We start from the raw sequence: 72,089 nt of genomic DNA on the forward strand, positions 1-72,089 counted from the left end.
CAATGTTCTTAAAGGATGTGTAGATGGTGATTTTTGCCAAAGCATATACTTCCTTTGTGTTTGTTCCCTTGGACACCAGGTAACATTCACATACTAGGACTTAGGTGTTTTATTACAGGGAAAGAATAAACTAATTTGGCCAAAAAATTGATACAGTTCTTTTAACAGCTATACTTTCCAATGCAAATTATAAACACATGTATTGATTTATGTTTTGCACTTTCTGGTAATTTTAGTTATGTGGCTCAGTTTTACGTAAACGCCATCACTTCTGGGACACTGCCAGGAACAAGAGTCACCATATGCCAGGCTGATATGCCGTCATCATTGAAGAGGGTCTTCCCTATGAAGCCTTCTGTTGTCCTGCCAGTCAAACTTCCCCATTCAATACCGTCCCCCTTGTATCTAAAGCTCCTTTATGTATGATAAGAAATTCTTGAGAAAGGAGTCTTGGTCCAAATATATTAATCATATATCTTGAAAGTACTCCAATTCCTACAGGACCTAAACCAGTGCTAGAGGACAGAGAGGGCACTTCTAGCCATTCAGCAACTATTTATTTATGACTGATTTTGTACAATCATAATGAGAAACATCCACAGTCATTAGGCTGTTGGACTCCCACCCAAGTTCATTTGGAGACCAGATTAATCTCTGTATTCCCTGTCCCGTCCTCTTTCAGTACATCCACCCAAGACTTCCTTTATGATTCAGGCCATTCCTTTTCTCCTCTGGGCTGTCTTCTCTACTCTCAGTCTTCTGTGATCTTTCCTTTCTTTGAGGTTCAGTAACACTTTGGGCTTAGTGTCTGTAATGACAAGCTATCAACTTCTACGTACAAGTGATTTTATTTCCACTCCTTGAAAGCATGCGGAAGTCCTTTTGTGAACTAGAAGTGACCACCTGGTTATTTGTTATTCGACCTTGGGTACCTTAGTTAATTGTTTCTGGTACTAATCTTCTTCATTTGTAAAGTGGGTATACTAATATCTAAGTCACAAACAATCCAAAGGATTAAGGGAGATAATGTGCATCTTGTTCATAATGTCACACAGCAGGGAGGCTATGAGAATATTCATTCTCATCCCCATGCCACACTCAGTACCTCTTCCCCTTCTCTCCCTATAGCACTGGAGAGTAGAGTGTCAGACAAAATATCAGGGATGATTTAATTGACTGTGTGAATAAATGGGGAATAATTGATTGACAAATACTATGATGCTGGCAATATGGTACTGTGATTCAGTACTGTCTCTTGAACTGATAGACAGCTTTGGGTTTATCCTCTCTATCCCTGCAAAAATGACTCCATCTCCTGAGGAACTTATTAGCTTTTCAAACATTCCATCTTCTTATCTGTAAAATAGAGGAACCATGGAGTCCATCTTCAGGGTCAGTGTGAGAATGCAATGAGAGAACCATCTAGAAATCACTGAACAGCATGCTTGGCAAGTGTTAGGTATCTCAAAGAAATAAGTAGAGATGATTTCTAGTAATGTTACTCAGATAAGTATGTCCAAGGAAACAGGTCTTGTGATTAGATAAGACTTCACATGTGCCATTTAACGTCTTGGTATACCTAATTCCTATGTGAAACAAGAATTCTATATTTCCATATGGGATATAGATCATGACTGGAAATCTGAAACCATAATGTATCCAGCACTTTATAAATAATAATATCTACCCACCCCTTTCTATGGAACTGGCATTGTGCTAAATTCTTCTGCTTTATTACCTCACAACTCAATATAGAGGCACTTAACAATATTTCCATTTTAAAGGTAGGAAAAATGTGGATTAGGGTAATTAACTAACTTGTCTATGATATAAAGGTAACAGTGGACTAGGAACCAAACCAAAAGACTTCAGGGTCCGTGACGAAGTGCTGTCCTCTACAAATTCACTTCACAAACAGTTTCAGTCTTCATGATGGCCGCATATAGCTGAGGCAGGAATGAGGGTCTCCATTTCATTAAAAAAAAAAAAAAAAAGGAAGTAGCTAGAATCCATGAGAAATGACTTTTCTAGGGTCACACAGCTAATAAATAGTGACATTAGCTCTGAACTTCCAGTGTCTAATGTGACCATGAGGATTGTTTCCATAGCAGTTCCATGTTCCTGCTCAGTCAAGAGAAGAGGTGATCATGCATGAGAAAACACTTAAAAATTTATTTTCTTTTATCATTTCTTTATTATTGAAATCTAACTGCCTTGCAATGTTATATTAGTTTCAGGGGTACAACACACTGTTTCAATAATCCTTTATATTCCTCAATGTTGGCCATGATCAGTCTGTTTTGAAAAGAGCATGAGGTGTCACAGAGAGAAGGGTTTGCTGTTTTGTTTGTGTGTGTGATGATGATCTTTATAACTATTCAAGGGTCCCCATGATACCCTTGAAGGAAGGGCTGAGAACTGGTGGTTCATTTCTCTAAACAGAACGCATCCCTCTGATGCCATGCTGGTGGGTGGGATAGCAGATGCCACCAGACCTGGAAGAGGAGCCTATAAGATGGAAACCGAAAGATGGGAAAATGTGCAGCCTCAAATAAGAAAGCTCGGGTGAAGAAGGAGGAAAGGCATGTTATTGCAGAGGATGGCAACCTCTGAGATTTTCCAGTTCTCCTTACCACAGAGGGAGCAGGGCTCTGTTGAAGGTTGGGTAATTCTCCAGTGGGGCAGGGCAAGGCTTCCCTGACAGGAATTGGGTTGCATGGGGTCAAGGGGATGACTCCTGGCTGTGACCCTGATGTGTTGTGGCTGTGAGAGAACCACCCTAGCACACCTGTCAACAGATCTATCAGAGGAGTAACAACCCAGCTTCTGAACCTGGCTCTCCTCTCTGCTGGGCTGGGTTTGACTCAGAACTGGGGTGTCCTGTTTCACCTACTGGAGGACCTGCCTGCTCCAGTCTGACCCGACCCACTTCACCCCTGCCCTTGGGGCTGGCTAGGCAGCTCCCTTTCTGCATTTCTGGTGACACAGATTTTGTTTTACTTGCTCTGTTTTTAAAAATCAGTATGAAATTCTGGCCTGGCCAGGCACCCCCATACCAAACAAGAGCCTCCCTGACCAGAGGGTCTTGCCTTTGCTTCCTTATCTGTTCTTTATGGAGACAACACAAGGAAGTGATGAGAGTTGGAATCCAGATTCAGAGAACTTTTAAGACCCAGACTTGACCCTGATTGGCCCAAGGTAGTATGCAAGGCTTCTGGGCCTCTGAGGTCTTTGAAATAGCCTAATCCCTTTATCATTGAGATTTGGGCAGGGATAAGTGGCTCAGGCCATGCCTTTGGTAAATCCCCTAGAAGTCAGTAAGTGGGAAAGACTGTTAGCTATTTTTATTACTACCCTCATTGGGTTGAAATTCCCTAGCATCTTTTAAGTCACAAGATGAGAACCACATTTTCCTTGTTTAATGTCCTATTATCTCCAGCCTCTGACACATAGGAGGTGCAGGGTAAATTATTATTATTGTTTTTAAAGATTTTATTTATTTATTTGACAGACAGAGATCACAAGTAGGCAGAGAGGCAGGTAGAGAGTGAGGAGGAATCAGGCTTCCTGACAAGCAGAGAGCCCAATGTGCTGCTGGATCCCAGGACCCTGGGATCATGACCTGTGCTGAAGGCAGAGGCTTTAACCCACTGAGCCCCCTGGCTGCCCCAGAATAAATTATTTTTTAAGATTTTATTTATGTATTTATTTATTTAGAGAGAACACAAGCATGGGGAGAGGCAAAGGGAGAGGCAGAATCTCAACCAGACTGTACACTCAGTATAGAGCCCAAAGGGGGGCTCAATCTCAGAACCCCGAGATCATAACCTGAGCTGAAGCCAAGAGTTGGACACCTAACTGACTGAGCCACCCAGGTGCCCCACAGAGTACATTTATTTAAAAGAATGACTTGTAACTCTGAGGAGTTGTTTACAAATTTCTTTGTTGGGGGGTCACAAAGACACCCCTAGATGGAGAACTCTTAGCCCCCTGGTCCTGCACAAAGTAGGCTTAGGGTGAAACTGAAAAGTGGTTCCATGTCAAAATTTTCTCCCCTCTGGAAGCTGCCAATATTCAGATTCCTAAACACGTAATACAAAATCAAACTAAAAATACGATATTTACATGATTGATGAGAGTGATAGTGATGTGCCTTGAAGCTTTTACCAAAAATAAATTATAAACTTAAAGAGTATTTTTAAGAGACAGCACTAAAGGCAAGAAAATCCAACCTGATCAGGAAATGCAACATTGTGACTTCATTTTAATTGAATTCCATTCTGTTGAGGGCAAACAGCGTGGGCCGATCATGTGTCGAGGAGAATAAGGAAGGTGTATGGGAAGAGTGCAATAAATAAACCTCATTCAAATGAAAGATGGGCATCTGGTTAGAGAAGCAGAGGCAGATATATCTAGAAAAGCAAGTGAAGTCAGGTTATGAGGAACTGTGAAATATAGCTAGGGAAGCTGGAGTTTGGTGGAAGAAAATGAAAAGCAGCAGAGTCATGGTAAGTTCCAGTACAATGGTATTTAATGTTGAAAACACCCTTGAAAAGAGGACTAGGGAAGATGAGTCAGAGGAAAAACTAAATGAGAAAAATATTCAGCAAAGAATACAATATCCAGCTAGGCTTTCATTGAAAATAGAAGGAGAGATAAAAAGCTTCCAGGATAAACAAAAACTAAAAGAATTTGCAAACACCAAATGAGCCCTATAGGAAATATTGAAAGGGGTCCTCTAAGTGAAGAGAGAGCCTAAAAGTAACAAACCAGAAAGGAGCAGAGACAATATACAGTAACAATCACCTTATGGGCAATAAAATGGCACTAAATTAATATCTTCCAATAGTTATCTTGAATGTAAATGGGTTAAATGTCCCAATCAAAAGATATAGGGCATCAGAATGGATTAAAAAAAAGTCCCATCAATATTCTGTCTGCAAGAAACTCATTTTAGATCCAAAGACAGCTCCAGATTGAAAGTGAGGGGGTGGAAAACAATTTACCATGCTAATGGACATCCAAAGAAAGCTGGGGTGGCAATCCTTATATCAGTTAAATTAGATTTTAAGCCCCCCCAAAAAAAGGAAGATATAAAATAGACCTAAATGGAATCTCTAGAGATGAAGAATATAGGCTCCAAAATAGAAAATGCGTCAGATAGGATTCCAGCAGACTAGACACCGTGTAAGGAAAAATTTGTGAATATGAACACACACAATGGACATTATCTAAAAGGAAGCACACCAAAGGAAAACAGTGGCAAAAACATCCAGCTTCAATGACTTGGGGGTCAACAGCAAGTGGTCTAATGCATTAGAGATCCAGGGGATGTGAAGGCACAAAAGATGTTTGGAGGAAAAAAAAAGATATTTGAAGAAATATTTTAGTTAACTTATAAAATTATTAATAATTCTTAAATTATCAAGTTTGATGAAAACTTTACAGATTCAACAAGTTTTCAGATTTGATGAAAACTTTCTACAGATTCAACAAGTTGATTGAATTTCAAGTAGAATACACAACCAAAGCATCCCAAGGTTCAATCAAGTCAAATTGTGAAAAATCTCTTGGTGAAAAGAGAATCTTAGAGTAAAGAAAAAAATGTGCAGTAAATACAAAGATGGAATAGAAGAACTCGCATACTTACCAGAAACTACATGCCAGGAGTTAATGAACAACATTAAAAAACATTGCAAGAGCAGTGCCTGGGTGGCTCAGTTGGTCAAGCATCTGAGTCTTGGATTTGGCTCAAGTTATGGTCTCAGGGTCCTGGGATTGAGCCTTGCATCAGGCTCCTCGCTCAGCACAGAGTCTGCTCAAGATGATCTCTCTCTCCCTCTGCCTCTCCCCCTGTTTGCACATGCATGCACACGCTCTCTCTTGTTCTTTAAAATAAATTAATAAAATCTTAAAAAAAACCCCTGTGAGAATAACAAAATAGGAAGCATATCTGTCCAAGAGTCTCTTACTAGAAAAAAAAAAATTTAGAAATGAAGGCAAAATACCTTCATCGATCAGCCCAGGTGGAGATTCTGGGAGCCTCTCAAACTTTTCCAAAGGATGTATGCATTGCCACTTCTCTCTCTCTCTCTTTTTTTAAAATTTATTTTTTATTTATTTTCAGCATAACAGTATTCATTATTTTTGCACCACACCCAGTGCTCCATGCAATCTGTGCCATCTATAATACCCACCAACTGGTACCCCAACCTCCCACTCCCCACCGCTTCAAAACCCTCATATTGTTTTTCAGAGTCCATAGTCTCTCATGGTTCACCTCCCCTTCCAATTTCCCTCAACTCCCTTCTCCTCTCTAACTCCCCATGTCCTCCATGCTATTTGTTATGCTCCACAAATAAGTGAAACCATATGATAATTGACACTCTCTGCTTGACTTCTTTCACTCAGCATAATCTCTTCCAGTGCCGTCCATGTTGCTACAAAAGTTGGGTATTCGTCCTTTCTGATGGAGGCATAATACTCCATAGTGTATATGGACCACATCTTCCTTATCCATTTGTTTGTTGAAGGGCATCTTGGTTCTTTCCACAGTTTGGCGACCGTGGCCATTGTTGCTATAAACATTGGGGTACAGATGGCCCTTCTTTTCACCACATCTGTATCTTTGGGGTAAAAACCCAGGAGTGCAATGGCAGGGTCATAGGGAAGTTCTATTTTTAATTTCTTGGGGAATCTCCACACTGTTCTCCAAAGCATTTCCACTTCTCTTGCTCACCCCTGGGGGACAGGTCCCAGGGCCATGCACCTTCTCTGTTCATTGCTGACCATCAGGGAAATACAAATCAGAACCACGAAAAGCTATCTTCTTATAACTGCTGGGATGACTATAACAACAACACTACTATCAATAAAACAAAAGACAAAGAAATAAGTGTCGGTGTGGATGTAGAGAAATTGTACATTACACAGTGTCAGTGAGAATATAAAATTGTGCCGCCGCTATAAAAAATGGTATGGAAGTTCCTCCAAATATTAAAAACAGAACTCCTCCGTGATCCAGAATTCACACTTCTGGGTACATATAATCAAAAGAATTGAAATTAGGATCTTAAGGGGTGCCTGGGTGGCTCAGTGGGTTAATAAACCTCTGCCATCTGCTCAGGTCAGGATCCTGGGATCAAGCCCCACATCAGGCTTTCTGTACCTGCTTCCTCCTCTCTCTCTGCCTGCCTACTTGGTATCTCTCTAAATCTGTGTCAAATAAATAAATAAAACTTAAAAAAAAGAAATTAGGATCTTAAAAAGATACACATACTTCCAAGGTCATCCCAACATTATTTGCAGTGGCCAAAGTATGGAAACCACCTAAATGTCTATAGATGGATGAATGGATAAAGAAGATCTAGTTTAAACATACATATAAGGGGATATAATCCAACCTTAAGTGATGGCAAAACCAAGATATTTTTCAGACAAACACTGTCAATTGATCGCTAGCAGATCTGCAAAACAAAAAATGTTTAAGAAAGTTCATCAAAACAAGAGAAAGAAGGAAATAAAGGTAATAAGGAACAGGGTCTCTCAAGTGTTTAACCAAAGAGACAAAATAATAATAATAATAATAATAATAATAATAATAATAATAATGGTAATGGTTTTTTATTACTATCAACAATAATTCACTATTGCTGGTAAGAAATTAACCACAAGGGGTGACTGGGTGGCTCAGTGGGCTAAGCCTCTGCCTTCAGCTCAGGTCATGATTCCAGGGTCATGGGACCGAGTCCCACATTGGGCTCTCTCCTTAGCAGTGAGCCTGCCTCCCCCTCTCTCTCTGCCTGCCTCTCTGCCTACTTGTGATCTCTGTCTGTCAAATAAATAAACAAAGACCTTTAAAAATTAAAAAAAAAAAAAGAAATTAACCACAAATATGGAGGTATAAAAGAATATCCGTTTATTTTCTCACTCTTGCTGTGCATCCACAGTTTGGACATGATGCAGCTCCCTCCTCTGCTCAGGGACTTCCTGGGCTGCACATGAGGTGTGGCCAGCCTGCTTTCTCCACTGGAGGCTACACTGGGGAATAATGGGCTTCCACGCTCACCCAAGAGCTGGTTCTAATTCATCCAGCAGCTGTATGACTAATGATCCGTCAGTTTGCTGGGTTGTGGGCTGGAGGCCACCTGCAGATGCCAGATGTCACACGTGGCTCCTTTGCCATGCAAGCTTCCATATCTGTTCACTTCATCAAGCCGACAAGAGGAAGCTCTTATCCAGTCTACTTAGATGGAGTCTCATATAATAAAATGAAATCTGGAAGTGACGTCCCATCACCTTTGCCTTAAACATGATCTAACCAAGGGAGTGGCACTGTACCCTTTGCCAGTTCTGTTGGTCAGAAGCAAGTCTCAGGGCACTCCCATACTCGGGGGAGAGGATTACCCCAACACTTGGACACTAGAAGGTGAAAATCACTGGAGGGGTCACTTTAGGGGTTTGTGTGCCACGTTATTAGTTTGAGAATCCACTTACTTAGAGAAAGGAAAATGTATTTACTTTTCCAAACATTCGTCCATCAGTCTAATAGGGTCTTGGTAAATTTCCTTGGGTGCGTCCTGTCCGAGGTAAAAATCCACATGATTGTAGTGTGGGATCAACTTGTAGTAAATAAGCCTGGTAATCTTAGGGAGTAAATTCTTAACATCTTTGAGGTCAGCCACACAGCCATGTCCTCCACTCCACACAGCCCTTGGTACTCCATCTTTGTGACGTCATATAAGGAAGGTGTAAGCTAGTTAAAAGTAAAGAGATAGAGAAAAAATAAGTTTTTACAGAAAACCACCTAATGAAGTAGCATTAACTATTAATTAGTTTTTTAAAAGATTATATTTATTTAACAGAGGGAGAGAGATCACAGTAGGCAGAGCAGCAGGCAGAGAGAAGAGGAAACAGGCTCCCTGCTGAGCAGAGAGCCCGATGTGGGGCTAGATCCCAGGACCCTGAGATCATGACCTGGGCCAAAGGCAGAGACTTAACCCACTGAGCCACCCAGGCGCCCTAACTATTAATTGTTAAGCAAGTTCTTCAAATGCTCCAAGCGTGCAGTTAGAATACACTTAGTGATCTATAAACATTAAAATGTTCAAAGTACTTAAAAACACTTTTGTGGAGTAAGTTCAATTGTGAGCAAATGAACAACAATGATCAAAAAACCCACAACTGGGTGGATCAGTTGGTAAAGCTTCTGCCTTTGGCTCAGGTCCTGATCTCAGGGTCCTGGGATTGAGCCCTGTGTCAGTCTCTCTGCTCAGCAGGGAGCCTGCTTCCTCCTCTCTCTCTCTCTGCCTGCCTCTCTGCCTACTTATGATATGTCTGTCAAATAAATTAAAAAAAAAAAAACCCACAACCATTCTATTCCTGATTTGCACTTGGAGGAAAACAGGAAAGAATTCTAGGGGAAGGGGATACTTATTTCTATGGGGGCTATCTTTCTAGTAACACTTGCATGGGGACTATGTCCTTTTCCAACAAAATAGATGTGTTTATGTACTGGATACTTGTAAATACTTCTTCTCATACACAGAAATCTGGACAAGGAGTTACTGACACTTGAGCAGGCTCTTGGGGGAGCACTGAGACCAACAAAAGAAAACATCTGAAATACAAAGTTAAGAAGGAGACAGCCAGTTCCAGAGAAGAGTGGCTGTGGTATTACTCTCTTGCCCCTTTTCTCTGGACATACAGTGTTTCTCACGTGGATCTAACAAATTCCATCATCCAGTTTATCAGTGGTCCAAGATGACCAGGCCTGTCCTATCCATCCTTCATCCTTCTGGCCTCCATGACTGGATGAGAGACAGGTACTTGGCTCAAAACCAAGCCAGAGCTCTCTCTGGACCTTTCGGCTAGAGTAACTGAGAAAAATACTGACTTTTTCTTTGGGTTTGTGGTTGCAAGAATGCTATGAGCTAAGTACCATCAGGCACCATTTCACTACTATTTTTAAAAGTAGCTTAAGAAGGGAAAGGGCATACACAAGCAGAAGTGGGAGAGAGAGAGAGAGAGAGAGAGAGAGAGAGAGAGAGAGAGACTGAGGGAGCAGGAGAGCCTGGAGGACAGTGTTTAAGTTTCTACCTATTGTGAATTTCCCACCACACTTCTTAACTCAGTAAAGCATACTGCTTTTGTATTTTTTAAACTTAAAATAGAGTTGTCTTGGGGCACCTGGGTGGCTCAGTGGGCTAAAGCCTCTGTCTTCGGCTCATGATCCCAGGGTCCTGGGATTGAGCCTCGCATCGGGCTCTCTGCTCCTCAGAAGCCTGCTTCCTCCTCTCTCTCTCTGCCTGTCTCTCTGCCTACTTGTGATCTCTGTCTGTCAAATAATTAAATAAAATCTTAAAAAAATAGAGTTGTCTTCTGTTTAAGCCTCCAACTCTTGGTTTTGGCTCAGGTGGTCAACTTGAGGTCTTGAAATCAAGGCCCTGCACGAGGCTCCATGCTGGGAGCAGAGCCTGCTTGAGATTCTCTCCCTCTGTCTCCACCCCTCCCACTCATGCTCTCTATCTTTCTCTGAAAATAAATAAATACATCTTTAAAAAAGAAAATTCACCATCATTAATTTTGGCAGCAACATTAGGAAGAAAATGTCATACAGAAAAAGGTACAGATCCTTAGGAACTTGTAACCTTGTCCGGGAGAGGTTTCCTAGATGAGAAATGCACATGGGGGGCTGTCCCTAATTCGGCGAATGTGCCCCCAGAATTCCCTGAGCAGGGCGGTATTCAGGCAGAGAGCATGGCTTTAGTCATTACAGAAGTCACTGGCAGTCCATGTGTTGGTGTCTGGATCTTCGCATCGCTAAATATCTTACTGTTTCCACGTACGGCTTACTGTGGCCTTGGGCTTAGAAGCAAGTGGTCAGTGAGAAGGTGTAGCTGCAACAGGGACTGAGAAAGGTCGGCAAGCAAGTGAGTGCAGGTCAGCTGCCAGCAGAAGGGCTCAGGGGAGCAGAAGGGCTCAGGGGAACTGACGCAGTGCCCAAAGGCAAAGAACAGCAGAGGCAAGAAGAGACATGCTTCCCCTGACTCTGTGTGTTTCTCAGTGGGATCATACAGTGCACAACGACCCAGATGCAAGGAGGCAAGAGCACAACCCAGAGGGAGTAGCGTGTGCTAGCAAGTATATGGCAACAGACTGGGTCTCCGCAATGATTTAGGACCCTATGAAGGATGAAAGGGACCCCAGAAGATGGCAAAGCAAACCTGAATGTGAAAATCAGGATGCAAATTAGATGTGCTGGCTTTGGGCCAAGAAATTCTTTTTTACTCTCGTGGTAATAAAGGATTGGTGATTACATTGATAATCATGCCTGCCTAATTTAGGGCTATTACTTATACTTGTGGCAAAAGCTATTGTTTTGTACACTTGATTTCATCTACCCTCAGTTTGGGATTTTCCATTATTCATTCCTTCCAAGGTCCCAAGCAAAAGATTGTAAATGAACTTGAACTACCCCCTCTCCCCACCCAGTATTCTGAGGATCTGTGAGCACACTGGTAGAGTTAAGCCTTGTGACTCAGTTCTCAATCAAATTGATATCTGAGGCCATAGATAAATTTATCAACCAAGACACTTTGCTTTGAGCAACTCTCTACTCCTGCAAGGACAAGGAGTCAATCAGTTACAAGAGTAAACGGCACTTGGGACATAGTAGATGAGTCTGTGGGTGGCCAGCAGTTTAGGAGAAAACTATAGAAGTTCAGGAGGAAAACTGGATTTTTCACACCAGCCAAAATTATGCAATTTCAATATTGCAGTTTGAGTAGCACTGAAAATTTGCTTTTTAAAAAATTTCTAATTTTTTTCGTATTCCTGATTTGAGGAACTCATATGTTTTTGATGACTACTTGTTGAATTTAAGCTCAGTCTATTAGCATGAGGCCAAAATCATATACAGATTTCCTTATAAATGCTGGAAAAATAACAACAAATAGAACATAGCCTAGTGCCATTTAATATAGAACTTTGGCCCCAAATGTTTTCAGAGATTGTGTTAGGAAATATCTTGACGCACTGTATCTCTGACAGATAACAGCATTTCTCCCTTAGAGTGATAGTTCTGTCTGGTATATCTTTAGTGATCCATATACTGTTGTTGTTGTTGTTTTGTGAGTCATACATGGCATCCCAAAGAACTGTCCCAAAGTGCTGAGAGTTTCTATTTTTTGAGAAGGAAGAAGTGCAGTGGAAGAAGAATGGATACAAAATCCAGGAACCCTGGGTCATAGTCAGGTCCATTACTAGCTAAATAATTTTGGCAATTTACATAACCTCTCTGAGCCTCTGCATAATGAGGACAATCATATTTACCTTGCACAGTCCTCATGAGGATCACAGTCATGATGTGAAACCTGGCAGGAAACCGAGAAGTAGCATCTGACTGATATACAATATCTGGGGTAGTGTTGGTGTTTAACGGGTGAATACTACTTTATTAGTTTGCAAGCAGGTGCCCCTGATGATTATTGCCATCTCTGTACCTGGTGGAAGTGCCTCAGGTTCTGATCAGCATTTCCCCAATCAAAAGCTTGGAACAGACCAGAATTAGCAGCCTATAATAAAATAAAAATAAAAATGCATTACCGTGATATAAGAAGACAGCACACATTGAAAGACAATAAACAGAAAATATACAAAGACGATGACATCACATCCCACTGTTTTGGCACAAGAGGTAAAACCCAGTAAAGAGGAATAAACCTGATCATATGATAAATGTTGATATACTAATTCACAGAACTGACTGTTTTTCAATCCCTTCCCCCATACTTCTCAAATGAAAACCCTCAGGCAGCAATGTCCTTAAGTGTTCTAATGCCTATGAAATGTTTACAAGGATGCTGGGTGGGATGATTCTTGAATATCTTAGCTTCAGGAATTTTAATATATATTTTTTTAAAAAGGCACCAGCTGGACTTTGAAAAGTGACTGTTTTCATGTACAAACAGCTTTGTATGTTATCCTAGGCAGGTGGTCTAGGATATTAGGACCATATTCCTTATTCTTAAACACTTTTGTCACCAAGGCAAGGAATGTTTATTCACTCGGAGTCTCCTCAGTGCTTTCTGTTTGAGGTACAGTGTTGCTGTCCCCCATCTGCAGAGCCAGGCAGCCTGTGTCTCCCATGTCATCTGTTCCTGTGGCCACAGCCTCCAGGTCTGAGACACCACACGTGCCCATATTTGCATTTTAATGTTTAGACTTTGGCTATTAGAATAGAAATATTCATAAGCCTCTACACCTAAGGGTTCTTTGTTCTGTGGTTTGCCAGGAAGCAGGTAACATTCACATTTGTCTCAAGGGCTTCATGAAATGATTCTCAGGCTAATCCAAGGTTTTTTTTTTCCCTTAACTTGACTCTCTGATTTTTTTCCCCACTCTCGTTGATTTAATCCTGATTTTTAGTTTTTTAGTTTAAAATTAGTCCCATCGTGATGTCTAAGGACAGATGCAGTAGTCTACTGCTGTTGGAATTTTGCAGGGTTTTGACAAAGGGAGGCACTATTGTGGGCTACTTAGGTCATCTTCCCCAATGCTCATCTGTGTAATGGAAATGACAACATCCTCCTCATGGGCTGTGGAGATTTTTTTTTTCTTTTTAGTTGTGAAGTTTAAATAGGGTAACACAACGATAAAATAAATAGGATAATGCATATGAAGTGGGTGACACCTAATTACCACCATCAGTATCAGCCTCATCACCCCTGCCTTGACTGTCTGAGTAACTTAGAGCCACGTGATTTATCTCATCCCCTCCCCACATTGTCCTGACTTATGCCTGTCCTGAAGAGGATTTTCTGTCACAGGAGAAGAGACCTTCTGAAGAGCAGTCAGCTGGGAGATGTGTAAGGGACTGGCTAGGACATCTGTAGAATGGGTGTTCCAACACCTCCATGGAAAGACCGTTATTAAGAATTCAGTGAGACTGAATGAAATCACATGTATGGGTCGCAGGAACACATAGTAAGTGCTCAGTAAATGTGAAATTGAGGTCACGTCACCTGGAAGGCCATGCCCATCACAGGCTCCAACCATCTCCTCACCAGGAGGAGGCCTTTTTCCTGCAGGAACTTGAAGGCTTAGCTCCTGGGGGGTAGAACTCTTCAGAGGAGTTCAGAAATCCTCAACTAGTATTTCAGACTATCTAGAGCAGTGCTCCTCAACCTCAAACCACTGAACAAATTTATTTGGGTGGAGGTTAAAGATTCTTAGACAACTCAGATATATTAAAACTCTGGGAAGACCTTTCTCTACTCCTCCCTTTCCCCCTTCATACACACACATGTTCATACATACGTGGCTCAGAAATCTCTACCAATTGAATTTGACTTGTCTCTGCACTTGCTGAATATTGAATAATAGGATAAGTACAACACTTAAAAAAAATTGAAACTGAGGGTAAAACCAGAAACCATTAATCTAGTTTAGTCCCTCTCTAACATTTAATTTTCTCAGAACGAAGCATGATTTCCATGCTCTGAAATGGCCCACATGCCAATAGGAAGCTGAGCAGATCTTTCTGAAACAGCCCGTATCATGCTGAATAAAGTTCTGTTAGAACTGACAATTTTCCAAAAGAGGAAATACAAGTCTTCCCAGAAAAGGCAGTTTGTAGGGATCCAACAATCACAGTTCAGTCAGAATCTGTGAGAACTAGGCCTGTACACCAGACACTATTGAGGCCATGAACAGAAGAGAGAACAGGAAGTCACTGCACAACCCCACAGTGGGCTCTGTGAGACCACTTCTCAGGGGTCTCTGAGACCTACATGGACCTCATCTCAGGAATAGAAAGCTTTTACCTGGGCCCAGTGCAGCATATTCTGAACAGTCGTGCCCGCGGAGCTCTGTGCCAAGTAAACATCCAAGCGACTCTGCAAAGGAGAGAATTTTTCCTCATCTAGAGGCTACTCATGTGACCACACCACAAATAAACCTGAATATTCTCTCTGTCAGGAATAAACATGTACCATACCCTCTTGAAGAACTTTCTCCTCCCTTGGCTCTAGTCTGCCCTGTGCAGCCTTCCGAAAGTCCAGAGGCCATCCTGCAGCATCGAAGGCACTAACACATGTTCTCTCCAGCCTCACCTCAGACAGGTCCGACAGTCCAGGGGGTCAAGGGATAAAAGCCACAGTGACCTCCTCACCCTGAGTTGAGTCCCAAAAGACATTCCCAGACAGCTGTTTATCATGAGGCATTGACAAACGATCTGAATGTTTGCTTTCTGATTTTAACAACGTGGTCAATATTTTATAGGGCTCTCTGAAAGTTTGTGTGACATAACCCACCATATGTGGGACATAACCGAACCAGTGTTGTAGCTTCCATTAACATTTAGATTTTTTTCTGGATTAAAAAAATTTTTTTTTCGTATTCTCCATTGCATATTTTCTTTGCATATATGAAAGAGTTACATATTTCCACCAAAGTAAGCCTACTAGAAGCATCATGGAGCTTTTAAAAAAACACAACCCCTCATGAACTACCCAAACCTATTGAATCAATATTAAAACTTACTTCTAGGGGTGAGTTCTGGACTTGTGAAGTTTTTCGAAGTTCCACAAACTCTTACTTATGAGTTCCTGCTTATCCACTAAAACATTCTTGTAGAGACTGTAATATTCCATAGTATGGTCCCCAACGGTGAAAAAAAAATGGGCCAATCTGACTGTAAAAGTGTACAACGAAGGCCCTCCATGGGAGTTATTCTGTGAAGTCTTTCTTTAGCAAGTTCTTATGCCATGCCTTGAAGGTACTTTTGAAATGATCTTAATTGGATGTGCATAAAGGTCCTCTTACTCAGCTCTGCCTACATGATATGCCTCCATCGAAGTGATAAACAAGCATAGTTCCCTTTAGTAAACTGAGAATAATGTAGGGTGGGGTGGATGTAGAAAGCCAGTGACTAAGGCACACTTTCCATAAACCACCTTTATAAGTCTTGCTTGAAAGCAAGAGAGGTGTTATCAGTGCCTTCCACTAACAGAGGGAGACTAGGCTCTGGGCAGAAGTCTGGGAGATAGTCAAAGACCATTTTCAGCTTTGTCCTGCCTCTGGTTTCAAAGATACTTCCTCTCTGGCTGGGGAGTAAACAATACTCAGTGCAAAGTAGCTGACTCTTTGGCTCAGCTAGTGGGGACCGAGGAAGAAAAGGATTTCATCTGGAGAGAACTCACCAGTAACCCAGCTTATCCCTCTCAGTGTCCCTTGAACAGTGAATCTATGCTTAACATTGGAAAGCCACCCCTTAACCTCTTTGGATTAAAGAAGTAAGTGGTTCACAAAATGACTATATCCAAGTCACCTATGAAAGAGGAAGACTGGTTCAAAAGCAGATGCCTGAGCTTACTCCCTGAGATTCTACTTTGGTAGGTGTGGGGTAGTGTTTAGGCATAGCAAGGTAAATTTCAAAATCATAGCCTTCATGTAAGTGAAGGACTTTCCAAGAGCAGCATGTTGGCCAATAGCAAGAGTTGGTGAGAATGTTCAGTGGCCAAGCCTTCTCCTCAGATTCTCTTACTAAAGCAGGTGGACTCCCCAGCTTTGGTTGGAAAACATCACCATGTATCTTCAATTCAGAAGACAAGAAAGAAAGAAAGAAAGAAAGAAAGAAAGAAAGAAAGAAAGAAAGAGGGGAGGAGTCAAGATGGCGGAGAAGTAGCAAGCTGAGACTGCTTCAGCTAGCCGGAGATCAGCTAGATAGCTTATCTAAAGATTGCAAACACCTGAAAATTCATCGGCAGACCGAAGAGAAGAAGAACAGCAATTCTGGAAACAGAAAAACAACCACTTTCTGAAAGGTAGGACTGGCGGAGAAGTGAATCCAAAGGGACGGGAAGATAGACCCCGGGGGGAGGGGCCGGCTCCCGGCAAGCGGCGGAGCAACCACGCACAAAATCAGGACTTTTAAAAGTCTGTTCCGCTGAGGGACATCAGTCCAGAGGCTAAACCGGGGCGAAGCCCACGCGGGGTCAGCGTGGCCTCAGGTCCCGCAGGGTCACAGAAGGATCGGGGGTGTCTGAGTGTCGCAGAGCTTGCGGGTATTGGAACGGGAAAGCCGGCTACAGAGACAGAGCAGACAGTAAGCTCACAGCTCGGTGTTACCTTGAACTGATAGCAGGCTCGGTGAGCTCGGAGCGCGGCAGGAGGTCAGGCAGACGGGAGTAACTGGGCGCTGTTCTCTGAGGGCGCACTGAGGAGTGGGGCCCTGGGCTCTCGGCTCCTCCGGGCCGGAGACCAGGAGGCCGCCATTTGTGTTCCCGTCCTCCGGAACTCTACGGAAAGCGCTCAGGGAACAAAAGCTCCTGAAAGCAAACCCGAGCGGATTACTCACCCCGGCCCCGGGTAAGGGCGGTGTAATTCCGCCTGGGGCAAAGACACTTGAGAATCACTACAACAGGCCCCTCCCCCAGAAGATCAACAAGAAATCCAGCCGAGACCAAGTTCACCTACCAAGGAGTGCGGTTTCAATACCAAGGAGAGCAGCAGAATTCCAGAGAGGGAGAAAGCCAAGCACGGAACTCATGGCTTTTTTCCTGTGATTTTTTTTTTGTCTTGCAGTTAATTTAATTTTTTCTTTTTCATTTTTTTTTTCTTTTTTTCTTTTTCTTCTCGCCTTCGGGTAAAAATTTTTTTTTTTTAACTGTTACCTTTTTCTTTTTTAACGATTTTTTACTAGTTTATCTAATATATATATTTTTTCTTTTTTACATTTCTCTCAGGTGTTTTCTTTTTTTAAAAAAATTTTTTTTTCTTTTCTTTTTTTTTCTTTTTTCCTTTTTGAACGTCTTTTTATCCCCTTTCTCCCCACTCACGATTTTGGATCTCTTCTAATTTAGTTAAAGCATATTTTCCTGGGGTTGTTGCCACCCTTTTAGTATTTTACTTGCCCCTTCATTTACTCTTATCTGGCCAAAATGACAAGACGTAAAAATTCAACGCAAAAAAAAGAACAAGAGGCAGTACCAAAGGCTAGGGACCTAATCAATACAGACATCGGTAATATGTCAGATCTAGAGTTCAGAATGACAATTCTCAAGGTTCTAGCCGGGCTCGAAAAAGGCATGGAAGATATTAGAGAAACCCTCTCGAGAGATATAAAAGCCCTTTCTGGAGAAATAAAAGAACTAAAATCTAACCAAGTTGAAATAAAAAAAGCTATTAATGAGGTGCAATCAAAAATGGAGGCTCTCACTGCTAGGATAAATGAGGCAGAAGAAAGAATTAGTGATATAGAAGACCAAATGACAGAGAATAAAGAAGCTGAGCAAAAGAGGGACAAACAGCTACTGGACCACGAGGGGAGAATTCGAGAATTAAGTGACACCATAAGACAAAACAACATTAGAATAATTGGGATTCCAGAAGAAGAAGAAAGAGAGAGGGGATCAGAAGATATACTGGAGAGAATTATTGGGGAGAATTTCCCCAATATGGCAAAGGGAACGAGCATCAAAATTCAGGAGGTTCAGAGAACGCCCCTCAAAATCAATAAGAATAGGCCCACACCCCGTCACCTAATAGTAAAATTTACAAGTCTCAGTGACAAAGAGAAAATCCTGAAAGCAGCCCGGGAAAAGAAGTCTGTAACATACAATGGTAAAAATATTAGATTGGCAGCTGACTTATCCACAGAGACCTGGCAGGCCAGAAAGAGCTGGCATGATATTTTTAGAGCACTAAACGAGAAAAACATGCAGCCCAGAATACTATATCCAGCTAGGCTAACATTGAAAATAGAAGGAGAGATTAAAAGCTTCCAGGACAAACAACAACTAAAAGAATTTGCAAATACCAAACCAGCTCTACAGGAAATATTGAAAGGGGTCCTCTAAGCAAAGAGAGAGCCTACAAGTGGTAGATCAGAAAGGAACAGAGACCATATACAATAACAGTCACCTTACAGGCAATACAGTGGCACTAAATTCATATCTCTCAATAGTTACCCTGAATGTGAATGGGCTAAATGCCCCTGTCAAAAGACACAGGGTATCAGAATGGATAAAAAAACAAAACCCATCTATATGTTGCCTCCAAGAAACTCATTTTAAGCCCGAAGACACCTCCAGATTTAAAGTGAGGGGGTGGAAAAGAATTTACCATGCTAATGGACATCAGAAGAAAGCAGGAGTGGCAATCCTTATATCAGATCAATTAGATTTTAAGCCAAAGACTATAATAAGAGATGAGGAAGGACACTATATCATACTCAAAGGGTCTGTCCAACAAGAAGATTTAACAATTTTAAATATCTATGCCCCCAACGTGGGAGCAGCCAACTATATAAACCAATTAATAACAAAATCAAAGAAACACATCAACAACAATACAATAATAGTAGGGGACTTTAACACTCCCCTCACTGAAATGGACAGGTCATCCAAGCAAAAGATCAGCAAGGAAATAAAGGCCTTAAACGACACACTGGACCAGATGGACATCACAGATATATTCAGAACATTTCATCCCAAAGCAACAGAATACACATTCTTCTCTAGTGCACATGGAACATTCTCCAGAATAGATCACATCCTCGGTCCTAAATCAGGACTCAACCGGTATCAAAAGATTGGGATCATTCCCTGCATATTTTCAGACCACAATGCTCTAAAGCTAGAACTCAACCACAAAAGGAAGTTTGGAAAGAACCCAAATACATGGAGACTAAACAGTATCCTTCTAAAGAATGAATGGGTCAACCGGGAAATTAAAGAAGAATTGAAAAAAATCATGGAAACAAATGATAATGAAATACAACGGTTCAAAATCTGTGGGACACAATAAAGGCAGTCCTGAGAGGAAAATATATAGCGGTACAAGCCTTTCTCAAGAAACAAGAAAGGTCTCAGGTACACAACCTAACCCTACACCTAAAGGAGCTGGAGAAAGAACAAGAAAGAAACCCTAAGCCCAGCAGGAGAAGAGAAATCATAAAGATCAGAGCAGAAATCAATGAAATAGAAACCAAAAAAACAATAGAACAAATCAACGAAAGTAGGAGCTGGTTCTTTGAAAGAATTAATAAAATTGATAAACCCCTGGCCCGACTTATCAAAAAGAAAAGAGAAAGGACCCAAATAAATAAAATCATGAATGAAAGAGGAGAGATCACAACTAACACCAAAGAAATACAAACTATTATAAGAACATACTATGAGCAACTCTACGGCAATAAATTTGACAATCTGGAAGAAATGGATGCATTCCTAGAAACATATAAACTACCACAACTGAATCAGGAAGAAATAGAAAGCCTGAACAGACCCATAACCAGTAAGGAGATTGAAACAGTCATTAAAAATCTCCAAACAAACAAAAGCCCAGGGCCACATGGCTTCCCGGGGGAATTCTACCAAACATTTAAAGAAGAACTAATTCCTATTCTCCTGAAACTGTTCCAAAAAATAGAAATGGAAGGAAAACTTCCAAACTCATTTTATGAGGCCAGCATCACCTTGATCCCAAAACCAGATAAGGATCCCACCAAAAAAGAGAGCTATAGACCGATATCCTTGATGAACACAGATGCGAAAATACTCAACAAAATACTAGCCAATAGGATTCAACAGTACATTAAAAAGATTATTCACCACGACCAAGTGGGATTTATTCCAGGGCTGCAAGGTTGGTTCAACATCCGCAAATCAGTCAATGTGATAGAACACATCAATAAAAGAAAGAACAAGAACCATATGATACTCTCAATAGACGCTGAAAAAGCATTTGACAAAGTACAGCATCCCTTCCTGATCAAAACTCTTCAAAGTGTAGGGATAGAGGGCACATACCTCAATATCATCAAAGCCATCTATGAAAAACCCACCGCAAATATCATTCTCAATGGAGAAAAACTGAAAGCTTTTCCGCTAAGGTCAGGAACACGGCAGGGATGTCCATTATCACCACTGCTATTCAACATAGTACTAGAGGTCCTAGCCTCAGCAATCAGACAACAAAAGGAAATTAAAGGCATCCAAATCGGCAAAGAAGAAGTCAAATTATCACTCTTCGCAGATGATATGATACTATATGTGGAAAACCCAAAAGACTCCACTCCAAAACTGCTAGAACTTGTACAGGAATTCAGTAAAGTGTCAGGATATAAAATCAATGCACAGAAATCAGTTGCATTTCTCTACACCAACAGCAAGACAGAAGAAAGAGATATTAAGGAGTCAATCCCATTTACAATTGCATCCAAAACCATAAGATACCTAGGAATAAACCTAACCAAAGAGACACAGAATCTATACTCAGAAAACTATAAAGTACTCATCAAAGAAATTGAGGAAGACACAAAGAAATGGAAAAATGTTCCATGCTCCTGGATTGGAAGAATAAATATTGTGAAAATGTCTATGCTACCTAAAGCAATCTACACATTTAATGCAATTCCTATCAAAGTACCATCCATCTTTTTCAAAGAAATGGAACAAATAATGCTAAAATTTATATGGAACCAGAAAAGACCTCGAATAGCCAAAGTGATATTGAAAAAGAAAGCCAACGTTGGTGGCATCACAATTCTGGACTTCAAGCTCTATTACAAAGCTGTCATCATCAAGACAGCATGGTACTGGCACAAAAACAGACACATAGATCAATGGAACAGAATAGAGAGCCCAGAAATAGACCCTCAACTCTATGGTCAACTCATCTTCGACAAAGCAGGAAAGAATGTCCAATGGAAAAAAGACAGCCTCTTCAATAAATGGTGCTGGGAAAATTGGACAGCCACATGCAGAAAAATGAAATTGGACCATTTCCTTACACCACACACAAAAATAGACTCAAAATGGATGAAGGACCTCAATGTGCGAAAGGAATCCATCAAAATCCTTGAGGAGAACACAGGCAGCAACCTCTTTGACCTCTGCCGCAGCAACATCTTCCTAGGAACAACGCAAAAGGCAAGGGAAGCAAGGGAAAAAATGAACTATTGGGATTTCATCAAGATCAAAAGCTTTTGCACAGCAAAGGAAACAGTTAACAAAATCAAAAGACAACTGACAGAATGGGAGAAGATATTTGCAAACGACATATCAGATAAAGGACTAGTGTCCAGAATCTATAAAGAACTTAGCAAACTCAACACCCAAAGAACAAATAATCCAATCAAGAAATGGGCAGAGGACATGAACAGACATTTCTGCAAAGAAGACATCCAGATGGCCAACAGACACATGAAAAAGTGCTCCATATCACTCGGCATCAAGGAAATACAAATCAAAACCACAATGAGATATCACCTCACACCAGTCAGAATGGCTAAAATCAACAAGTCAGGAAATGACAGATGCTGGCGAGGATGTGGAGAAAGGGGAACCCTCCTACACTGTTGGTGGGAATGCAAGCTGGTGCAGCCACTCTGGAAAACAGCATGGAGGTTCCTCAGAATGTTGAAAATAGAACTGCCCTATGACCCAGCAATTGCACTATTGGGTATTTACCCTAAAGATACAAATGTAGTGATCCAAAGGGGCACATGCACCCGAATGTTTATAGCAGCAATGTCCACAATAGCCAAACTATGGAAAGAACCTAGATGTCCATCAACAGATGAATGGATCAAGAAGATGTGGTATATATACACAATGGAATGCTATGCAGCCATCAAAAGAAATGAAATCTTGCCATTTGCGACAACATGGATGGAACTAGAGCGTATCATGCTTAGCGAAATAAGTCAAGCAGAGAAAGACATCTATCATATGATCTCTCTGATATGAGGAAGTGGTGATGCAACATGGAGGCTTAAGTGGGTAGGAGAAGAATAAATGAAACAAGATGGGATTGGGAGGGAGACAAACCATAAGTGACTCTTAATCTCACAAAACAAACTGAGGGTTGCTGGGGGGAGGGGGTTTGGGAGAAGGGGGTGGGATTATGGACATTGGGGAGGGTATGTGCTTTGGTGAGTGCTGTGAAGTGTGTAAACCTGGTGATTCACAGACCTGTACCCCTGGGGATAAAAATATATGTTTATAAAAAAAAAAAAAAAAAAAGAAAGGACAAATACCCAACTTTTGTAGCAACATGGATGGGACTGGAAGAGATTATTATGCTGAGTGAAATAAGTCAAGCAGAGAGAGTCAATTATCATATGGTTTCACTTATTTGTGGAGCATAACAAATAGCATGGAGGACATGGGGAGTTAGAGAGGAGAAGGGAGTTGGGGGAAATTGGAAGGGGAGGTGAACCATGAGAGACTATGGACTCTGAAAAACAATCTGAGGGTTTTGAAGGGGTGTGGGGTGGGAGGTTGGGGTACTAGGTGGTGGGTATTATAAAGGGCACGAATTGCATGGAGCACTGGGTGTGGTGAAAAATAATGAATACTGTTATGCTGAAAATAAAAAATAAATTTAAAAAAAAAAAGAAAGAAAGAAAGGAAAAGAAAGGTCTTGAAATGTGGTCTCCACATGACTCAATATAATTTCTTTTTACCTCTGTGCAACAAAAAATTGTTTTCTTGGCTCTGACTACTTACACATACCACGTTTAAGTTTTTTGGGTCAAATCCACTCAAAGTAAACAGGAAGTTGCTGCAAATATGACGAAATAGCTTCTGGTTGCACACCTTGGTGGCAATGAATTGGTCAAAAAACATATGAGGGTAGAACATCTTGTCACCAAATAGTGCCTGCAGGATGAGTATAAGACACCATCAGATTTCATGGATGTGGATGTCAAGAGTGGAAAGGAACAGACAAGGGCTGGACAGCGGTGGTATCTGCACTATACAAGTCCTCATTGAAAGGGAGAGCTCTGTTAAATTTTGTCTTTGGTTCTCCCAACCCACCCTGGTGGTCTTCCCAACTTTCCACTTGATGCCTTTTCCCAAGATCCTCTACTTGGGGTGTTTTGAGAATGCCTCTTGTGAAACCAGTCCCTGTAGGGAACTGGTAAGTCTTTGGAGTTGGGGATACCTTGGTTCAATTTTGGACTCTGCTTCTTATACCTTAAGGAAGTATTGAATTTCAATTATCCAGAAGTTTCTCAACACTGCCATGAAAAATTAACATGCAGTATGTTGTGAAGATAATAGGTCATGTTTAAAAGGAGGCTTCTGGGGGCACCTGGGTGGCTCAGTGGGTTAAGCCTCTGCCTTCAGCTCAGGTCATGATCTCAGGGTCCTGGGATCAAGCCCCACATCGGGCTCTCTACTCAGCAGGAAGCCTGCCCCCCCCCCCCGCTGCCTCTCTGCCTACTTGTGATCTCTCTCTCTGTCAAATAAATACAATCTTTAAAAAAAAAAGGAGCCTTCTGCAGTTTCTATAATCTAGTAAACACTCCTCAAACAATAACTGCTATTATAATTAGTGAATGATTGTTCCAGAATCTTTCAGCGAACTCTTCCAGAGGCAAAAGCTTAACCCCCCCAAATCAAACTCTACTAATGGAATTTTAGGCAATATTGCCAGTGAGTTTAATTTACCTTCTGAACTTTAGGAATCCCTTCAAATTAGAACACAAATTCATATCTAATTCCTGTGCATAGAAGATGAATCTTGCTTTTGTTTCACAATAACTTGTTTTATAATCTTAAATTAGATACAAAGATGAAAATATTCTTAAAAAAAGACTTTATGTGTTTATTTGAGAGAGAAAGAGAGCAGCAGGAGGGGCAGAGGAAGAGGGAGGGAAACAAGCAGATTCCCTGTTGAGTGCAGAGCCTGATAGCTCGATCCTAGGACCCTGAGATCATTCCTTGAGCTGAAGCCAGACAACTGCTCCTTCACCCTGACCGAAAGAGGAAGGATAGCAATGCAGGCCAGCCAACCATGCTGCGCCTATTCCTAAGGTGTAGCCAACGTGACCTGTAGACTATAATTCCAAGTTGGTTCTGGAGGGGGCGTACTTGTCACGTAGCAGCATCTAGTTCTAGTTGCTGTGAATTTAAGGAGTTCCTTCTAGGTACAGGGCCCCATGCCAGGTCACATGGTTTGTCAAGCAGAACATGGGCCAGATGCAGCTCTCAGTGGCCTGCTGAACTGGGCACCATGTGCATGACTGTGTAAGGATCCAGAACTGACTTTTTAAGATTGGCATTGGAAAGGAGGGGAAATGACTATGTAGAAGGAAGAACATTGACCATAGATGGCCTGGTCAGATCTGGGTTCAGGTTCTGGTTCCACCACCCATTCACTGGGTCATTTGGGACAGGGTGCTTAGCCTTTTTGAGCCACAGGTTCTTCTTTTAAAAATGAAGACGTGTGCTTTGTTGGCTCAGTCGGTTAAGTGTCCGACTCTTGATTTTGGCTCAGGTCATGATCTCAGGGTTGTGAGATCGAGGCCCACCTTGGGCTCTGTGCTGAGTGTGGAGCCTGTTTTGGACTCTTTCACTCCCTCTGCCTCTAAAGAGAGGAAGAAAAAAAGAAATAGAGAAAGGATGGAAGAAAGGAAGACAATACTAACAATCCTTACTACTATAGATAACATGCAAAGAGGAAAGGGTCAAAGCAAGCTGTAGGTTAGAAAAAAGATAGAGGGGCAAGAACACGGAAATGCTCAGGGGTTAAACAGGGGTGGAAGAGGTAGAGAGGAGAAGCAGTTGGTAATTAGGAGATCTAAAGCACCAGGAGCTGAGGTTTTGAATCTAAAATAAAATAATAATACTAGACAATTCTTACTGAGCACCTGCTATAAGCCAGATACGATGCTTAAACATATATTGTCTCAATCAATCTCCAAAAAAATTTGACAAATCTTACCGTTTTTTTAACTCCTTCATTAATTTTCAACTTTACTGAGGAATAATTGATATCATAAGACAGTAAGTGTCTTATAAATGGAAGTTTGTATGCTTTGACCTACATTTCCCCATTTCCCCCTCCTCCAGCCCCTACTAACCACCATTCTATTCCCCTTTTCTATGAAATTGGTTTTTTAATATTAGATTCTACATATAAGTGATTCAGTACAGTATTTGTCATTCTCTTTCTGGCTCATTTCACTTAGCGTTGTGCCCACGAGTTTCATCTGATTTCCTTATTCTCTTTTGACTTTTTGGTGTTCTTTTAAATTTTCCCATTTTAATTTGTCTTTACTATTTTCCAAAAGAGCTATAGTTATTTATATTTTCACCAGTAGCGTACAAGGGTTCGCTTTTCTCAACATTCTTGCCAACATTTATTTCTTGTCTTTTTGGTAAAACCCATCTAACGATTATGAGACAATGCTCCATTGTGGTTTTGGTTTCCGTCTCCCTGATGATTAGTGAGGTTGCGCATCATTCCATGTGTCTGTTGGTCATTTGCATATCTTCTTCGGAAAAATGTGCATTCTTGTCCTTTGTCCTATTTAATAGGATTACTTGCTTTTTTGGCTATTGAATTGTATGAGCGTTTTATATATTTTGGTAATTAACCCCTGATCAGATACATGGTTTGCAAAGATTTTCTCCCATTCTGTAGGCTGCATTTTCAATATATTAATCACTACTTTGCTGTTGAAGCTTTTTAGTTAGTCCAATTTGTTGATATTGCCAGTTCTCTTGGTGTTTTATCCAGAAAAATCATCATCAAGACCAATGTCAAGGAGGCTTTTCCCTATGCTTGTTTTTAAATAAAGATTTTATTTATTTATTTGACAGAGAGAGAGAGAGAGAGATCTTAGGTAGGCAAAGAGGCAGGCAGAGAGAGAGAGGGGGAAGCAGGATCCCTGCTGAGCAGAGAGCCTGATGTGGGGCTCGGTCCCAGGACCCTGGGATCATGACCTGAGCGGAAGGCAGAGGCTTAACCCACTGATCCACCCAGGTGCCCCCTCTATAATTTTTTTAGGAGTTTTGTGGTTTCAGATAGTCAGTGTAGGTCTTCAATCTACTTTGAGTTAATTTTCGTGAGTGGTGTAACATAGGGGTTCGGTTTCATTCTTTTTTGAGGATTTTATTTGACAAAAGAGAGAGAGCACAAGCAGAGGGAGTAGCAGGCAGAGGAAGCAGACAGAGCTGGACACAGGACTCAATGCCAGAATCCTGGGATCATGACCTGAGCCAAAGGCAGATGCTTAACCGATTAAGCCACCCAGGCGTCCCTCATTCTTTTGCATGTGGCTCTCCAGGTACCCCAATGCTATGTATTGAAGGGATTGTTTTTTTCACCATTGTGTGTTCATAGTACCCTTGTCAGAGATCAGTAGACCAGAAGTGTGGGTTTATTTCTGGTTCCCTATTCTATCCCACTGTTCTATGCACCTGTTTTTATGTTAGTACAATACTGTTTTGATGACTATAGTTTTGTAAGAGAGTTTGAAATCGGGAAGTGGGATGCCTCTCCTTTTGCTCTGCTTTCACAAGACTGGTTGGGATATTTGGGGCCTTTGTATTTCCATACAAATTTTAGGATCACATTTTCCAGTTCTGTGAAAATTGCTATTGGAATTTTGATAGGGATAGCACTGAATCTGCAGTTCTCTCTGGTTTATATGGGCACATTAGTGATATTAATCCTTCCAGTCCGTGAACACAGGGTATCTTTTTATTTATTTGCATCTTTCTGGGTTTTATAGGTATGGAACTGAATCACCATGGGCTAATTTACTTATTTCTCATAAGCCTGAATCCCTGGCTTCTACAAAAATGCTCTCCCTCCCATCCGCTTTAACTGAAATCACTGAATGCAGCAATCACTTTCAGTCTGCCATGGGAGAAGCCCATATTAATCTGTTAGAGGAAAACACACTAAACCAATTCATTTCAACAGAGTAACTGATCAAATTCGTTATCTGTCAGTGCACAGAGGGAATTTGGAGTTCAGGATATTGCCCAGATTTTGAGGAGTCAACAGACTAAGAGCCTATGAAGCATGGGCAGTTGAATAAGGTTGGGCTTTCAGTGGGGCACCAGGGTGAGGCAGTTGGGTAACTCTTGATTCAGCTCAGGTGGTGATTACAGGGTTGGGAGATCTATCCCCACATCAGGCTCCATGTTCAGCGAGGAGTCTGCTTCAGATTCTCTCTCCCTCTCCTTCTGCCCTTCCTGTTCATGCTCTTTCTCTCAAACAAACAAATAAATAAATAAATAAATAAATAAATAAATAAATATTTTTTTAAAAGGTTGGACTTTTCAGGTGGGAAGAAAGTAGGTTCTAGGCAAATCCTGATAGCAATGAGTAACTGACATTTATTAAATTTTTATAATGTGCAAGACCAGGTTCTAAGGGATTCACAAGTCTGAACTAAATTCTCACAGCAGCTCAAGGAGTAGGATCTATTAATATTCCCTCTTTGGGGCACCTGGGTGGCTCAGTGGGTTAAAGCCTCTGTCTTCTGCTCAGGTCATGATATCAGGGTCCTAGGATTGAGCCCCACTTTGGGGTCCCTTTAGGGAGTCTGCTTTCTCCTCTCTCTGCCTGCCTCTCTGCTTACTTGTGATCTCTGTCAATCAAATAAATAAAATCTTAAAAAATAGATCCTATCTTTATGGGTGAAGAACATGATTCACAAAACTCATAAGGTCTTGATCAAAGTTACCTAGCCATCTAGGATCCAACCACATTCCACCCACCGCCATGCTCTGTTTTCAATCCCTACCCCATATTGCTCCTAAAATCCCGGGGGCCACTAGAGAGAAATTTAACCCACGAGATTAAACAAATCAGTTAATCACCTCAACATTGGCTTTATCTGTGAGTGAGAAAGGACATGGGATAGAAACCCCTGATTTAGATTTATACAATGGTATTGGTGGTGTGAGCTCCCTGAACCCTGTCAGTAAAATTATGTTATCAACAGATCTATGTAGACATCTTACATCTATGATAGTCTCAGAAGCTTGTAAAATGCCATTTTGTCTAAGGTTTTCTTCTCTTGAAATCAGTGAAAATAGAACTAGTTTTAGTAACTACAGATTTAAACTTGGAGTCACATACCTTGACTACTTCTCTGGAAAGAGTTTTGAATTTTTTCATAGGACTTTGGGTGTATTTCACCATGATGACTGGAACCAATGCAAAAAATATCTTAATCCTTTTATCCATCTCTGGATTGGTAGAGAATGCTATGAAGGCTGAAGGGGAAGAACACACAAGTCTATAGATTTAAAACAATTCTTCATTCACCATAAATGAGAGGAAAAGGAGGCATGTTAAAAGCAACAACAGCCACTACAAAAACAACTCAAAATAACTACCACTGGTAAGGAAAACTTTCCTAAACTTCTCAAGAAGAAAATTGGGTGATTCAAAATGCAGTGACTTTCCTGTCCCTGGAGAATTTAAGTCTACTCATAGTGCTGCAGAAAGGGTTCAAACATCCACTGGGGGGCATGGCCAGGTAGACCCCAAGGGCCACTCTACCTTAACCATACTCTGGTATCAGACAATATTTGGCCCACAATTTTGGCTTCCCATTCACTAGACGTGGCATGTCTTAGTTTGCTCAAACTGTAAATGTGGAAAACAGAATCCTCACAGGATGATTCTTTTGAATCACATATATATAAAACGGAAGGTATACTTTGGCATTCTTGCCACTGGGAAGGATTTCCAAGTTCAGCCATTTGTAAAACATGGAGGAAAATGGTCTTAAATGTTTCTAGGTTGCCATGAGGTATAGTATGTAAGATGCACAGCATCCAAAGACCTACTTTACACCAGAAACCTGGTCCGGATTCAGATGCAGAAAAGAGCCTGCTGGAGCTGCTATTAGTATTGTTGAGGCGTCTAGCTACATGGGGAGCAGGGCAGGGGGCGAAGTGCCTCATGCTATTGTCAACATGGCCCCATCAACCTCTAGCCTATCCCAGGGCCTCTGGGAACAAAAAGAAACAATAATTATGGCATATGATTTCCACAGTTTGTAGTTCTCTGATTTCTTTTTGGTGTTCTCATTGAATTGAAAGCTCTTTAAGGGAAAGACTGTATCATTTTTATCTTGGCTTTCCCTGTGTCTAAACCAGCATCCAGCAACCGTGTGTGGTATATACACACGTGAATAAGTCCCTCTCCCTCAGGCTTATCTGTCCATTTCCAAGTTCAGTCCTGAAGCAGCAGAAATCCCTGGTGTCCTCCTCACTTTATTTACTCTTCAGAAACCAGTCAGAGGAAATGGCTTCCCAGACCAAGTCCTCAAGTTTGAGACTGCACAGAGGAAAGAAGTCCTGAATCCTTTCATGAATCTGGAAGGTTCTCTGACACTCTCAGATCCCACCTGCCCTGAACATACTGATAGTGGTGCCTTGTGAGTGGCCCACATAATAGAGTCACTCTTGCCCAGTTTTCTCTATGATAAAATAGATTGTGGCTGGAAGGTCACAGCCAGCCATCTCGTCCATGCTGCCAAAGAGAAAGAACAACAAAACTGGAAAAAGAAACCATCCATTGTCGGGGAGGAGTCAAGATGGCGGAGAAGTAGCAAGCTGAGACTGCTTCAGCTAGCCGGAGATCAGCTAGATAGCTAATCTAAAGATTGCAAACACCTGAAAATCCATCGGCAGATCGAAGAGAAGAAGAACAGCAATTCTGGAAACAGAAAAACAACCACTTTCTGAAAGGTAGGACCGGCGGAGAAGTGAATCCAAAGCGACGGGAAGATAGACCCCGGGGGGAGGGGCCGGCTCCCAGCAAGCGGCGGAGCAACCGCGCACAAAATCAGGACTTTTAAAAGTCTGTTCCGCTGAGGGACATCGCTCCAGAGGCTAAACCGGGGCGAAGCCCACGCGGGGTCAGCGTGGCCTCAGGTCCCGCAGGGTCACAGAAGGATCGGGGGTGTCTGAGTGTCGCAGAGCTTGCGGGTATTGGAACAGGAAAGCCGGCTACAGAGACAGAGCAGACAGTAAGCTCACAGCTCGGTGTTACCTTGAACCGATCGCAGGCTCGGTGAGCTCGAGCGCGGCCTGAGGTCAGGCAGACGGGAGTAACTGGGCGCTGTTCTCTGAGGGCGCACTGAGGAGTGGGGCCCTGGGCTCTCGGCTCCTCCGGGCCAGAGACCAGGAGGCCGCCATTTGTGTTCCCGTCCTCCGGAACTCTACAGAAAGCGCTCAGGGAACAAAAGCTCCTGAAAGCAAACCCGAGCGGATTACTCACCCCGGCCCCGAGTAAGGGAGGTGTAATTCCGACTGGGGCAAAGACAGTTGAGAATCACTACAACAGGCCCCTCCCCCAGAAGATCAACAAGAAATCCAGCCGAGACCAAGTTCACCTACCAAGGAGTGCGGTTTCAATACCAAGGAGAGCAGCAGAATTCCAGAGGAGGAGAAAGCCAAGTACGGAACTCATGGCTTTTTTCCTGTGATTTTTTTTAGTCTTGCAGTTAATTTAATTTTTTCTTTTTCATTTTTTTTTTTTTTTTTCTTCTCGCCTTCGGGTAAAACTTTTTTTTTTTTTTTAACTGTTACCTTTTTCTTTTTTAACGATTTTTTACTAGTTTATCTAATATATATATATTTTCTTTTTTACATTTTTCCCAGGTGTTTTCTTTTTTAAAAAAAAAATTTTTTTTTCTTTTCCTTTTTCTTTTTTTTTTCTTTCTTTCTTTTTGAACATCTCTTTATCCCCTTTCTCCCCACTCACGATTTTGGATCTCTTCTAATTTGGTTAAAGCATATTTTCCTGGGGTTGTTGCCACCCTTTTAGTATTTTACTTGCCCCTTCATTTACTCTTATCTGGCCAAAATGACAAGACGTAAAAACTCAACGCAAAAAAAAAGAACAAGAGGCAGTACCGAAGGCTAGGGACCTAATCAATACAGACATCAGTAATATGTCAGATCTAGAGTTCAGAATGACAATTCTCAAGGTTCTAGCCGGGCTCGAAAAAGGCATGGAAGATATTAGAGAAACCCTCTCGAGAGATATAAAAGCCCTTTCTGGAGAAATAAAAGAACTAAAATCCAACCAAGTTGAAATCCAAAAAGCTATTAATGAGGTGCAATAAAAATTGGAGGCTCTAACTGCTAGGATAAATGAGGCAGAAGAAAGAATTAGTGATATAGAAGACCAAATGACAGAGAATAAAGAAGCTGAGCAAAAGAGGGACAAACAGCTACTGGACCACGAGGGGAGAATTCGAGAATTAAGTGACACCATAAGACGAAACAACATTAGAATAATTGGGATTCCAGAAGAAGAAGAAAGAGAGAGGGGAGCAGAAGGTATACTGGAGAAAATTATTGGGGAGAATTTCCCCAATATGGCAAAGGGAACGAGCATCAAAATTCAGGAGGTTCAGAGAACGCCCCTCAAAATCAATAAGAATAGGCCCACACCCCGTCACCTAATAGTAAAACTTACAAGTCTCAGTGACAAAGAGAAAATTCTGAAAGCAGCCCGGGAAAAGAAGACTGTAACATACAATGGTAAAAATATTAGATTGGCAGCTGACTTATCCACAGAGACCTGGCAGGCCAGAAAGAGCTGGCATGATATTTTTAGAGCACTAAACGAGAAAAACATGCAGCCCAGAATACTATATCCAGCTAGGCTAACATTGAAAATAGAAGGAGAGATTAAAAGCTTCCAGGACAAACAACAACTAAAAGAATTTGCAAATACCAAACCAGCTCTACAGGAAATATTGAAAGGGGTCCTCTAAGCAAAGAGAGAGCCTACAAGTGGTAGATCAGAAAGGAACAGAGACCATATACAATAACAGTCACCTTACAGGCAATACAATGGCCCTAAATTCATATCTCTCAATAGTTACCCTGAATGTGAATGGGCTAAATGCCCCTGTCAAAAGACACAGGGTATCAGAATGGATAAAAAAACAAAACCCATCTATATGTTGCCTCCAAGAAACTCATTTTAAGCCCGAAGACACCTCCAGATTTAAAGTGAGGGGGTGGAAAAGAATTTACCACGCTAATGGACATCAGAAGAAAGCAGGAGTGGCAATCCTTATATCAGATCAATTAGATTTTAAGCCAAAGACTATAATAAGAGATGAGGAAGGACACTATATCATACTCAAAGGGTCTGTCCAACAAGAAGATTTAACAATTTTAAATATCTATGCCCCCAACGTGGGAGCAGTCAACTATATAAACCAATTAATAACAAAATCAAAGAAACACATCAACAACAATACAATAATAGTAGGGGACTTTAACACTCCCCTCACTGAAATGGACAGGTCATCCAAGCAAAAGATCAGCAAGGAAATAAAGGCCTTAAACGACACACTGGACCAGATGGACATCACAGATATATTCAGAACATTTCATCCCAAAGCAACAGAATACACATTCTTCTCTAGTGCACATGGAACATTCTCCAGAATAGATCACATCCTCGGTCCTAAATCAGGACTCAACCGGTATCAAAAGATTGGGATCATTCCCTGCATATTTTCAGACCACAATGCTCTAAAGCTAGAACTCAACCACAAAAGGAAGTTTGGAAAGAACCCAAATACATGGAGACTAAACAGTATCCTTCTAAAGAATGAATGGGTCAACCGGGAAATTAAAGAAGAATTGAAAAAAATCATGGAAACAAATGATAATGAAAATACAACGGTTCAAAATCTGTGGGACACAATAAAGGCAGTCCTGAGAGGAAAATATATAGCGGTACAAGCCTTTCTCAAGAAACAAGAAACGTCTCAGGTACACAACCTAACCCTACACCTAAAGGAGCTGGAGAAAGAACAAGAAAGAAACCCTAAGCCCAGCAGGAGAAGAGAAATCATAAAGATCAGAGCAGAAATCAATGAAATAGAAACCAAAAAAACAATAGAACAAATCAACGAAAGTAGGAGCTGGTTCTTTGAAAGAATTAATAAAATTGATAAACCCCTGGCCCGACTTATCAAAAAGAAAAGAGAAAGGACCCAAATAAATAAAATCATGAATGAAAGAGGAGAGATCACAACTAACACCAAAGAAATACAAACTATTATAAGAACATACTATGAGCAACTCTACGGCAATAAATTTGACAATCTGGAAGAAATGGATGCATTCCTAGAAACATATAAACTACCACAACTGAACCAGGAGGAAATAGAAAGCCTGAACAGACCCATAACCAGTAAGGAGATTGAAACAGTCATTAAAAATCTCCAAACAAACAAAAGCCCAGGGCCAGACAGCTTCCCGGGGGAATTCTACCAAACATTTAAAGAAGAACTAATTCCTATTCTCCTGAAACTGTTCCAAAAAATAGAAATGGAAGAAAAACCTCCAAACTCATTTTATGAGGCCAGCATCACCTTGATCCCAAAACCAGATAAGGATCCCACCAAAAACGAGAGCTATAGACCAATATCCTTGATGAACACAGATGCGAAAATACTCAACAAAATACTAGCCAATAGGATTCAACAGTACATTAAAAAGATTATTCACCACGACCAAGTGGGATTTATTCCAGGGCTGCAAGGTTGGTTCAACATCCGCAAATCAGTCAATGTGATAGAACACATCAATAAAAGAAAGAACAAGAACCATATGATACTCTCAATAGATGCTGAAAAAGCATTTGACAAAGTACAGCATCCCTTCCTGATCAAAACTCTTCAAAGTGTAGGGATAGAGGGCACATACCTCAATATCATCAAAGCCATCTATGAAAAACCCACCGCAAATATCATTCTCAATGGAGAAAAACTGAAAGCTTTTCCGCTAAGGTCAGGAACACGGCAGGGATGTCCATTATCACCACTGCTATTCAACATAGTACTAGAGGTCCTAGCCTCAGCAATCAGACAACAAAAGGAAATTAAAGGCATCCAAATCGGCAAAGAAGAAGTCAAATTATCACTCTTCGCAGATGATATGATACTATATGTGGAAAACCCAAAAGACTCCACTCCAAAACTGCTAGAACTTATACAGGAATTCAGTAAAGTGTCAGGATATAAAATCAATGCACAGAAATCAGTTGCATTTCTCTACACCAACAGCAAGACAGAAGAAAGAGATATTAAGGAGTCAATCCCATTTACAATTGCATCCAAAACCATAAGATACCTAGGAATAAACCTAACCAAAGAGACACAGAATCTATACTCAGAAAACTATAAAGTACTCATCAAAGAAATTGAGGAAGACACAAAGAAATGGAAAAATGTTCCATGCTCCTGGATTGGAAGAATAAATATTGTGAAAATGTCTATGCTACCTAAAGCAATCTACACATTTAATGCAATTCCTATCAAAGTACCATCCATCTTTTTCAAAGAAATGGAACAAATAATGCTAAAATTTATATGGAACCAGAAAAGACCTCGAATAGCCAAAGGGATATTGAAAAAGAAAGCCAACGTTGGTGGCATCACAATTCCGGACTTCAAGCTCTATTACAAAGCTGTCATCATCAAGACAGCATGGTACTGGCACAAAAACAGACACATAGATCAATGGAACAGAATAGAGAGCCCAGAAATAGACCCTCAACTCTATGGTCAACTCATCTTCGACAAAGCAGGAAAGAATGTCCAATGGAAAAAAGACAGCCTCTTCAATAAATGGTGCTGGGAAAATTGGACAGCCACATGCAGAAAAATGAAATTGGACCATTTCCTTACACCACACACAAAAATAGACTCAAAATGGATGAAGGACCTCAATGTGCGAAAGGAATCCATCAAAATCCTTGAGAAAACAGGCAGCAACCTCTTCGACCTCTGCCGCAGCAACATCTTCCTAGGAACAACGCAAAAGGCAAGGGAAGCAAGGGAAAAAATGAACTACTGGGATTTCATCAAGATCAAAAGCTTTTGCACAGCAAAGGAAACAGTTAACAAAATCAAAAGACAACTGACAGAATGGGAGAAGATATTTGCAAACGACATATCAGATAAAGGACTAGTGTCCAGAATCTATAAAGAACTTAGCAAACTCAACACCCAAAGAACAAATAATCCAATCAAGAAATGGGCAGAGGACATGAACAGACATTTCTGCAAAGAAGACATCCAGATGGCCAACAGACACATGAAAAAGTGCTCCACATCACTCGGCATCAGGGAAATACAAATCAAAACCACAATGAGATATCACCTCACGCCAGTCAGAATGGCTAAAATCAACAAGTCAGGAAATGACAGATGCTGGCGAGGATGTGGAGAAAGGGGAACCCTCCTACACTGTTGGTGGGAATGCAAGCTGGTGCAGCCACTCTGGAAAACAGCGTGGAGGTTCCTCAAAATGTTGAAAATAGAACTGCCCTATGACCCAGCAATTGCACTATTGGGTATTTACCCTAAAGATACAAATGTAGTGATCCAAAGGGGCACATGCACCCGAATGTTTATAGCAGCAATGTCCACAATAGCCAAACTATGGAAAGAACCTAGATGTCCATCCACAGATGAATGGATCAAGAAGATGTGGTATATATACACAATGGAATACTATGCAGCCATCAAAAGAAATGAAATCTTGCCATTTGCAACAACATGGATGGAACTAGAGCGTATCATGCTTAGCGAAATAAGTCAAGCAGAGAAAGACAACTATCATATGATCTCCCTGATATGAGGAAGTGGTGATGCAACATGGAGGCTTAAGTGGGTGGAAGAAGAAAAAATGAAACAAAATGGGATTGGGAGGGAGACTAAACATAAGTGACTCTTAATCTCACAAAACAAACTGAGGGTTGCTGGGGGGAGGGGGTTTGGGAGCAGGGCGTGGGATTATGGACATTGGGGAGGGTATGTGCTTTGGTGAGTGCTGTGAAGTGTGTAAACCTGGTGATTCACAGACCTTTACCACTGGGGATAAAAATATATGTATATAAAAAATAAAAAGTTAAAAAAAAAAAAAAAGAAACCATCCATTGTCAGGCCTGCAATATTTAGACATGTTGATTGCAGGTATAGAGACATAGCTTTTGTCAGTTTCAGACTACAGTCAATATAGAACTTTGGCATCTCGGCAAGTTTTGGGGATGTCCCCTTGATTGTAAGAGACACATGGTGAAAAGACCAGAATTGGAAAATTCTGCTTTGCAAAGGCCCAGAGAGCATTTCCCTGTAAGCCTTGTCATAGTTCATTAAATTCTATGGCAGATTTACCAAACCCCCTTGAAAAGAACAGTGTCTGGAATGCTTATGTTAAAAGCAGACTAAAGCAAGCAGATCTTCAGGTGTCAGCCCAGAAAGATGGAATCAGAATTTCCAGGGAAGTGGCACAGCGATCTGTGTATTTATCAATCACATTAGCTGCTTTGCTGATGTAGCTGGGAAAATGCTCAGCTAGGGAATGATCGTGGTACCTGTACTCGTGTTGTCACAGATTGGCACTGGGGTGAGGAATGAGGAAATACCGAGAAAGGCATCAATGGCTTTAGTGGCCAGTAAGGCATGCTTCTTAGCTCCTGGGCCAAGATGGATGGTCGTTCCTGGCTGCTGTGGCTTATAGAGCAGACCATTCCCTAGGAGCTGTTGCTGGCAACTCTGCTATTCTGTCATTATGTGCCCTCAGGCTTTCTTTTTATTTCCCTGGGACCCCGACTCCAGGCCCAGGTCTCAGCCCTGCCAGCCAATGGTTTATTCCTCCTCAGCAAACAAACATTGGAGGTACCACTTGTGCAGACTCACCCAGGGTTCACTCTTGGCTTATCATAAATGTCTGGGCCTCAAAATTTGCACCCAGAACCTTGTTTCTGGTCCCATTTCTCCATCAATTTCTACTTGAACAAGCACCCCATGTAAGCTTCCTTTGGGGTACACAGTGGCCAAGTGATAGTCCTGGAATTAACCTTCCTAAAAATGAATTTTGATTTTTCTTTTTGCATATATATTTTGCACACACACAAGCACACACACACCAGCAAGCGGGGTTTTTAAAACAAACAACAATGCAGTGAATAAGGGAATTTCTCCAGAGCCTGTGTAGAGGAAGAAACATTTGTTTCATTCTTATGGATTCCACTGAGTTGTGTGTGAACAGAAAGGGGAAAACCCAAGGGTGTTTGTGTCCATGAACAAGGTAAACCCTTTATTTATTAGAATGCAGCTCCTTACCTGAAGGTCCAGTATTCTTGAGATTTGGGTGAGAATTTCAAGTGTTTCTTGGACCAGGTGTTGCCTCGGCTATTCCCCATTCACACATCATAACCGCGATCTGCCGGAAGGAATGCCAGGCTGTTGTTCGGAAGATTGCATATCCAGTTAGTGGCAGACGTGATTAAGCCATTTGCAAATACAAGACCAGTCTCAGAGCTGAAACACACACGGGCAACAAGATTCTCATGTCTCCATGCCCTCAGGGTCTGTAGGGGAATCCTCTTTCCTGACTTCCTCTAGCAGAACAGAGGGCAAGAGATGGCATTTGGCACCTGACAAAAGTGGCTTTGAATCCTCTGTGAACAACTTACTTGGGCAAGTAATTTGTCATCTTCTGTCTTATTTTTCTCTTTGTAAAATTTGGATTATATATACTGTTTTATGTTGTTCTGTGGGCACTGGAGTCAGGGTGTTCTTGCTCAAAGTCTATTCTACTACATATTAGCCCCTTGTGCCTCAGTTAATTTATCTGTATAATGGGCAGTGATAACAATGCTATCTCCTAGTGTAGTCAAAAGAATTAAATTAGAATTAAAATACTTAGGGGCTCCTGGATGGCTCAGTCAGTTAAGTGTCTGCCTTTGGCTCAGGTCATGATCTCAAGGTCCTAGGATGGAGCCCTATTTTGGGCTCAGCACTCAGTGGGGGGAGGGGTGTCTGCTTCAGGATTCTTTCTCTTCATCTCTGCTCCCCCCTGAACTTTTCCTCTCTCACTCTCTCTCTAAAATAAACAAACAAATCTTTAAAAAATACATAAAAGACTGTCCAGCATAATGAATCATTTCTCTCTGACTATTCATATCAATAAGGCTTGCTGTCTCATGGAGCATCTGACTACCAAACTAAATTTTTCTCGAAATAATAACAGAAACATTAAAAAGTGCCATTTTTGAATATTGACTGGGATCCAGGCACTAGGCTCGATTTTACACACGCCACATGGTCTCATTCACATTGTCAGAAAGCTAAACAACAAAAGGCAAGGTGTTCAGGAATATGTTATGCAAAGTGTAATTGAAAAGTCCTGTTCACAATGTAGAACTGGGACAGCTTGATGAAGAAGAAGGTGGGAACTGGTGTTGAGACACAAACAAGAGAGAAAGTGACAATGGTGTTCTTGTCTTTTACAAAGGGTTTGTAACTGTGCTGGTACCCAGGACCCCCTCAGCTCCCCTGGGCTCGACCAGTTTCTGGGGATCAGACAGCTACACCGGGGTCCCAGAGAGCCTTCTGTCACCCAGACACAAGAAACTAAACTTTACGTTCATTTAGTCTACCTTTGGAGGAAACGGAAAGAAGGAGTGTTATTAATTCTGCTCTGTTATTGCTAAAGAGCAGCCATAAGCCATAGCCCACCCTGGATCTTCTCACTGTAGAGTCAACTGTCCAGCTCACACATTTCCCAGCTCAGCGAGGAGTCTGCTTCTCTCTCTACCCTTCCCCCTGCTAATGAGTTCTCTCCCTCTTTCTCTTTCTCCCTGTCTTTCAAATACATAAATAAAATATAATCTTCTAAAAAATCGGGTCAGATTTACTTAAAACATGAAGTCCCAATGACTTAAGAAGAGAACTAATTACAAATGAAGTAAGTTGCAAAGCTGTTGGGATAGCTGAAGAAAAAGACAGTGATCATGTCCAAGCCTAGACTTGAGGAATACTGAAGCAGAAAGAAGTTTTCAGATAAGAGAAAGATTGGAGGTAAAATTGGTAGATCTTGGCAACTCACTTCATATAGGAAGTGATGAAGAAGAAAGTGTCAAGTTGACTCCTAGGGTTCTGGTTTGTCAGCCTGACAAGGGTATCTCCAGAACAAGACCAAGATTTCTTTCATGCTTTTTTGGAAGGAAAATGTGATGGAGTATAAAAAGATTAAATAAACAGTGTACAGTTAACCTTTGAACAACATGGGTCCACTTATGCGTGGCTTTTTCTTTTTTTATTTTCAGCATAACAGTATTCATTATTTTCTCACCACACCCAGTGCTCCATGCAATCCGTGCCCTCTATAATACCCACCACCTGGTACCCCAACCTCCCACCCCCCTGCCACTTCAAACCCCTCAGATTGTTTTTCAGAGTCCATAGTCTCTCATGATTCACCTCCCCTTCCAATTTCCCCCAACTCCCTTCACCTCTCTAATTCCCCATGTCCTCCATGCTATTTGTTATGCTCCACAAATAAGTGAAACCATATGATAATTGACTCCCTCTGCTTGACTTCTTTCACTCAGCATAATCTCTTCCAGTCTGGTCCATGTTACTACAAAAGTTGGGTATTCGTCCTTTCTGATGGAGGCATAATACTCCATAGTGTATATGGAACACATTTTCCTTATCCATTCGTCCGTTGAAGGGCATCTTGGTTCATTCCATAGTTTGGAAACCGTGGCCATTGCTGCTATAAACATTGGGGTACAGATGGCCCTTCTTTTCACTCCATCTGTATCTTTGGGGTAAATACCCAGGAGTGCAATTGCAGGGTCAAGGGAAGTTCTATTTTTAATTTCTTGAGGAATCTCCACACTGTTCTCCAAAGAGGCTGCATCAACCTGCATTCCCACCAACAGTGGAAAAGGGTTCCCCTTTCTCCACATCCCCTCCAACACATGTTGTTTCCTGTCGTGCTAATTTTGGCCATTCTAACTGGATTAAGGTGATATCTCAATGTGGTTTTAATTTGAATCTCCCTGAGGGCTAGTGATGATGAACATTTCTTCATGTGTTTGATAGCCATTTGTATGTCTTCATGGGAGAAATATCTGTTCATATCTTCTGCCCATTTTTTGATATGATTGTCTGTTTTGTGTGTGTTGAGTTTGAGGAGAGTTCTTTATAGATCCTGGATATCTAACCTTTTGTCTGTACTGTCGTTTGCACATATCTTCTCCAATTCCGTGGGTTGCCTCTTTGTTTTCTTGACTGTTTCCTTGGCTGTGCAGAAGCTTTTGATTTTGATGAAGTCCCAAAAGTTTATTGTCGCTTTTGTTTCCTTTTCCTTTGGAGACATATCTTGAAAGAAGATTACTGCCTATGTTCTCCTCTAGGATTCTGATGGATTCCTGTCTCACATTGAGGTCTTTTATCCATTTTAAGTTTATCTTTGTGTATGGTGTAAGAGAATGGTCGAGTTTCATTCTTCTACATATAGCTGTCCAGTTTTCCCAACACCATTTATTGAAGAGACTGTCTTTTTTCCACTCTATATTTTTTCCTGTTTCATCGAAGATTAAATGACAATAGAGTTGAGGGTCCATATCTGGGCTCTCTACTCTGTTCCACTGGTCTATGTGTCTGTTTTTATGCCAGTACCATGCTGTCTTGGTGATCACAGATTTGTAGTAAAGCTTGAAATTTGGTAATGTGATACCCCCCGTTTTATTTTTGGTTTTCAAAATTTCCTTAGCGATTAGGGGTCTCTTCTGATTCCATACAAATTTTAGGATGATTTGCTCCAGCTCTTTGAAGAATACCGATGGAATTTTAATCGGAATGGCATTAAAAGTATAGATTGCTCTAGGCAGTATAGACATTTTAACAATGTTTATTCTTCCGATCCAAGAGCATGGAATGGTCTTCCATCTTTTTGTGTCTTCTTCAATTTCTTTCATGAGTGTTCTGCAGTTCCTTGAGTACCAATCCTTTACCTCTTTGGTTAGGTTTATTCACAGGTATCTTATGGTTCTTCGTGCTCTAGTAAATGGAATCGATTCTCTAATTTCCCTTTCTGTATTTTCATTGTTAGTGTATAAGAAAGCCACTGATTTCTGCACATTGACTTTGTATCCTGCCACATTGCTGAATTGCTGTATGAGTTCTAGTAGTTTGGGGGTGGAGTTTATTGGGATTTTCATATAAAGAATCATGTCATCTGCCAAGAGAGAGAGTTTGACTTCTTCATTGCCAATTTGGATACCTTTTATTTCCCTTTGTTGTCTAATTGCTGTTGTTAGGACTTCTAATACTATGTTGAACAAGAGTGGTGAAAATGGGCATCTTTGTCTTGTTACTGATCTCAACAGGAAGGCTGCAAGCTCTTTCCCATTGGGGATGATATTTGCTGTGGGTCATCATAGATAGGCTTTATAAAGTTCAGGAATGTTCCCTCTATCCCTATACTTTGAAGCGTTTTAATTAGGAACGAATGTTGGATTTTGTCAAATGCTTTTTCTGCATCAATTGAGAGGACCATGTGGTTCTTCTCTCTTCTCATATTAATTTGTTCTATCACATTGATTGATTTGTGAATGTTGAACCATCCTTGTTGCACAGGGATGAATCCCACCTGGTCATGATGGATAATCTTTTTAATGTGCTGTTGGATCCTGTTGGCTAGGATCTTTTTGAGAATTTTAGCATCCATATTCATCAGTGATAATGATCTGAAATTCTCCTTTTTGGTAGGGTCTTTGCCTGGTTTGGGGATCAGGGTAATGCTGGCTTCATAGAAAGAGTCTGGAAGTTTTCCTTCTGCTTCAATTTTTTGAAACAGCTTCAGGAGAATAGGTGTTATTTCTTCTTTGGAAATTTGATAGTATTCCCCAGGGAATCCGTCAGGTCCTCGGCTCTTGTTTTTTGGGAGTTTTTTGATCACCGCTTCAATCTTGTTACTAGATATCGGTCTATTCAGGTTGTCAATTTCTTCCTCATTCAATTTTGGGAGTTTATAGTTTTCTAGGTATGTATCCATTTCATCTAGGTTCCTAAGATTATTGGCATATAAGTGATGATAATAACTTCTGATGATTGTTTCTACTTCCTTAGTGTTAGTTGTGATCTCTCCCTTTTCATTCATGATTTTATGAATTTGGGCTTTCTCTCTTTTCTTTTGGATTACTGTGGCCAATGGTTTATCGATCTTATTGATTCTTTCAAAAAACCAGCTCTAGTTTTATTGATATATTGGTTTCTACCTCATTGATCTCAGCTCTAATCTTGATTATTTCCCTTATGTGTGGAGTTGGTTTGATTTGTTGTTGATTCTCCAGTTCTTTAAGGTGTATAGACAGTTGCTGTGTTCTGGTATTTACAGTTTTTTTCGAGGGAGGCTTGGATGGCTATTTATTTCCCCCTTAGGACTGCCTTTGCTGTATCCCATAGGTTTTGGACTGAAGTGCCTTCATTCTCATTGATTTCCATGAATTATTTCAGTTATTCTTTGATCTCCTGGTTGATCCAAGCATTCTAAAGCAAGGTGGTCTTTAGCTTCCAGGTGTTTGAATTCCTTCAGAACTTTTCCTTGTGATTGAGCTCCAGTTTCAAAGCATTATGATCTGAGAATGTGCAGGGAATAATCTCAGTCTTTTGGTATCAGTTGAGTCTTGATTTGTGACCCAGTATGTGGTCTATTCTTGAGAATATTCCATGTGAAATTGAGAAGAATGAGTATTCTGCTGTTTTAGGGTGGAATGTTCTGTATATATCTATGAGGTCCATCTGGTCCAATGTGTCATTCAATGCTCTTGATTCTTTATTGATTTTCTGCTTCTATGATCTGTCTATTTCTGAGAGAGGCATGTTAAAATCTCCTACTATTAGTGTATTTATATCAATATGACTCTTTATTTGATTAACAGTTTTTGATAAATCCAGTACAGTCCTCTAAGTGTATTTTTTATTCCTTATGATTTTCTAAACATTTCCTTTTCTCTACCCCACTTCACTGTAAGAATACTGTATATGATGCCCATAACAGACAAAGTATGTGTTAATTGACCATTTATGTTATTGACGACGCTTGTGGTCAACAGTAGGCTATTAGTAGCTAAGTTCTGGGGGAGCCAAAAGTTACACGTGAGTTTTCAGCTGCTTGGAGTGGGGGTAGTGGTGTCCCTAACTCCTGTGTTCTTTGTTCCAACTGTGTATCTAAATGCTTGAAAAACTCCAGAAGATTCTACGAGTGAAATGGAGTGAGACTGGTGGAGGTGATGAGTTTTTTATTTCAGAACAAAAGCTGCCTGTCTGCTCTGCTTCTCTCAGCATCCCCAGAAATCTCTGCTGTAGACATTCTTCCTTCCATAACAAAATAAATCCTACTTGTTCTGGGACATCCTCTTCCATGAGGAATCCGGTAAATTCTGAGGACATAACCATCTTTGGTCACGACATCATACTCTTCGCAAGAGTAACCCCAGTAGGAAATAATCTGGCTCTGAAAAGAGAAGAGGAAAACAACACAACCATGATGTCACCTCTCGGTTTGTATACCTACACTGCAGTATTGCACTTTGAATTACACAACCTACTGTTCAGCTAAGTACTGGGATAGAATGTAGCAGGAAAATCAGGATCACCTGAGGAAGATTTTAGAAGAAGGTTGCATGCAAAGGCAGGGGAAGGCAAGGTAGGGTGATCATACCTCCTGATATTATTAATGCCACCCAGGTTCATTCTCAAAATGTTTGGGAAAAAAATTGTATGGCCATGGTCAGCTACTGAGGGAAGCCATGGGGATTGTATAAGACTCCATGGTGGGTAACAAGTGATCTATGACTAGACAACCTTAAAGGGAGGTAGGAGAAAGTAGTCACCAGGCCCAGAATGAGATAGGTAGAAAGGGCCACATGGTGAAGGAGACAGCCCACCTAAGGAGACCACGTGGAGGAAACGAGGGCAATGAATCATCCGACCTCCCTCTTGTCCTTCTGATCTCTGCTTAAGATTTAAAAGGGCTGAACTGAACTGAAATCAATGTCAAAGGAGCTTGTGGACCTAGGTCAGCTTGTTGACCAGAGGGAAAGATGCAAAGAAGAGAGAGTGAACCCAAATGAAACCTCCTGCGCAGATAGATACACAGGCAGGAGGGGAAATGTTTGCTGGTCATCTTCAGCAGAAAGAGTGTGGTGTATATGTTCTGCTTTATTAATCCTTACAACAAGCCTTTGAGATGGGGTTGTACCCACTTACAACGGAGAAAAGGGAGTGTCAGCAAGCTTCACAATCTATCTGAGATTGTATGCTAGGAAGAGAGAAAGACAAAATTAAAGCATAAGGAAGCTTAGCCCCAAAGCTCATGGCTTTACCACAGTATTACGCAGGTACCCATGCAAAGTGCACAAAAGATGTGCATATGCATTTAAAGCAGTGGTTATGAGCCTAGACTCTAGAGACAAACCACATGGCATTGAAAGCTAGTTCTTTATTTTCTTAGCTGGGCAACTCCAGACAACTTATTTAACCCTTTTGTCCCTCACCTGTAAAATAAAAACAATACTAGTATCTCTTCACAAACTTGTTCTGAGGACTTTACATAAAGTATCTAGAACAGTGCTTGGCACCTACAAGTGCCCTGGAGATGTTTATCATTCTCATTATCTTTATAGAATAATTAAGAACCCCAAGCACCCAGACCAGGAAGGAAGAGAATGTGTGTGAATATGAGAGAAAGAGAGAAAATTCCACATGATGACATATAGTCATGGACTGTGAGGTCAGCCATGTAGGAGGTTAGGGGTGCCTGCTGTTTACCATTGGGAGAGGAACAACAGGAGAAACTAATTAGACACTGTGGCAGTTTCATTCTTCTTAAAGTCTTAACACAGCCTTGACATGGGTGAGGACATCACTGGTGCAGAATGTTTCCAAGAGTATGGAGTAACCCACTGGAATGAAGACTATGGTGGAAACTGTTCATTTTCTTCCTTCCTTTATTTTCTTTCTTCCTTTCCTTTCTTTTCCTTTCCTTTCCACCTTTCTTCCTTTTTCTTTTCTTTCTTCCTTTCCTTCTCTTTTTTCCCTTATTTATTTATTTGTTTGTTTGTTTGTTTGAGAGAGAGAGAGATCACAAGTAGGCAGAGAGGCAGGCAGAGAGGCGGGGGTGGGGCGGGAAGCATGCTCCCTGCTGAGCAGGGAGCCCGGTGTGGGGCTCAATCCCAGGACCTTGGGATCATAACCTGAGCCAAAGGCAGAGGCTTTAACCCACTGAGCCACCCAGGTGCCCTCCCTTTCTTTTCTTTTCTTTTCTTTTCTTTCCTTTTCTTTTCTTTTCTCTTCTCTTCTCTTCTTTTCTTTTTCTCTCTTCCTTCCTTACTCTGTATCTCCCTCCCTCCCTTTCTTTCTTTCCTTCTTTCCTCTCCTTTTTTGACTAACACTGTTCCATTCCACTCTATTTCTTTTCACCTCTGGTATAAATTTCTCTATGTTAAGATACTTTCAGTTATAAACAACAGAAACCATTTATGGCTTATTAAACCAAGAAAAACATTGAAACAGCTCACAAATTAAAGAAATGACTTTAGAAAGAACTTCAGGGAGAATGCAGAGATACTCTGTGGAGGTCGTCAATATGAACCTATGGAACTGTTCTTCAGGAAACCACCATCAGATGGTAGCTCAAACCACCAGGGAATATCACTGCCTCAACTTGGCTCGTATCTTTCAAAGTTTAGATTAGCAACTTCCAGACCTGGTTAGCCCATGCCAGGGAACAGGGGCACGAACACAGATTTAGTCAATGCAAAACTGTTTGTAGACAAGCACACCAATTAGATCTAAAATGATGATACATTAATAATTTTGTATCTTAATGTTTGTTATTCATGAAAGACTTAATATATTCATATTAGCTTCAGGATTTGTTATACTTCCTATCTTGTGATAACCATATACAGGTCCAAGTAGAAGCATCCAGTATGCTGCTGTTAAAAGCTGCCGCATTTGGGGTCTGCCTAGAAAAGGAAATATTAATATATTTGTCATCAGAGAGAAGGCTACAAGTGAACTTTGTGTGATTCTTCTGTAATACGACTGCAGGAGAGAGTAGAAACATGATTCTAGATTGTGCTTTAGCAAGCAATAAACTTAATATTCAAGACTAATTCCAAGAAAAATATGAAATGATGAATCTTTAGTAAGAAAAGTAAGAAGGAATGAAGTAAGGAAGGAAAGCATAAACATCAAATAAGTCTCCACTACACAGCTGGACAAAAGAAGGGAATGTAGAATTTGCAGAGAAAGAAATATAGTGGCCAATATATTCATGAAGCACATTCAATGTCTCAATAGTTATCAAATGAATTAATTCCTTTTTTTCTGATCATAGGAGTAAGCATTGGCACAAACTTTACAGAGAGAAATTTATTACCATGACATACAAATTTAAAAATATTCATACTTTTCACTCAGTGATTGTTTCCAGCAGTCTATCCAAAGGAAAAATAATATGCATAATAATAAAGAAATACATATTATAAAATCACTCCTGATTATATATCTTAATATAGAGAAATTTACCAACTAAGAGATTGATAAAATAAAAATTATGGGCGAGGAAGAACGGTATTATCCAGCCATCAAGTACAATGTTTATAAGTGTTATGTGAAATCTCTATCAAATAATATTAAGGGAAAAGCAATGTGAATTGTGCACATATGTTGAGCCCAATGGAAAAAAAAAAGCAAATGACAGAGAGAGAAAAAAGACTGTCTGCTGCCAAACCCATCATGACTGACCCTAAGACCTGACTTTGACTGCCCGCTGCACCTACCCATCCACATTCACCTGACATTTTCCTTAAGTTCTTTTTTACAGCCTATCTTTTAAGCCGATGGGGGAGGTGGGAAACCATGATGGGCACAACACTCTATGATAGAAACCCAAAGTACACCCCTCAAGCAATAACAATTGTCCAGCGGAAGAGCTCCAGTCGCCCAGAGCACCGTGACCGGTGTGAGCTTAAAGCCAGACTCACGCCTGCGCAGATGGACCGTGGAGTGACCCGGTTGTCTCTACCTCCTTATAACGTTAAAATCTCCACTCAAGGGGGGGGCACAAGCTTATTTACATAACATGCAATGTATGTGCAGGCAAGGTTCCTCTGGGCGCATGTTCAACCTCGTCCGTGCCTCTAGTAGGTCCTACGACAAGGCTCCTGTATTTAAATACTCATCGTCACCCTGAGAAAAGGAACCCATCCACACTTGCTCAGGGGTCCCAGCTTTGGAAGTTATTATTTCCCGGGATCTCCTTATTCGTTGTCTTTGTGCGACAACACACCTGGTGTAGTTTCTCTCTGTGACCCACCAAGCAGCAAACCCACTCAGTTGCATAAACACCAAATTTTAATTATGGTTATATCTGGATGGTGAATATTTGGGTGATTATTGTCTCATTTTTCTAGACTTTCCATGCTTTACAGTACTTTAAAAAAATATCCAGTATTACTTTGTCATAAAAAAGAAGTTACTTTTCAAATAGAAAATTCTCAGAAGGGTGGGGGAGAAAAGATGATTATATTCCCCATTTGGCTTTGAAACCACTTAAGTTTAAAAGCAACAGTCCAGAAAACGATCGCAGCAATAATACAGGGGGACACTTTGCAGGATGGAGAGTCTTTGATTCAAGACACTGCGGCCCATCACCACTGCGTACTGCCTCTCCTATGTGTGCTGGGATCTTGGATCAGGTCATCTCTTCGTGACTAGCAGCAAGATCACCATTCATGGAATTTATGGTAATTTAATATAAAAGTCTACAATCAACAATCTAATTCCAAAGACGTTGGTCACCTTGTTGCTTCTTCATTACTGGCCCTCTGGTTAAAAAAAAAAAAAAAAAAAAAAGGAAAAACTTCTTTATTCAAGAGAAGGAGAAATTACTCATCATTACTGCACACCATCTCAAAGGGTTTGCTTTTGTTTTTTCCTCTCTCAGTATCTTCCTCTTTCCCTCCATCTTCCCTCCTTTTCTTTCCTTCTTTTTCCTTCTCTCTACATCATTCTCTTTTTCCCTTCTGCCCTCCTTCCCTTCTCTGTAGCAGGAAGAATCACATCAGCGTTTGGGTTTTAAAGGACTTTTAGGGGCACCTGGGTGGCTCAGTTGGTCAAGCCTTGGTTAAGCCTCTGACTCTTAATTTTGGCTCAGGTCATGACCTCAGATTGGTGGGATGGAGCCTCACGGTGGGCTCAGCAGAAGTCTGCTTGAGGCTTCTCTCTCCCCCTCCTCTCTCTACAATAAATAAGTAAATAAACTCTTAAAAGAAATAATGGGTTTTAAATAGGACTATTCTCTCTGAGGCCAATAAACAGAACTGAAAAGTGGAAACTGCATGAATAAATCAGATTTAGATACCCACAAAGGCTGTAATTAGGCCAAACAGGTGCTGTGGTTAATGAGAAGAGGAAAACAAACTTTGGATCAAATGACTCACAGTGTGGAGTCTGCAATAATAAAAACACACTGTCTGGAATAATCAGAAATTACTCTGAGGACGCTGTAATATATTTATAGCAAGCACTTTTTCTGTTCACTGTTACCAGAATTCAGGCCATGAAAGGTAACACTTGGCAGGTCTACAATATGAATTTGCTGAATAAATGTGAGAATGGTAAACAAGTAAATGTAAATTATTCTTGTTTTTAGTGGTGGTTGTCATTGCTGGTTTTAACTCAGCTGAAAATATCACTGAAGTGTACATTTCTTATTTATTTAAAAAGTAAGAAAAGAAAATCTAATTTAACAGAGAGAGATCAGTTGGTGTACTTTCCTTCCTGATAAATTGTTCTTAATTTTCTGAGTGGATCCTTGGTAGCCAAGATTATTAGAAGAATATGGACATTAATCAAATTGGCAAATAAAAGATCAGTTTCAAAACTGGAAAATAGATTTGACAAAGCTCAACTCCTCTTCCTAACCAAAACTTGTCAGCAAAGTAGAAATAGAAATTCCTCAATTAGTTGAAAGACTCTGATGAAAAATCTTCCAACTGCAATTATAATCAACAGTAAAATACTGAATATTTTCACCTTAAGAATGGGACAAAAGACCGGGTATGTGCTCTGATCATGTCCATTCAGCATGGCACAGCAGGTGTCATTAAATAAAATAGAGTGAAAAAAAGGGAAAAACAAAACCAAAAAGAAGAAAAAGGTGGGAAAGTAGTAGTGAAAAGGTATTTGCAAATGACATGATAGTGCATTTAGAAAATCCTAATCAGCAGAAAAATTACTAGATATCATGAGTAAATGCAGAGAAGTATCAGAACACAAGATCAACATAAAAATAAGCAATTATTTATCTTATGCTAACAAAAAATGCTTATCAAACAAAAAATTTAAAAATACGAGTTAAATAGCATAAAAAACAAAAATTGTAAGTAACAGCTTTAACAAAAGACCAGCAAGATCTTCACACTGAAAACTGCAAAACTTAAAGAAACCTAAATGAGTGGAGAGAGATTACCTACTTTATACATTAAAGACTCCATATTGCTAAGCTGTCAGTTCCCAAGTTGAACTATAAATGAATTAAGTTTCAGGGATGATTTGGCCAGACTTTTTAATAAAAAATTACAAGCTGATTTTATAATTTATATAGAAATATAAAGACCCTATAGTAGCCTAAGCTATTTTTTAAAAAAAGAATAACAAAGTTGGAGGACTTACATTATACAATTTAAAGATTTACTATGGAATCACTATAGTCAAGACAATGTGGTATTGGCAAAAGGATTGAGGAAGATCCGTTAAAAGAATAGAGTACAAAAAAGAAAAAGAACAGAGTACACAGAAATAGACCAAATTATATGTAATCTAATAGCTTTTGACAGATGTTCTAATGAAGTTCAATGAGAAGAGAAGAGCATTTTCAGTAATTATTTCATTGGCGCTTTGATATCCAGTTGGATATCAATTTTGAAAAAAAAAACTTGCTACATTTCTTAAAGCAGACATAAAATATACTTAAGATGTATTGCAAATAAAAAAGTGAAAACTAAACTACAAAGCTTTTAGAAGAAGTCAGAAGATAACATCTTTCCAAATTTGGGATAGACAACTAATTATAAAAGAAAAAATATTATAAATGAGTCTTTCTTAAAATATTATAAACAAGTTTTTTTTTTAATAAACTTCTGGTCATCAACAACACCATTAAGAAAATAAAAAAGGCAGATCACAGACAATATAAAAACTTTTCAGTGGATACCTAGTTTATAAAGTATGTATGTGTAGGATTTTTTAAAATCTAAGTAATAATAAGTAACAAATTTAAAATTAACAAAATACTTGGATAGTCACTTCACGAAAGGATATATGAAGAGCCAATAAACACACCAAAATGATATTCAATATTGTTAGTCATCAGAAAAATGCCAATTAAAACCCTCATGAGCTACTACTGCATACTCACTACACTGGTTAACATTAAAAAGACCAGCAATAGGGGCTCCTAGGGGGTTCAGTGGGTTAAGAATCCAGCTCTTGGTTTCAGCTCTGGTCATGATCTCAGGGTCCTAGGATCGAGTCCTGCATCGGGCTCACTGCTCGGCAGGGAGCCTTCTTTTTCCTCCTCTCTCTCTCTCTCTCTCTCTCTGCTTGCCTCTCTGCCTACTTGTGATCTCTCTCTGTCAAATAAATAAATAAAATCTTTTTTTAAAAAATTAAGTGATCAGAGAGAACTTAAATACCAGAAACTTCAGGAAACTAACACCCAATAGTAGAGGCCAATTAAAAGACTCAGCACAGCACTTGCTCTCTGTTCCCTATGGAGAGCAAGACAAATCTTAATGAAAAATAATACCAGCATGCTCACGCTGATTAGTTTCAGAATGTTGGTGTAGTCCCCAAACCAGGAAGGCGAAGACTCTATCAGTACATGTGGATAAATCATACAATGACATGTAAGGCATAAAGTACTATTAAGAGCTGCTTTCTGAAAATGGACAAAGTACATTTCAAATTCAATTTGTTTTCACCATATATAAGTTCTCCTGGTCATAAACATTTATCACAAGCAAGATATCATGGCAAATCTTACCAATAATCTTCAGTGGACACAGCTTTGAACCAACAAATCTTTTGAATGAGGTATTAGGTAGGAAGTCTTTGTTGCCAAAAAAAGCCTGTAAGACAAGTTTACTTTATTCATATTTGGAAGACCAAAATAATTATTCAAGGAATGGTCCAATGTGATCATTATATTTATAATGAAATGCACTGTCTCACATTATTAGTTCAAAATATTTAAATGAGAGAGGTGCCTGGGTGGCTCAGTTGGTTAAGTGGATGACTCTTGATTTTGGCTCAGGATATGAGATGGAGTCCCATGTTGGGTACATGCTCAGAGCAGTCTGCTTGTCCCTCTCTCTTCCCTACCCTGCCTCCCTTGTCCTTGTGTTCTCTCTCTCTCTCTCTTTCAAATAAGAAATTAAATAAAGCCTTTAAAAGAAATACATTTATTTATTTTTTTAAAGATTTTATTTATTCATTTGACAGACAGAGATCACAAGTAGGCAGAGAAGAAGGCAGAGAGAGGAGGAAGCAGGGTCCCCACTGATCAGAGAGCCCTATGTAAGGCTTGATCCCAGGACCCTGGGATCATGACCTGAGCTGAAAGCAGAGGCTTTAACCCACTGAGCCACCCAGGCACCCTAAAAGAAATGCATTCAAATTAAGGCAAAACTTGGAAGCAGGAGATAGAGATAAGCTGACTACTGGATTTTCCTTCAAAATGAGAAGTCCAAAGCTATTATAAATAAAATCTTATTCATTTGTAAAAACAAAAGAAAGAATCCAGTGTCATTGAAACCAAAAAATTAAATTCATGCAAACATAGTCAAGACCTTTTATTTTGGAATGACAGAATCATTGTCATTTTGTATTATCAGCTATGTAAAGGAAAGGAATAACATACCTTTAACACTGACCTCCATTTGTATGCCAATTTAATTAAAGGACTCTTTGAGTATTTGATGGAAAAAACTGGAGCTAAAGTAAAAAATATTTTGATTCTTTCAGCTATCTGTGGTATTGTGGAAAATGTTATGAATGCTGAAAGAAAACAAGACAGAAATTAACTATTCTTACACCATTACTGGCATGTAAGAAATAATATCATGGCAAGTGAGAGTAAATTCAATATATTACGACCACTAATTGACTCATTCATTTCTCAATTCCCTTATCAAACATTTCTTGGTCACCCAGTATGAGACCTACATATCAATCAAACATCATGCTGATGATTAGTATTAAAAACAATGTGTAGACCATAAACAATGATAAATCAACAATAAAAGAGTCTTGTAACACCATAGTTGAGAAATCAGAAACAATATTAAAGATTTCTATAACTGGCAATGCTGAAAATAGGTTAGTGAGAATTTCGGATATTTGAATCTTACACTTTAGGTGACAGATCCAATACATGTCAAATTGTTTTCATATTTATTTTTAATATATTTTAAAACATCCTTGCCTTATTGTGCAGAGGATACTAGTTTATATTTTATTGTTAATTTAGAGCCATTAATATGACAAATAGTTTTCCCTGTTATGACATCTTATCAAGCTATATTCTTGCACATCTTTTTTATTTTTATAGCTTTTCTGTTTTCTGAGTTCTAAGAAGGCACACAATCAGAGAATCATATAACATATTAGAAGTCAGTAAATTCTAGCACATATTCACTTCTTTCTTAATAATTTTCCAATATTCCTGGTTCCAGATAACTGTTACAGCTGGAAAATCCAGAGTACAACTCACACACATGATTAATAAATGTCAGAGAAAAGATCTGTGGAAAATCGGATTAGACTGTTCTTCAACATAATCTTTTAAAGCAGGGTGTGTCTTATTCCTATAAGAAAATGATCATTTTTCAGCCTAGAAAAGACTCAGTGAATATTGGTTGCTATTATCAAGTAGGCTTTGTTACTTCCCCAGTAGAAAGAGTGGGAGTAAGAAAGTTTACCACATCATGTAAGAGAATTGTGTTGGGTTTTAGAGAATTATCCTCTGAAAGTGAAACTATTACACATTGGATGGAAGCATTGTTGCTGTGAGCTAAAAGAAGTTCTTTTTTAGTCTCTTTAAACATATGAAGGCTTAGGCTCATCTTTGTGCATGTCTAAAGTTTAATCTGTCCTAAATGCATAAGCATTAATGGCCTTCTTGCATCCCCTCCTCATGAGGTCCTTTGCCACACTTAAATGACAATTATAAGTATGAAATTTCTATTTGTGGAACAAGGAGTAGTTATGATCTCACTGTGATCCGAAGATGGATATTCAACTTCTGAACGCTTGGGAACAAAGACAACCTGTTATTACATGAATTCTTTTTGACTGGAGAAGACAAGGTAGGAGGAGGAAGGGGGTAAGTGTCCAGGGCCAGGCTGTGGGTCTTCTTCCCAGTGCTCTGTTTTGTGTCACTTGTAGCTCTGGGAGCTTGCCCACATCCTTAGGAGGCATGTCGGCAAACCCTACAAAAGACATTGCATACTATGAGCCACAATCCTTCTGGCCGTACCAATAGTGGTGCCCTGGGAATGGCCTATATAAAATATTTCCTCTTGTCCCGTGTGTTTCACAATGAAGATGATGGAGGCTGGAAGGTTGTATTTTGCCATCTCGTCAAAACCACAAAAGAAAAAGGGAAGTTGACATCCCCTTGCTTCCAGAATGTGATGCTAACCCTTGAAGATAATGAACAGGTAAGTGAAGGCAAACAATTTTCCACTCTCTTTGGGTATTATCAATAAGTTATGGGGTGGGGCACCTGGGTGGCTCAGTGGGTTAAAGCGTCTGCTTTCAGCTCAGGTCATGTTCCCAGAGTCCTGGGTTGGAGTCCCACATCAAGCTTTCTGCTCAGCAGGGAGCCTGCTTCCCCCTCTCTCTCTGCCTGCTTCTCTGCCTACTTGTGATCTTTGTCTGTCAAATAAATATATCAAACCTTAAAAAAAGATGTTTTAAAAAAAAGGAAGAATTTTAGGGCCCTTGGGTGGCTCAACTGGTTGAGCATCTGACTCTTGATTTCAGCTCAGGTCGTGGTCTCAGGGTGGTGAGGTCGAGCCCTGTGTCTGGCTCTGCACTCAGTGTGGAGTCTGTTTGAGCTTCTCTCTTACTTCTCCTAGGCTCCTCCCCACTTGTGCATGTGCATGTACTTTCTCTCCAGCTCTCTCTCAAATAAAATAAATATTTCTTAAAAAAGAAGTTATGTGATGTAATATATCTACTTAATAAAGACTTCCGTGAGAACACAAAGTCAGGGAATAAAGTAGCCCCAAGATAGTCTTATAAAGAGGCTGTTTATTTTACATACAGGGAGATAAAGTAAATACATAGGTTAAGGAGCAAAACAATGGAAAGGGTGGGGTTAGCCAATAAAGGTTACTACTGACAAACGAGAAACACACTTAAGGTCAAGCAAGCATTCTTTCATTTTCAAGCAAAAACTGACATAAATTGTGATGGTCTGTTACAAGGCCTGATTGAGAAAAGACACTTCTGTTCTACTTTATTTCATTCAAACACAAGACAAAATATTTGACACACTCATAAAATAAAATGAAACAACACTTGATGTTATTTGTACCTGAAGGCCCAGAATTCTTTGGAATTTGTCTCCAGGTACTTGTGTTTCCTGGACCAGGTGGTCCCCTGCTGTTCCCCATCCACACGTCTTAACCAGCATCTGCCGGAATGAAGCCGAGGCAGTTGTTGGGCAGATTGGAGATCCAGCTGTTGGCAGGTGTAAACAAACCATGTTGCAAGTAGACAACAAACCTCTGAGCTAGAAAAAAAATGCAGAATATTTCTTCTTAAATGTTGTAGTATCTGTATAAATATCTTATCTGAAATTAAATCTTTTAACACATGACAGTTTGAAGTTTTAAAAATATATTTTTAAATTTTATATTGTATAAATATGGTAAATTTTTCATGTTTAATCCCATTGTATGTCAGAGTTGTTTAGCAAAGTTTACAAAGTTGCAAACTTAGCAAAGCTAACAAAGAATTTTTTTTTCAAATGACCAAGTATATCATTAGGTCATGTCTCACTTAAATATATAAACTTTAAAGATTAGAACATTCACATAGCTAATAGTCATGTGAGTACTCATATACATTTTATTTTATTTTTATTTTAGAGAGAGAGAGAGAGAGGGAGAGAGAGGGAGCAGGGGGAGGGGCAGAGGGGAAAAGAGAAAGAGAATCTCAAGTAGACTCCACATTGAGCACAGAGCCCGACATAGACCTTGAGCTCACCACCCTGAGATCATGCCCTGAGCCAAAAACAAGAGTTGGACATTTAACTGAGCCACTCACACTTCCATCATATACATTTTAAATAGCATATTACAGTAGACGTCAGCCAGACACTGGTCTTAGCCACTCCAGTGCTGTGCAGTGGGCTCATGAAAGAAGTAGCCAGGGTGAGAGAGATGTAGGTTAACTTGGGCCCCGCAGCATGGGTGCCTCACCAAGGCTAGTGCTAGGGAAGTATGTCTGACCTGCCTGCAACAGAGGTCTCACAGGGTACCATCCCCTCAAGGAGATCAAACCGGCCACTTGGAGACTAGTTGGGGGACATCAGACCTATTCTCTTCTGGAAAGGTCAACAACCCACTATGACTGGTATTGATATATATTTTGGCTATAATTTGCCTTTCTTTCCACATAGGACCACAGAAGCCTGCACTATTATTCAAGAGTTCATGGAGCGTCTGATCTACAAATATGGAACCCCTCATGACATACCTCAAATAAAGGGAATCACTGCAGGTCAAAGAAGGTGCATTCTTCAGTATTATGGCCTTGGAAGGCCACTGGTCTGGGACCATAACCACCATCAAGAGGCTGCTAGCCCAACCAAGCAATGAAATCACCAGCCAGTAGAGATGCCAGCTGTGAGATGACATCCTGTATCTATGGGTCCTGTCCTTAAGGACTCATTCGATACCTTAAACAAATGACTGAATATATTGCTGATTCCTCTAATCAGTAGAACACGGAGTCTGAGAAAAAAGGGGTAGGATTAAGAATGGTCTTACTCACTGTCATCCAGTAACTCACTTGGGAGTTTGTCCTTTCTGACCTCACAATTTACGGCTCTTATAGATCCAGAGGCCCTGGTCCCCAGACAGAAGACATGTCCACTAGTTCACACAGTAAACATCCTAATAATAAAGCCATGACTGCTGGAAGGCTATGACTTTGGGCTCCTCATGATAGAAGACTAGAGGGCAGCAGTGGCAAAGAAAGGAATTACTATATTGGCAGGAGTCATTGCCCTTGATCTTCATGACGAGGTAGGGATTCTGATACAGAATGAGGATGGAAAAACATACTTGATGTTCAAGAGATTCAGTGGGACATCTTTTGTTACTCTGTTGCCTTGCTTTCCCTAAAAAAGTACAAGTACTGCAACTATGACCTGTTACAGGCACAGTAACCCTTCAGGATAAGGGCTTGGCTTGCCACATCAGGAGACACAGCTGAGAGGGAGGGGAATCTACAGTGGGTAGTACAGGTGGGAATTCACAAGTGACAGCCATGGCATTAGGATCAGTGGCAATGGCAGATGTCATACTTTGTTCCACTCACCTTCTTCTTATAAGTTTCCACAGAAATTCTGACCTGCCCATACCCTGGAAAACCTGTACCTGGATGAAATAAGCTTAATGTGAAAAACAAAAGGATCTGTGTAATGTAAGAGGTGCACTCTCTGTTATTTTGGTGTTCACCCAGACTTCCTTTCCAAAGTAGGTGGACCTCCCAGATGTTGTAGGTGTTGCTTTCTAAGTGCTCATTTTTGCCCCTCTATCCCCCAGGGCAAATGGCAGTTGCCTTACCTAGGAGACTATACCAATAAAAGTAGCCTTAAGCAATAACTAACTGCTGTGGCAATGCAAGAGGCTAACTCCTTAACTTCAAGGCTGGACAGCTTCCACGATGCAGTTCCTGGATCCATAAGCTCCCCTGAGATCAGACTCCAGTGGGACTTAGCTGAGCCACACCCTTCCCTAGCTCCTTTCCTTGCCCTCCTGGATTTCCACATGACCTTCTCCTGATGGTAGACCAGCAATAAATCACGTGCTCCTGACTCCCTGTCTCAGGCACTGCTTCTAGACAACTCAAAAGCACTTACTGTATTTTTAAATTACCCTTCAATATTTTATTACAGTATTCACAAAATTAGGTCAGACCCTGAAAAATGATTACTATAATTATGTTAAGTCTATGTTAACATTTTCTGTATGGTAGTTCTGACCTTTATAAGAATCCAAAATTACATTGATTGAAGTTGTTTCAAGTTAGTATCTTTCCTGAAATATACTTTACTGCTTAAAACTTGAGAGGGCATTTTATAATATGAGAAACATCTTTTTCAAGGAGAAATATCTAAAGAGAAAACTAAAAAAAAAAAGTTGGCTTTTGTTTGAACAATTAGATGAATAAGCAAAAGTAATCTATTGCATATTTTTCTAGTAAGTGACAGATATAAGATTATGACCCTAGCAACAAATTCGAGTGCTTTATCTTTTTCACCACACTTGCAGATAGTGATGTGCCTATTGTTGGGGTAAAGAACCAGGACCAAACTCATCTCTTTGCTATTATTAGAGGAGACAGGAAGGACATTTGTACAAGCCATTTTCCAAACCCATGTTACCATGTTACCATTTCTAACCCTTCATGAAACAAAGAGATTGGAAAGAATCAACAGAAATGAGTAAAGGGACCCACAAAGAACATTTGGAACAGCTTAGTTTCCATCACACTCTAAAACCATCTTGTGAACAAGAAGCCAGGGAAGCATCAGGTTCTCTTCTGGGGGCATGTAGAGACATGGGTGAGAAGTTTACTATGCACTTCATCTTTAAGTCTTTTCCTTGTCTGACAATTACTTAGGGCCGAGACAGTCACCAAGCTGCTCTGAATTGAATATTACCTGAACTGTCACTGCTTGTCTTCCCATAAGGAATTCTATAAAGGCCAAGGATGTAACCATCTTCAGTTACAATATCATACACTTCATCTGGTAGTGCCAATAAGAAATAATTTGTCTCTAGATAAAGAAAAAGGAAGGCTTTTAGGATACAATTTCTGGTCAGTTAATGGAACCTGATAATAACCTAAGCTGTTAATGTAATAATGGACCTTGTATAGTCAGTCTCTCAATCTCAGGACTATTTTTTTTTCACTAGTTCACTGATTCATTCAGTAATAGATATTTTAGAACATCTATAAACATCATTCTTATATATTACTTTTTGCCTAACTACTAATCACTCAAACGTTTACCTGCTCAGCCATATACAATTTTAAAATATATGTTTATCCATAAATGTTGCATGCCTATGATTATAGCTAAGCTTATATCTGGAATTTGCATGTATACAAAAAAGAATTTATAAGTCTTCCACAAAGGTATTTAAATGCCGGTATATATATTTTCACCCGGGGACAAAGTAAGGGTGAAGGGGAAACTGGAGCCACAGAACAGTAAATGGGGACTATTCATTGACCCATATCAAAATATATGAATACAGGGATATTTATTTGACTGCAGCTCTATTAAAATAAAAGCCCGCCCTCCTCAATTAATGAGTAGCATCCCCTGTGTTATTTCAGCAGCTTAGCATTTATTTCCTTGCAACTTACAATGTTCATGTTCATTTCAGTGTTCTGAGCTCTTCGATATAGAAAGGCGCCTTGCACAGTCCCAAGAATTAAAATGAGAGACTTCACTCTGAAAAGGTAGGACATTTGGGATCTGCATATAAAAGGAGATGTTAATACTACTAAAATTGCAGCAAGTGATACCATTTGACTGTTTAAATAATTCTCTGAGATAGGGACTATTACTGTTTTCAGGTCAGAAAACCAAAGCCCCCCAAATTAAGTAACTTGTCTAAGGATACACAATGTATAGTTGGCAGTCAAGAGTTCGATCCGTTCTGACTTCATTCCCACATCAGTGCTTTGCCAGCTGTCCTCTTTTGCAGCACAAAACCCTCTGTGAGGTCTCCATTATAGAATTGTTTAGCCCAATTCCAAAAACTTTATCATATACTGCAAGTTAATTGATACCTGAATTAATGATGTAATGATATTCTTACGAGACTAAAACTAGTTTATTTCCTTTAAAGATTTTATTGATTTATTTGAGAGTGTGTGTGTGTGAGAAACAGAGTCAGAGAGAGAGCACAAGAAGGGGGAGGTTCAGAGGGAGAGGCAGACACCCCACTGAATGGGGAGCCAGATGCAGGACTCTGGGATCATGACCAGAACCAAAGGCAGACACTTAACTGATGGAGCCACCTAGGTGTCCCTAGACTAACACTCGTTTAAAGTATGTTTAACAGTAGTTGAGTTTTGGGGAGGGAAGGAGGATGGAGAGAATCTTAAAATAGTAAGAAAAAGAACTTTTTATCTATAATGGAACCCCCATAAGACTATCAGAAAATTTTTTTAGCAGAGACTTTGCAAAATATATATTGCAGAATATACATATATGCAAAAATATATTATATATATGATTTTATTTTATTTATTTGACATAGAGACATCAGAAGTAGGCAGAGAGGCAGGCAAAGAGAGAGAGGGGGAAGAAGGCTCCCCACTGAGCAGAGCGTCTGATGTGGGGCTCGATCCCAGGACCCTGGGATCATGACCTGAGCCAAAGGCAGATGCTTTAACCCACTGAGCCACCCAGGCCCCCCTATTCAATATATATTGAATATATATTCAAAGTGCAGAAGGAAGGGAAGAAAGAAGAGAAGGGGAAAAAAAAAAAAAACCCTGAAAACCATGAACATTCAACAACCCAACAAAGCTGCCTTTCTTTTTTTTTTAATATTTTATTTATTTTCTCTATTTTTTATTTTCAGCATAACAGTATTCATTAATTTTTGCACCACACCCAGTGCTCCATGCAATCCATGCCCTCTATAATACCCACCACCTGGTACCCCGACCTCCCACCCCCCCACCCCCCGTCCCTTCAAAACCCTCAGATTGTTTTTCAGAGTCCATAGTCTCTCAAAGCTGCCTTTCAGATTGGAAGGGAAGATAGTTTTTCAGACAAGTAAAAGCTGAAGGACTTTATCACCGGTAAGAGTTGAGCCTTACAGTACACATTAAAGGGACTTCCTCAAGCTGAAATGAAAAGGATGATAATAAGTAATGGGAAATCATGTGAAACTATAAAACTGTTCAGGTAAATATATAGTTGAATTCAGAAAACTCTAGTGTTTCATGTTGGTGGTAATTCTGGAGAATTCTTACAAAGCTGGTAAAGAGCAACTGTGAAAGGGTAAGGTAGGAAAGGCTAATCTGCTTGACCACAAAGGCTTTTCTAGACGTATTAGTGGAAAGTACTTTCAGCAGTTCAGACAGTGGAAACTGGCTTCCTTAAAATTCTGTCTACCATTTAGAAAATCTTCATTTACTTATACGTATCCTGTTTGAGGACTGCTGTCCCAGAACTACTGTCCTATCCAGTACTTCAGTTTCTTTGACAATATCCCCCATTGTGCCCATCCACATTCCGAAGGTGTCCCCATTGGAGAGCTACTTCATGAGGAAATGTATTCCATTTTTAGATGCACCTACTTAAAATTATTCCTTAAGTTTCTTCTTTGAGAATATCTATATTCTCAATAAATAACATAGATATTTAATATATAATACAGATAATAAATATCTATATTATTCCTTAAATATCTTTAAGCCAGAATCTAGTTTCTTATAATTTTCATCAACTGATTTTAGTATACTGATGTATCCAATTATTTTTCTTTCTGAAGATCTATTACATGTTTGAAGATGGTTTTCATGTTTTCGTGACGTTTTCTTCAGGCTAGCAATCTAGCAAACTTTATCCCTCTTACCTATTCAAGCAAGATAATTTCAAGTCTGCTTATCATCCTGGACACTTTTCCTTGGAATGGCCCCATTTCTCAATGATCCTTTTGAAATCTTGGGTCCAGGAATGAACCTGGTATTCTAAATGTGTTCTGAGCAGTGTAAATAGTGTGGGACTATCACCTTCCTTGTTCTGCACACTAATCCATTTATCATAGCTTAGGTTTATATTTAGTTTTTTGTCTTAACAGCTCTATTATACTGTTAACTCAAAATAAACTTAAGGCCAAGTACAATTTTTTTTCCTTAAGTAGGCTACACATGGGGCTTGAACTCAAAGCCCTCATTTAACCAACTGAGGCACCCAGACACCTAAGCCCAGTAAAATTCTAAGCTCTCTTTCCTTGATTCTGTAAAATTGTTTTCTAGATACAAAGGTAAGACTTCAAATAACCTCCTCCATTTTTTTGTTGTTGTTAAATTTGTTTCAGTGACTTCTATTGAAATCTCTTAAATTCCTGATCTTAAAGTAACCCTATGAGGCTATTCACCTTGATTTTATGCCATCAAAAACTGATTTGCCACTAATGGTTATTGAAGTTATCAATAACACGGTTAGTAAGAACAGACAGAGCTGTGCCTCACACAAGCAGACAACCTTTGCTGACTGGCATGATATTTTTATATTATTACAGTCCTTTTATACCATAAAAAAGCACTCTCTGAGAAAGTATTCTCAATACTGAAACTGACCTACTGAATTACCATTCAGCCTATCTTAGTTTAAGCATAATTCTTGAACGGCTTGCATACCTTCTAGGCAGAGTTACTGAGCTCGGTGTCTGAGAATTGTGACTTATTCTAGTTGCCAGGGATACCACATTGACTATGACAATGTTTCTATCCTCTTAAACACTATTAAGTAAACAACAAATAAGTAGGCAAGAAAGCAAGATAACTTCTAAAAGTGATTAGGTAACATGAAGAAAATGAAACAGGTTGGGGGTATAAAGTCACAGGGTGGTTCTTTTAAGTCAAATAGTTAGAGAAGGCTTCCTTTAGGTGACTTCTAAGCGGGACTTAAATGAACAGAAAGAGCCAGCCTTGCAAAGATCAGGAACAGGAAAGAAGAGAAAAGGTCAAGGTGGCTAGGAAGAGTAAATACAGAAGCCCCTCCTAGCTATTTTGCAATCCTACTTTCTTTAGTTGTCTAGTCATTCTCAAATGTCCCAGAAAGATGCACTAGTACCAGTAGCCAACCATGGACCTACAACCCTATAGTTATAGCTCTGGGCTGATGGAACCCATTCTGGAGATTGGCATGGGGGTTAGGTGGGTGGTTATACTAGTCCTTAAAGACTAATGAGAAATCACAGCCATGATAGCCACCTCCATTCAGTGCTCATCTCCAATTCTACATACTTTTTAAAGAACATATTATTGATCACATCAGAAAAGGAAAAGGGTGAAGAATTCATGCAAATGAACAATACTAGAAATACAAGTCAAAGAAAATATGCTCTGTACTCAAGAACTACATAAACTACATAACTACAAGAACTACATAAACAAGGCTTACCGCTTTCACAGATATGTGGACAATTTGGGAGGAACATAAAATAATTCCATTTAGCTATAGCACAGGACATACAAAGATTACCAAGGTTAATATATAAAGATAGGGTGGGGAATTATCACTGAACAGTTTTTATGCCAAGCAGTTGAACTTGTTTCTGTATGAAACTGAGTGCTACTGCAAGTTTTCTGAGAATGGTAGTGACTGACCCAGAAGCTCAGGGGAGAACATAGATTAGGAAAGGGGAGAAAGTCATTATAATAATAATGAAATAATAGTCATTATAATAATAAAAAGTCATTATAGTAATCCAGTTAAGAAGTAATGACTGCTTGGGGCAGCTCTGCAGCTAGGTCTGTTAAGTGTCCCACTCTTGATTTCAGCTCAGGACACAATCTCAGGGTCATAAAACTGAGCCCGGAGTAAAACAAAAAACAAACAAACAAAAAAACAAAACAAAAAAACAAAAAAAAAAAAAGAAGAAAAAAGACAGAAAGAGACAAAGAAAGAAAAAGGAAGAAAGTAAAGCTTGAGTTTTCTGGTGTAGAATTGCATGGGATTGAATATAAGAAACAGAGGAGAAAAGGTCAAAAGGACAGAGGACCAATAAATAACAGTGACAAAAGAGAAACTATGGAAGATGACCATGAGGTTTTAGGCCTGATTGTACAAGAAACGAGGAAGCAGGAGCTGTTTGAGAACAGACTCAAAACAATCCAGGAGGACCTGCCCTGGTCTCATCCTTGAAATACTACATAGATTTGGGCAAATTCACTTTAACTTAGTGTCTATATTTACATTATGTAAAATGTTGGTGGCAGAGCACGGTTGAACTAGATTACCTCAAACCTCCTTTCCAGACAGTTCTGAGGTCTTTAGCATGTGGTTGTGAAATCTCTTTAAAGCAGGGATTGATTAACTTCTTCTGCCTAGAATAGAAGCTTTATTTTATTTATAACAAATAAATTAATAGATTCCTATGGCTTTTATAAAACCTTGAAATTAATAGAAAAATGTGGATACATCTGTTTCCTCTCGAATTTCTCTAATACTGCAGTTATACTTGTCTCTGTGTGTTTCTAAAACTCTGGGATTTTACTAGTTTTGTAGCCAGTTTTTCAACATTATAGAATGAGTAATTTTCTGTATGTCCTTAAATATTTAAAGCGATATTTTCTTAGTAGGTTCGTTGGTTATAGACGTCAATGATTCTTTTTTTTTTTCTTCAATATTTTATTTATTTATTTGAGAGAGAGAGCATGCCAGGAGAGAGGTCAGCGGGAGAAGAGCGCGATGCAGGACTCGATTCCCGGACTCCGGGATCATGACCTGAGCCGAAGGCAGTCGCTTAACCAACTGAGCCACCCAGGTGCCCCAGACATCAGTGTTTCTAATAACATTGAGGTAAACACATTTTTATGTAAATCTTAATGTATAGCTATATATTATTTCCCCCAGATAAATGTCTAGACCTGGTATGTTTCATTCAAAGGACAGAGTTTTAGGATTTTTGATATATTATCAAACTCTACTCCGGTTTGCTATTTATATTTTGTCCTGTGCATTTTGCAACACACAAGTTGTAAATAACTATGTTTTTAATGTTTTTCTGTTCAGTTCTATCTTTTATTCTTATGTCTTTTTACAGGCTGTAATTCTTCTATATTTCATCTATATTTTCTTTTATCAGATATATGTACTGTTGGTCCACCACCAATTTGATGTATGGTAATTTCTTCATAAGGGGGCATAAAGTAAAACCTTTAATTTTTAAATGTTTTCATTATCTGGCTACCACTGTCAACTTTCTTAACACTTCTCATAGCTATCCAGTTTCTCTAGTTTTCCAGTTAATAATTTATCTACAATCTAGGGTAACTGAATTCTTTATTTTTTTTAACGGTTCATAGTTCTCATTGCTTTTTGTTGTTTCACTGAGAATTTCCAGGACAATGTTGAAGGGAAACCAACAGGTCATGTGTCCTTGGCTTGCTCATCTTTATATACCTCAGAGCACATGGAATGTGTTCTAAAATATGGACCGAAGAGCCGAGTGAGCTCAAGTTTTCTGGTGAACGGTCACCAATCTGACACGCAGACGTTAGGGTCCCCCTTTGACAGATGGAGAAACTGAGGCTCAGGGTTACAGGGCAGCCACAGAGCCCTGGGCCACCCTGAAAAGGACAGCTCCTGCACTCACACGTGCTTCCGGAGGAGGTGAGCAGCCGCCTTCCGGGTCCCTCCCTCCGCACTGTGGGACTGCGCGGTCACTCCCGCAGCGGCTCCGGCCTGGATCGGTGCTGTCACGCTACATCCTGCATCCCTGCCCCCTCCGTGAGGCTCGGGAGCACCTGGGCGTGGCCCGCCCCTCCCAGCGGCCGGATCGCCTCCCGTCTGCCCCGGCAGCACTGCGAGCGGGCGAGGCTGGGCGGGCCTGGAGCGCGGAACCCGAGAGCCCGGTGAGGCCTCGCCCCGAGACTCCCGGCCCTGGCGCAGGTGCTGATCCTGGGCGCCGGGCTGACTGGAAGCCTGTGCGCAGCGCTGCTCGGGAAGGAGGCGCCTCGTCCAGTGCACCTCATGGTGTGGGATGAAGCTGGGGACACAGATGGGTCGTGGGGTGGTCGAAACCCGGGAGAGGAAGGCGGCGCCTGCTGGCGGCCCACCTCGGGAGGGCAGTGGGACGATCCGGTCACCGCGGCCGCCACCTCCCTGCGGCAATGTGCGCGGTGCACGCCCGGTCACGTGACCGGAGCCTCCAGCTCCCCAGGGACGCCCGAGAGGGGCGGAGTAGGCGGTGACCCCCGTGCGAGGGAGTGGGAGGAGCCCCGCGGGGTGGGGAGGGAGGACCGGGAGGAGCCCTGGGTAGGAGGAGGGGGGCCACTGTGGGAAGTAGGAAGATCCCCAAGCGGGGTCAGGAGCGTGAGGAGGGAGGACACTCGGGATGAGGAGTGGGGGTTTAGGGCGGGAGACGGGAGGATCCCCGCGCGGGTGAGGGAGGAGGAAGGAGCCTAGGGTAGGAGGAAAGGGGGAATAGGGAGAGAGGGAGCCTAGGTCAGGGTCCAGAGTCCGGGATGAGCAGGAGGAACCCGGGACAGAGAAGTGGGCGTGGCGGGGGGGGGAGGGGAGCAGGGAGAGGGAACCTTGGTCAGGGTCTGGGAAGAGCAGGAGGAGCCCTGGCTGGAGGAGCACAGGTCGGGGGATCAAGAGGGGGAGGAGTCTCGCGCGGGGTCAGGGAGGAGGAGCAGGAGGTATGCCACACTGAGGGCAGCCCAGGAGCTCTGGCAGTTTGCACAGCTTGAGCCTACCTCCTTGGCCAGTGCGCGGTTTTTGTTGTTGTTGTTTTGGTTTTCATCTAGGCCTGGCCATGCCTTCCAGGCCATCTGCACATGTCGAGGATCCCAAAGTGCCCTTGGACTAAGACTACCAAGATCTAGTTGACAGACTCTTTTTTTTCTCATGAAACCCGTTTGGGGGAGTGAAAACATGCTCCCAGTGATTATTCTGACATGTCGTGCGTTTTTTCGTTGGATGTTCTCCACGCACCCATCCCTGTTGTTTAAATGTGTGACTCCAGGGGCCGGGCACAGCGCTGAACACCGCTGTGTCCTCTTTAAAAATACCTCGCAGTGACCAAGTTGTCCTAACGATGGTAGAGGACAAAGCCCAAAACTAAAACAGAAAAGCACAACAAAGTCCTCTTTTAATACAGCCCTAATCTCTTTGGCCCACTCTGGGGTGCATAATTGAGGTGTTCATTGCAAAAGAGTCATTCTGATGCACTAAGATGTTTCTTGTGAATGAATCCAAGGGGGAAGAATGACGACAGCCAGGAGCCCTTATAATCCACAGAGCACGGTTGACTTGGGTGCCCAGTACATCACCTGCACGCCTCACTATGCCAAGCAACACCAAAGGTGAGTTAGTTGGCAGGAATCAATATTCATGCCCATAGGATGTAAAAATATAGAAATCATCCATTATTAACAGAGCGACACCTTGCCCCTTGTGATATAGTGAAGATACTACAATAACATCGTTGATGGCATTAGCCTGAGTTAAGTGGGAAAGCCAGAGTCCATGCCTCCCAAGGGTGGTCCTGGAGACTGGAAGAGAAGCTACATCTAGGGCTCGATTTAAATATGAATTACTGTGCTGGCAAAGAGGACAATTAGTCCTGGGGGAACTGCATACCTGTATATGTTCACTGTCTGTAATTTTGAGATATACAAGAAAATAGGCCTTCAGCTAATGTCAGCAAGATTTATAGGTTTGCAGAACGTTTCTGTTCTTCACCTGGATGATGGTTTACTGATTTTTTAAGGAAACTCTGTACCCCACATGGGACTTGAACTCACCACCCCAAGACCAAGAGTCCCCTGCTCTATTGACTGAGCCAGCCAGGTGCCCCTTGAATTGTTTTCTTAATGTAAAACATGCACTTATGTAGAGTGATACTCTCTAAGAATTCTTGGAAGAGAATACAGTATTTTTAAGCTAAATGATAGTGGTATTTAATTATATCATATATATTGATTTATTTCAGTTTTTATGATGACCTGTTAGCTCTTGGCATTTTGAAGCCTCTGACATCTCCTATTGAAGGGGTTGTGATGAAAGAAGGAGACTGTAACTTTGAGGCACCTTAAGGAGTTTATTCAATCATTAAGCACTACTTGAAAGAATCAGGTGGGGATAGGAGTTTCTCTGCTTCATTTTACTATTGGCATTTAAAGATAAACATTGTAAACATAATTAAATATTAATACTATAAAGAAAGTTATAAAATAGATGTTCTTCTCTTTACCAATAGCTGATTTTCTTTTATCCCTAATAATAGTTTTCAATGTATGCTTCTAGAAAAAACTTTATGGATCTGTGTATTGATTTACATGGCTGCCTCTATTTATTTATTCATGTGTGTTTATATTTATTCTTTTTAAGTATACCAATGGGATTATTTTTCATAAACCAACCCCTTGTTTGGTCTACTTGTAATAAATCAGTCCCCCCCAATTATCTATCTGTCTGCCTCCTGTTGGTTCTGTTTCTCTGGAAAATCCTAATACATCATCATCAACTGAATCATATCTTAGGTCTATTTTCATAACAACAAATTCAGTATGCTTCATTTTTCTCAATGCCTGTTCAGTATTATATGATTTCTTTATGAATAAATAAATTCATTGCTTATGTCAGGATTAGCTTTCTGGAAAATATTTAGGTTGTTGGTGGGATGAGGGGTTGTTTTGGTTTTCGCTAATACCGCTATTGCTGCATTGTTTAACTGTGTCACACTTCTTTAGGTATATCTGTAGAACCAGTTTCTAACAGCACAGTTGCTGTGTCAAATGGTATTGTGAATTTTTCATTAAAGTAGGTGGTTCCATCTGCTCCTCTGAAAGAATATCTCATCAGTGGTAATGAGGAGGCACCTGGGTGGCTCAGTCAGTTAAGCATCTGATTCTTGGTTTTGGCTCAGGTCATGATCTCAGACTGGTGAGATGGAGCCCCACTCTGAGCTCAGTGGGGAGTCTGCTTGAGATTCTCTCCCTCTCCCTCTACTCCTCCCACTCGTGTTCTTTCTCTCTCTAAAATAAGTAAATAAATCTTTTTTAAAAATTTGAAAAAGCAATGAATGAAAATTTCTCTCTCTGCGCATCTAGGTATTTTATAACTAAAAATTTTAAATTTTTGCTAGTGGGGCAGGTTAAAGCTGGTGTCTTTTTGTGTTCTGATTTGTACTTACATAATTATGACTGAGTTCATGCATCTTTGTGTTTTTAGTGAGCTCTTTCCACCTTTTTTCTTGAATTTCTTATTTATGACTTTGTCCCTTTTCAAGTAGGATTTTCATTTATTCTTTACGTATTTTATGAATGTTTTGAAAATGACCTTTCTTAGAAAAGTTGATAAATGATCTTGGATGATAAACTATTTGTTTTTTTTTTTAATCTTTTAATTTTTTAAAATTTTATTTATTTTTGTGAGAGAGAGAGAGAGAGAAAGAGAGAACACGCATGTGCATGAGGCAGCAGGCAGGAGAAACAGATTCCTAGCTGAGCAGGGTGCCCAACCCAGAACTCAATCTTAGGCCCTGGGAACATGACCTGAGCAGAGAGCAGATGCTTCACTGACTGAGCCCCCCAGGAGTCCAACATTTTGTTGTTCTTGTTGTTTTTAAAGATTTCATTTATTTATTTATTTATTTATTTGACAGAGAGACATTGTAAGTAGGCAGAGAGGCAGGCGGGGGGGGGGGATGGGAAGCAGGATCCCAGCTGAGCAAAGAGCCCGATGCGGGACTCAATTCCAGGACTCTGAGACCATGACCTGAACCGAAGGCAGAGGCTTAACCCACTAAGCCACCCAGGCACCCCTAACTATTTTCTTTAAACAGAAGTAAGTTTCTTGATGAATCATAATTAAGTAAGGTGCCCAATTCAAGATCACTGATGAAAGGTGCTAAGACGTTTTGTTCCATAAACTATTTCAAGAATAATTACTATTTTGATTTTCTTCATCAAGTTTTACTTTTTGAGAACCCCAAGAATCCCTGATAGCAGGCAATAGAGGAGTCAGTTAGATTCGATATACATACAGCATGGGGACATAGTAGATGTCATTCTGGTTAGATAGCTTCTCCATCGAGAATTCAGGCAATGATGGTGTATTACTTGGGATTTTCCAGAGAAACAGAGCCAACAGGAGCTAGATATAATAGGGAGTGTGTGTATGTGTGTGTGTGTGTGTGTGTATTTATATAAATATATATAAATATATAAACACATATAAATATAATTATATATAATATTTAATATATTATAGTGTATATAATATGATCATATAATATATAAAATATATAATATATAATTAATATAATATATTTTATATATTATTTGATTATATAATATATAATATAATATGTATTTATATGTATTATATATACAAATATATAATAGGATATATCTGTATATATACAGTTTATTATAAAGAATTGGTTCGTGATTAGGGAGGTTGGTAGATGTCAAGATCTGCAGGATGAATTGGCAAATCCCAATACAAGGGGTAGAAAAACCCCCAACAACCCCTTGTCCCAGTTTGAAGGCTGTCGGTCAGAAAGAATTCTTTCCTTTTGGGGAGGGTCAGGTTTTTTGTTTCATACATGCCAATGACTGGATAAGAGCCATGGGCATTAAGTAGGGAGGGTAATCTACCTTACTCATTCTACCAATTTAAATGTTAATCTCATCCAAAATCATTGTCAAAGACAGAGCCAGAATATATTTGACCAAATATCTTGGGGGGAATCCATGACCCAGTCAAGCTAGTGCATAAAATTAACCCTTACAGAATGTGATAGCATTGGATATTTTGTAGAATGTCACCATCAGCTTCATCTCTTGCCACCATTTAACTTTTAAAAATCTCATTTCCATTATGATTTGACCCAATTTGGATGTGCCTATTTACTGAAATCCTCAAGTACTTACCAGCTGTATTATATGTCCTATCCATCCATCCATGCACGCACACATCCCTTCAGTGAACGCTTATCCCTTCAGTGTACTTCCTGTATGTCAGATGCTGTGTTAGGTGCTAAGGTTACAAGAACCAAAGTCCTTGCCCTCTTACATCTGACGTTCTTCCAGCAGAGGAACAGTCCTTGAATACACAGTACCTACATCCTTCTCTTGGTAGGTGTTTGGGAGAATATATATTTTATCTTCCAGTTTTGCTTTGGAAGCTCTTGGGAAAAGAGGTCATATTTAATTATTTGTGGCTCACATAGAGTTTAACCTACCCTGTACATGGCAGGTAGGTATCATGATATATAGATTTCTATATCTATTTCTATATATATGTATGCATGTACATTGGAGTATATATTAAATATATTGAATATAGTTATGAAATACATTTAATATATATATTAGGTGGTTATCAGTTTTAATTTAACCAATTCTTAGTAAAAACCTGTTTATATTTTCCATTTGTACAACCTCTTGAGACAATGGTTTTATAGAGCTTTTTATCCCTATGTAAAATACTATTTACTTCAAAAGGCAATTTTTTAAAAAGATTATATACTATTGGTTGAAAGTTTAGAAGATACAGAAAAATCACAGGAAAATGTCACTGTAGACATCAACCATAAGTTCGTTTTGTGACCTACTTTCTCCTTTAATAAAAAACGAATTTTTACATAATCAAGTTCAAGATCTATATAATTTGAGTGCATATAAATGATTTATTTTAATATTATCTTCGTAATACCTCAAGAGTCTTTTTCCCGTTTACCCAGATCTGTTGTTACAGAATTTATAAACCTTATTATACTATTTTAAATTCTGTAATTGTATCTTTTTAAACATCCTTTGAACTTCTGGGAAGTTTTCTCTCCACTACATGATCCACAAGAGTGTTTTCATATTTCCACAACATAAGTGAGAGAGTTTCTGGAATCGTATTGACCTGGAACTAACTAACCCTTTCCTAGCTATGTAATAATAGGAAAGTTTAAAAATCTATACCCTGGTTCTTTCATTGGAAAAAAATGAGAGTAATTACAGTCCCCCCTGCAAAGTGTTACCATGAGGACTATGGGATAGAACACATTCATTGTCAACCCAAGCAAGTAGTAGGCCAGGTACATAGCAACCTTTTGCTACATTTTGGTTTAAAAAAATAGTCTCCTTAATGAAGTTGACCTTGCATAAGATCAAATTGTTAAGTCATTCCAAAACTATTCTACAGTTTGGAATCAATAAAATTTATAAGCCCACAGTCTATTGGATGAACCAGCACGGTTTTGATTGGACCAGACTTCCAGGAGATTATCTGTGTGGGATACAACTAATCACATATGCTTTTGAATGCGTTCAAATCTCTAAAACCAATGTTGTGCAGAACAACTTTCGAGAACAGCAGCCTGAGCAGCAGAGATGCTGG

At 40.2% G+C, this 72,089-nt stretch overlaps 2 pseudogenes across 2 annotated transcripts in view; one reads left to right on the plus strand and one right to left on the minus strand.

The window, feature by feature from the left end:
* Positions 1 to 7,432: 7,432 nt before the first annotated feature.
* On the minus strand, positions 7,433 to 46,636 carry LOC309858718 (lipase member K-like; annotated as a pseudogene). The gene is made up of 10 exons: positions 46,526 to 46,636; positions 44,012 to 44,126; positions 37,937 to 38,134; positions 30,191 to 30,300; positions 28,897 to 29,033; positions 23,523 to 23,669; positions 14,826 to 14,897; positions 12,504 to 12,575; positions 8,521 to 8,755; positions 7,433 to 7,466 (listed from the first exon to the last, which is right to left on the minus strand). The product of its transcript is annotated as a lipase member K-like (transcript).
* A 20,316-nt stretch (positions 46,637 to 66,952) lies between these two features.
* LOC309858137 (renalase-like) overlaps positions 66,953 to 72,089 on the plus strand; it is a 7,001-nt pseudogene continuing 1,864 nt past the window's right edge. Inside the window, exons 1-2 of the transcript XR_014316659.1 lie at positions 66,953 to 67,054; positions 67,684 to 67,826. The product of XR_014316659.1 is annotated as a renalase-like (transcript). The remainder of the gene's footprint in view (positions 67,055 to 67,683; positions 67,827 to 72,089) is intronic.

The sequence above is a fragment of the Mustela nivalis genome (genome assembly GCF_964662115.1).
Source record: "Mustela nivalis genome assembly, chromosome: 2".
NCBI lineage: Eukaryota > Metazoa > Chordata > Mammalia > Carnivora > Mustelidae > Mustela > Mustela nivalis.